General features: G+C 49.2%; 1 protein-coding gene across 4 annotated transcripts; it reads left to right on the top strand.

Annotated features, from left to right (window-relative positions):
* Nucleotides 1–37,958: 37,958 nt before the first annotated feature.
* On the top strand, nucleotides 37,959–69,916 carry LOC109735464 (monothiol glutaredoxin-S10). 4 transcript variants are annotated; one of them, XM_020294682.4, is made up of 5 exons: nucleotides 37,959–38,371; nucleotides 38,497–38,570; nucleotides 60,942–61,016; nucleotides 61,280–61,306; nucleotides 69,586–69,916. In XM_020294682.4, exons 1-5 carry the CDS (start codon nucleotides 38,130–38,132, stop codon nucleotides 69,678–69,680), a joined length of 513 nt encoding a protein of 170 aa, XP_020150271.1. In that variant the 5' UTR covers nucleotides 37,959–38,129; the 3' UTR covers nucleotides 69,681–69,916. The 4 variants fall into 4 exon arrangements, 3 of the variants coding, with proteins under 3 accessions (XP_020150271.1, XP_040252914.1, XP_073359407.1); XM_040396980.3 differs by lacking the exon at nucleotides 69,586–69,916 and adding an exon at nucleotides 65,288–65,676; XM_073503306.1 differs by lacking the exons at nucleotides 37,959–38,371; nucleotides 38,497–38,570; nucleotides 60,942–61,016; nucleotides 61,280–61,306 and adding exons at nucleotides 66,828–67,135; nucleotides 67,227–67,553; nucleotides 67,722–68,150.
* The last annotated feature ends 2,173 nt before the right edge of the window (nucleotides 69,917–72,089 follow it).

The raw sequence follows: 72,089 nt of genomic DNA, 5'->3' as shown, positions 1-72,089 counted from the left end.
CATTAGTTATTTGAAGAAACGTGAATGCAGAAGGTACAAAAATATTAAATGCACTTACGTACCTCTCCCCATCAGGGAAGATCAACCACCTCTGCTCGCGGGTCGCCGGCACGGACGGGAGCCGTGTAGCACCACGCTGGTACACGGTGCCACCCTCCTCCTCAAGATCAGTCGGCTCCCCGCCATCACCAGCATGGCCACTCGGCTCCTCGGGCTGATCCGGCCAGGTACCCCATCCGGACGTGTGCTCCTCCGGGGTCTCGTGGGCCGAACTCTCGTGGGCCGAAGGCCAGTCGACCCGAGGCTCGTGGGCCCAAGACCCGTGGACCGGAGGCTCGTGGACCGGAGTCCGTGTAGCCTCCTCCTCAGACGAGTCCACCCTAGCAGTCACGTGCTCGGGTGAAACAGCTGGGGGTGGCGGCGAGGAAGGTGCCCTAGCAGTCACCCTACCTCCTCTCCCGCGACCACGTGCCCCACCTCCTCTCTTCCTACCTCGTCCCCTGCTGGGCACCGCGGTCGACGAAGAAGGGCCCGGCGGTGTGGACATACTGTCCAGCAACGCTCGGCGGAGAGGTACGTCTGGAATCGAAGACCTCAGACCACGCGCCGACGAAGAAGGGGCCTTGGCGCGCTCCCGACCAGCGCCCACCATCTTTCAACACCTGCCATGACAAACAGTAAACGAAATTAGTACAACATAAAAAAAAGACCGACATGAATAATAATATGTGTATCACTTAAGTGTATCATCATCAAGTACAACATTAAAAATTTTAATACCTGACACTACTAATAATCTCGATCAGTATCATCAATAAATGCATAATCATCATCATCACTATAATCAATGACGGGCTCATAGGGTTCAGTGGCATCAACATGTGCAAGGCCACCTTGACGTAATCGGTGAAGCAATGACAGGTCATCCGCAGCAGTAACCTCTTCTTGTTCCGGCTCTTCTTGTTCCGGCTCTTCTTGTTCCTCCTCTGGGGTGATGTCGGATTCACTGTCGCTGTCTACTTCAATGTTTTGGGGTGAAGTATAGCGGTTCTTGAAACGCTTTTTGGAAAGACGTGTCTCTTGGAAGAATTCTCCTTCATATGTGTCTGGGTTAATGTGAGGTTCATAATCCTCTTCCTTTGGGGGAGATAGTCTAGCACGTGGCGGCACTTCATAAACGACATCCCAACCTTTCAGATTTGGATTAGTTTGGCAGGCCCACGATAGATAGAATACTTGGGTCGCCTGTTGAGCCGTAATATAGACATCAGGAACATCTAAATGGGTGCTTTGGTTGATTTCAACTAGCCCTATATGTTCATGAGTCCTTCTAGTCTCCTTCGGCTGAAACCAATAACATTTGAAGACTACGACATTCGGTGGGTTTTCACCATAGAATAGAAGTTCATAAATTGCTTCAACTCTCCCATAATACTCGGTACCTCCTTCGCCGATAGCAGATACACAACAATTTGTAAACTTTCGGTCGGCCATAGATAGCTCTTTGCCATAGGTACGAAAGCGATACCCGTTGATGTCGTATTTGTCAAATGAACGGACCTTATAGTCAAAACCATTAGCGACTTGTCTCAATTCGGCGTCCATAGACTCTGAATTAGCCTACAAGTTTAATATGAAAGGATTGTTGCATACGCACAAATTAGCGAATGAAACCGGGATAGCCGCCTACAAATTAGCCTACAAGTCTAATAGAAATTACCGTTTGTTTGAACCAAGAGATGAAACCGGGATAGCCGCCTCCTTGCTTTGCGAGAAGCTCATACTCTTCGACAGAATCCTTTTGGATCACCGCTCCATACGAGAATAAGGCGACGTATCGACTGTATGAAATATCCAGGAATAAGAGCAGTTCAAAGGAAATAGAAGTTACGAAACTATGTACCGAGAACTTACTCGATGTACGGCCGCACTTCTATCAGGTTGTTGAACATATACAACGAAATGGTCCGCCATTGTTCGTTATCCAAAGATACTGGATTTGAAACACTGGCTGGTGCGAGATTCCCTTTGAATAGGCTGAGGTTGGATCCACCCTTTTTAGGGTCGTCAGCATTGTACCGAGGCTTCGGATTATGCAAATGACGATTTTTGGCTTCGTAGTGTGCTGTCACGAAGTTTGCCGCCTCCTCAGTGATGAATGCCTCAGCCATCGATGCTTCAATTCTACGTTTATTTTTACATTTTTGTCGAAGCGTCTTCTGCATCCTCTCAGTTGGGTAGCACCAACGATTTTGCACGGGCCCCCCCAATCTTGCCTCGGTCGGGAGATGCAAAATCAAATGTTGCATTGGATTAAAGAAGCCCGGTGGAAAGATCTTCTCTAACTTGCAGATCAACTCCGGCGCCAACTCTTCCATTTCTTCTAGCACGCCAGGCGATAGTTCTTTCGCACAAAGAACACGGAAGAAATAGCTGAGTTCTGCCAGTACTAGCCATTCATCCTCAGGGATGAAGCCACACAACATCACCGGCATTACCCGCTCAATCCATATGTGCCAATCATGACTCTTGAGACCAAATATCTTCAATTTATCAAGACTGGCTCCCCTCTGTAGATTCGCTGCATACCCATTGGGGAACATCAACTGCATTTTCACCCACAAGATAATATCCCTCATAGCCGGCCTTCCAAGATTGAACCATGCCTTTGGCTTCGTCCAGTTCTGCTTTCCTTTCGGTTCTTTCATGTTTTGTAACGGCCTATCACATAGCGCCTCCAGATCGACTCTAGCCTTAGTATTATCCTTTGACTTCCCATCTATGCCGAACAATGTACCAAAAAGTGCCTCGGCGATATTCTTCTCAGTGTGCATCACGTCGATGTTGTGTGGGCAAAGGAGGTCTTTGAAGTAAGGCAGATCCCATAAGCATGTTTTGTGAGTCCAGGCGTGCTTAGAATTATACCCCTTGAAGTACCCTGGACGCTCGGGATCTGGCTCGAGAGCGTTTAACTGATCCAGGGTCTGTTGGCCTGTCAATGCATGTGGTGCAGAGTTTTTGACAACTCTACCTCTGATGAAGTTCTTCTTGTCTTTCCTGAACTTATGGCGAGGATTCAGGAACTCTCTATGCATGTCGAAGCAAGAAAACTTGCGACCGGCCTGAAGCCAACGAAACTCAAGAGCTCCCTTGCATGTGGGGCACGGGAACCTTCCATGCACACACCAGCCAACGAATAGCGCATACGCCGGCAAGTCATGCGTCGAGTACATGTACCAGACACGCATTATGAAGTTCCGTTTGCTATAGGCATCGTATGTCTTGAACCCATTATCCCAGGCTTCTTGCAATTCGTCCTTAAGCGGTTGCATGTACACATTCATATTTTTCCCCGGATAGTTGGGCCCTGGAATTATCAACGTCAGGAAAATGTTCTTTCTTTGCATAATCTGTCCGGGGGGGAGATTGAGTGGAAAGACAAATACGGGCCAACAACTGTATTGGGCTGCCGTCATACCAAACACACTGAACCCATCCGTGCTGATGCCGACTCGAGGATGCCTCGGATCTGCCGCTTTGTCACCACGTAATTCATCAAACTTTTTCCACGCAACACCATCCGATGTGTGTACAATCATCAAATTCCCATCTGCATCTAGTTTGGTTCTTTTGCCCGTTTTGTGCCATGTCATCTGTCTGGCCGTCTCTTCGACCATGAAAAGACGTTGAAGTCTTGGTACGATTGGCATATACCGAAGAACACTAACGGGGATTTTGGTCTGTGTCTTCTCACCCATACCGTTGTCTACCACAACATACCTGGAAGACTTGCAAATGGGACAATAGTTCAAGTCCGCATAGTCAAGCCTAAACAAGACACATCCTTTCTCACAGGCATGTATCTTATCATAGGGCATCTTCAGTGCACGGAGGATTTTGTCCGACTGGTATAGGTTTGCAGGCATTACATGGCCTTTGGGTAGAAAGCGTCCAAATACTGTCATCATTGCATCGTAGCATTCTCTGCCCAAGTTGAACTGAGCCTTCAGAGCCATTACTTGTGAGATGGCATCCAACTGACAAAGCTCAGTGTGCTCATGGAGCGGACGTTTTGAAGACTCCAACATTTCATTGAAGGCCTTTGCAGATTCCTCCATCTCCTCGTCCGAATCCCGAGCATCATCAAAGTCTTGCACCATGTTTTCCATCCCGGTACCATGCTCGTCGGTGCGACGACGATCCACCTCAGCTCGGTCACGTTGGGCAGACTCACCATGAAATGTCCACACCGTATAATCGGGCGTAAAACCACTCTTCTGCAGGTGTTTGCCCATTTCAGCCTCTGTCCTCTTTTCCCAATTGCCGCACCGTAAACAGGGGCACCAGGTTTTCCTCTGGCCATTTGCAAATGCGGCTCGCACAAACCCCTTGGTTTTTGTGAACCATTCAGTGCTCCATTTGTTCTGACCAGTGTGACCGGTGTAAATCCACGCACGATCACTCATCTTGACTTTCAGAGCTACTAGACACACAACAAATATATATATATATATATAATTCAGCATGTATGTATTCATCAGTTGATCTACTTTGTCAATTTTATTACGTCCATGCAACCTACACTCTAATAGGTAATGATAGGTCCTAATCCCACCCGAGTATGTTTAGATTGGGTTCATTTTCCCATGCTATGCCCCGGATCCTACGCAAAATTTCGGCACCTCCCCGCTGTTCTCCTGATACACGTCTCTGCAATAAACAGGGAGGATGTGTACCCGGAGAACAACAGGGGAGGCACTGACGAAATTTATGCGTCGGATCCGGAGCAAAGCATATGGGAAAACGAACCCAATCTAAACATACTCGGGCTGTCCATGGATAGCGTTGGACAATTCAAAAGAATCAAGGTTATAAATATGCAAATGCATGCATATTTATAACTATGACGCTTTCGAACGGGAGACACATATTGGTTACGCATACTGATGATTCAAGACACATATATATCTAGCTATCAAGTTTCATCGGAATAGATCAAATAATTAATGGGGGAGGAGGACATGTCATTTGTGCTCACCCACGAACGAAGGGGCAGAGCTCGTCAAACGCACGGCGAGGTCGTCGAACACCAAACCTCGCAGCGATGAAACAACTGCACATTTAAAACTACCCGATCAACACAATTATATATGATGTTTTTCATAACAAAATCGAAAGATATATGACCTAACTAATAATTCACAAATATATGACCCCGTCGGCTTCTGGAAGGCCAAAGAACACCTTTTCAGGAGGTGTCGGGGGTCGGGGTGTCGTGTCGGTCTCGGGGTGCCGTGTCGGGGTCGGGGTCGGGGTCTCGGGGTCGGGGTGTCGGGTCGGGGTGTCGGGTCGGGGTGCCGGGTCGGGGTCGGTGTGCCGTGTCGGTGTCGGGGTCGGGGTGTCGGGTCAGGCTCGGGGTCGGGGTGTCGGGGTCGGGGTCCGGGTCGGGGTATCGTGGTCGGGGTCTCGGGGTCGGGGTGCCGGGTCGGGGTCGGGTGCCGTGTCGGTGTCGGGGTCGGGGTGTCGGGTCAGGCTCGGGGTCGGGGTGTCTTGTCGAGGTGCCGGGTCGGGGTCGGGGTGCTGTGTCGGTGTCGGTGTCGGGGTGTCGGGTCAGGCTCGGGGTCGGGGTGTCGGGTCGGGGTGTCGGGTCGGGGTGCCGGGTCGGGGTGTCGGGTCGGGGTGTCGGGTCGGGGTGCCGTCTCGGGGTCGGGGTGTCGGGTCGGGGTGCCAGGTCGGGGTGCCGGGTCGGGGTCGGGGTGCCGTGTCGGTGTCGGGGTAAGGGTGGGTGTGGTGTCAGGGTGTCGGTGTCGGGGTGTCGTGTCGGTGTCGGGGTCGGGGTCTCGGGGTCGGGGTGTCGGGTCGGGGTGCCGGGTCGGGGTCGGGGTGCCGTGTCGGTGTCAGGGTCGGGGTGTCGGGTCAGGCTCGGGGTCGGGGTGTCGGGGTCGGGGTCGGGGTGTCGGGGTCGGGGTCGGGGTCGGGGTGCCGTGTCGGTGTCGGGGTCGGGGTGTCGGGTCAGGCTCGGGTCGGGGTGTCGGGGTCGGGGTCGGGGTCTAGGGGTCGGGGTGTCGTGTCGGGGTGCCGGGTCGGGGTCGGGGTGCCGTGTCGGGTCGGGGTTTTTTCCTTTTCTTCTTCTTCCTATTCTTCCTTTTCTTCCTCTTCTTCTTTTTTCTTCTCCTCCTCCTCTTCTTCTTCTTCCTTTCCTTTTTCCTCTTCTTCTTCTCCTCCTCTCCTCTTTTTTCTTCTTCTTCTTCCTCTTCTTCTTTTTTCTTCTCCTCCTCCTCTTCTTCTTCTTCCTTTCCTTTTTCCTCTTCTTCTTCTCCTCCTCTCCTCTTTTTTCTTCTTCTTCTTCTTCCTCTTCCTCTTTTTTCTTCTCCTCCTCCTCTTCTTCTTCTTCCATTCCTTTTTCCTCTTCTTCTTCTCCTCCTCTCCTCTTTTTCTCTTCTTCTTCTTCCTCTTCTTCTTTTTTCTTCTCCTCCTCCTCTTCTTCTTCTTCCTTTCCTTTTTCCTCTTCTTCATCTCCTCCTCTCCTCTTTTTCTCTTCTTCTTCTTCTTCTTTCCTCAAACTAAACTAAGCCTACAACTAAACCTAAACCTAAAACTAAACCTAAAACTACAACTAAAACTAAATCTAAACTAAAACTAAAACTAAAAAGGAAAAAAAAGAAAAAAACAGAAAAAAAAAAACTGAAAAATGGGGGGCTCACCTGGGGGGTGGAGGAGGCCGGTGGAGGAGGGGGCGGGGCGGTGGAGGAGGCGGCCTGGGGCGGCGGGGGGCCGGGCCTGGGGCGGCAGGGGGCGGGCTTGGGGCGGCGGGGGGCCGGGCCCGGGCGGTGGGGCGCGGGGCGGCGGGGGGCCGGGGCGGTGAGGGCGACGGGGCCCCGGGGCGGCGGCGAGCCGGGGCGGCGGGGGCGACGGGGCGGCGGCGCGCGGCGCGCGACGGCGTGGGAGGAGAGAAACGGCGAGGGAGAGGGAAGAAGTGAGTAACGGGCGGGGGGTACGGGCCGTTAGGTAGTAGGCTCTTTGCCGTCCGCCCCCCTTTGTCGTCCGCTTTTTTGCCTCTTTGCCGTCTGCTAGCGGACGGCAAAGAGGTGGCCCGTTAAGTTTTTCAAAAACGGGCGGGGGGTGGGGGCCACCTCACTCTTTGCCGTCCGCCAGCGGACGGCAAAGAGCTGGCTGACGGCAAAGAGCTTCTTTGCCGTCTGCCCTTTCTTTGCCGTCTGCTTTTGGGTAGCTGATGGCAAAGAGCTTCTTTGCCGTCAGCTAGCAGACGGCAAAGAGCTGGCAGATGGCAAATTAGCTGATTCCAGTAGTGATGAATCAATGTAAGAGCTACTATGGCCTAAAAGGCTAGCAAGAAATGAGGTTAAGGTATACACAGGGAACATAGTAAATGTTACTATACCTTCCATCGGTGTATTGTCGTCTGTATTTATTTTCATAATTCATTTAGAGTTTTACAAACTCTATCCCATTGCATAAGGTATCTTGCAAGAAGGTTGTTCATAAGAGAACTTTTTATGTTCGATGTTATGAATAACACAAGGGCCATACTTTCATTATGAATGAGATGTATGTTATGAATATTGATAATAATACAATACCTCTGGGTTTACTTTCATAATTCATTTTAGAGTTTCATACACTCTAGCCCATTGCACAATGTTTGTTGCAAAAGAGTTGTTCATAAAAACAACAATTGTTGTTAAGTATTATGAATAACATGAAGGGCCATGCTTCCATCCAAGATGGATGTATGTTATGAATATTGATGGTAATATAATACATCCATAACACTGACGCTAAATGTCGCAAGACTATGAGAATACCACACATGTGTGGCTAAGGATGGCAATGGGTAGGGTATGGGGCGGGTAGAGCAATACCATACACATACCCATGTAGTCAATGGGTACAAAATTCTACCCATACCCGTATCCATAGGTATGAAACTTTACCCGTACCCATACCCGATGGGTACCCATGTCCATTGGGTACCCAATGGGTAGATCAAACACTACACAAGTTATTCGCAATTTTACATTCATCTATATCACATTTGAAAAAAAATAACATTGATATCAACTCAGTAACATATAGATGAGTACATGATAATTATGTCAATTCAAATTGAAAATTTGTGACAACTTTAACATAGGTTCACAATCTCACAACACAACTTTAACACAGGTACATTCCTGAGTCACGGGTAAGGTTCACATATTAGTATAAACGGGCAGGGTATGGATATATCCATGGGTGAAAGGCTATACCCGTGCCCTACCCATGACTTAGTGGGTAGGGTATGGGTACTACCCGTGGGTATAAAAGTGTGCCCATACCCTGCCCATGCGGGTACGGTACCCGCGGGTACCCGTACCCATGGGTAAAATTGCCATCCTTATGTGTGGCACTGTATTTGGTCACATTGGAGAAACCCGCATGGAAAAATTCCATTGTGATGGATTTTGAAGTCGTTTGATTTTGAATCATCTGACACTTGCAACTTTTCTCCGAAAAGTGAAGTGACTGAAATACCGTTCACAGGCCATAAGGAACGAGCAACAAACTTATTGGTGATCATACATTTTGATGTGTGTAGTTCAATAAATGTTGTTGCAAGTAGTGGATTTATATATCTTCAGAAATGACTCAAGTAGATATATGGATATTTGCTTGATGAGACGTAACTCTGGATCTTTTGAAATCATTCGAAAGGTTTTCAAAAATGAAGTAGAAGTTATTGTAACAAGAAAATTATGTTTCTGCAATTTGATTGCACAAAGGAATATTTGAGTTACATGTTTAGCGAATGTCTGATGAGTTGTGAAAGGGGTTTCATAACTTGCACCTCCCGGAACACCACTGCAAGTGAAAAGTCCGTGGAGATGTAATCTAACCATTTATGACATGGTAAGGTCAAAGATGACAGAAATAAATTTGCCATTATCCTTTTTAAAGTGATGCTTTAGAGACTGCGGCTTTTACACTGAAAAGAGCTACATCAGGTCTGTTGAAATGAAGCCATGGTATGGTACGCCCAACCATGTTATATCTTTTCTTAACATTTGGAATATGGGGCTTGTGTAAAAGGTTACAAACCTATTCCAAATCAGACAAGTGATACTTTGTAGGTTATACCAAAATGTTGGGTATTCCTCCCTCACTATACCGAGGCAAATAGTTTTGCCGCGAAACGGTGTGCTTTTAAAGAGAATGGTTCTTTCAAAAAGGTGAGTGGGAGAATAGTGAAACTCGACGAGATAAACAGTATCTTCGTCATTAGATCAAAGGAAAGAGACCTTGGAAGTAATTCCAGAGTTTCCTACTGCGACTGATACGGAAGTCTCTACAATAAAATGTATGAACTTCGGTCGAACTTGTAGCTGAACCACGTAGGCAAGGCTCATGCAAACCTCTCAGGTGCGCAAACGAGATATTGTTGTTAGACAACATTATACCTACAATACACAAGGAAGCGTTGATGGGCCCTGACTCCGGAATTGGCTAAATGCCAATACAACCCGAGTTAGTTTCCATATAAGTGATTCAAGATTAAAACCTTGATACACCTTTCGGAAGACTTAGAGTCTAACGAATATTTATGGAACTTAAAACTGATACGGATAAAAATGTTTTATCCATAAAGCTCGACTTGTTGAAATAACAAGTTCAAGAGTTGACTACGATGAGGTTGTTTTCATCGTAGCGATGCTTAAAGTCGGTTCGGGTTGAACTAGCAATTAATACATATTTCAATCATGAGATATGAAACATGGATGACAATAGGATTTCCATCTGATGGAAATGAAACCAAGGACTTCCATGTGTTACAGTCCAAGGCATTTTTTCTATCCAGAGGATGCTAGTAAGGGTGCAAACTTCAGAGTTCCAGCGATGGACAGAAGAGAGCAAAATGGAGTTGGAATCTTCGTGCTTTGATGAAATGGTCAAAGGGGTTTGACTTCATCAATGGGTAACGAAGATGCTTGTAATTCAAGAAAGTAAGTGGGAGCGTAATAATATTTCTAAAAACCTTGTGTGCTTGACACATTGTTAATTGGAAATAAATTTCTTGACACGAATTAGGACTTCATTAGAAAATAGTTTTTTGATGAAGTGCTTAGGCTAAATAGCCTCAATATTAGGCATAATGATCTATGGAGATAGATTTACCTAATAGGGCTAAGCAATGAATACATATTGACAAGGTGCTAAAACCTTTTAGCATTTAAAACCGCCAGGGAGTGATTCTTGCCGGAGTCACATGGAAGAGTTTTTTGCAAGACTCGGTGTCCCAAAACACTGATGAGCAAAATACATGATGTAGATTCCACACACTTTTGTGTTTGGATTAATCATGTATTCCATGGTATGTAAAACAACCAGATACGTCTGATACTCCCAAGGTGTTGCGAGTATGGATACTAATGTGATCAAAGTACTGATCATGGGACAACAGTGAAAGATGACATTGAGTACTAGAGTAAGTACTGATGATATGTTTTCTCGCAAGCGGAGATCATGAAGAGTTCGTTGTAAAATGTTACATCGATACACTCTTCATCTTTTCTCCATGCGATTTTCGATTTAAGTTAGGTTTTGTGTAATACACAATATGGTGGCACGTTCGTTGGAAATTGTTCCAAACAAGTTACTGTGGCGAATTCTATAACAGAGGCGAAGTATGTTGCCGCTTTAGAAGCGACAAAGACAAAGATGTTGAATCATATAGTTCATTCATGAACTTAGTATGGTTCCAAGAAGTCTTTGGTCAATGGGACACTATTGCAGATAGTTGCTCCATAACTCAGTCTGAGGAATCAGGTTTCGACCAATGATTCACATATATACAAAGCCAAGTCCACACAAAATATGAATTTTGTGAAAGCATGAAAATGTGAGGATATGCAGAGATACACATGGAGCTGAAGTTGTCAGATCCGATGGACATCAGGCTATACCACATGCGAAGCATTTTTTACACCAGTATGCCATAGGTGTAAAGTGCATTAGCATTAACTAGATTATTGTCTCTAGTGCAAGTGGGAGTCTGTAGGAGATATGCCCTAGAGGCAATAATAAATGTTATTGATTATCTCCCTGTTCATAATTATGTTTATGTTCCATGCTATAACTGATGTGGTTCCCGAGCCCGTATATCCATAAAGGCTCTGGGGAGAACCTATATGCACGTGTGGAATAATAAATGGTAAAATGTATTCCTAGTCATGCCTCTAAGACTAGCTCAAGTGTTGCATGATGATTATGTTTTCCCAATCATGGGCATGTCTATGCCAATCAACTTTGAGGGCACAATGTCAGGAAGGACATTTGTGTTGAATCGACCCGAATTGATGTTATGCTATGAGATACATTCGTCACAAGTTAATGGTTTATAACACAGAGATAGTTAATGTTTGCATAATTCCTTAGACCATGAGAGTATTGAGTTTCTTCATGCTTGCTTCATGAACTTTGGGGTTTGTTAAACATCATCCATAACTGGATGGCTATTACGGCGGCTTATGGGTTCATGGGAAAGTATGTTAAGTAACTTGATAGCTCGAGATTGGGATTTGCTCCTCCGACGATGGAGAGATATACTCGGGCCCTCTCGGTGTTACGGTGTCCATCATCGTCTGGCCAGACACTTTGTGATTTGATCACGGGGATGCCGGAACACGAAACGAAAAAAGAGAACAAAACCGGTAATGAGGTAACTTGCATAGTGGACAAAGTGTTGGCCCACGGGGATGCAATAAATCTCACCTCAGGTGTTTGTGATATATCGTGAAGCAACAGGAATAGCTCACCGCAACTGGAGGTTCACTCGAATATTCATTCGTGTGGGTATAGGGGTCAATATGGGTGTCCACGGCTCCGATGTTGATCATTGATCGGAAGGGGTTCCAGGTCATGTCTATACTTCACCGAACCTATAGGGTCACACGCTTAAGAGTCATCTATCTGCTGAATACTAGACAGGGAGTCTGAGAGAAAATCACCGAAAAAGTTTCGAACACCGGAAAAGTTTTGGACAGCGGAAAAGTTCTGCAGAGAGAGGTCACCGGATGAGTTCCGGTGAAACTGAAAAGTTGTTTTAGGGGATACCATAAAGTCAGATTGGTTTCGGCACATGCCTGATAATTCTTGGAGGGTGCTAGAATCATTCTGGAAGCTTTCTGGAATTTTCTGGGATAATAACCGGATATGCTCCGGAGCTGCCGGAACCACTTCAGATGCTTTTCGTAGATGAAAATCACTAAACCGGAATTGTTTCGGAACGCGTTGAAAATAATTTTGGTGGGTACTGGAAATGTTCTAGGCCCACACAAATATTTTCAGTTCGAACGGACGCTGAAAAATGTCGTCGTGAATAGTGAAAATCAGCTTTATGGTTACTTTATGGAAAGCCACCTTTTGGGGCTTTGCTCCAAAAGATCTTGGGGATGACATGGATGGATAGGAGCCATTTTTTGGGCCCCTCATGGGGGTGTGGCCGGCCACATGGGGTATCCCCCTTGGGGACCCTCTTGTTCATTGGTTTCACTCCTAGGTCCTTGTGGAAGGACTTCATTCATGTGCATTTTGGGTTTTTGTGTGAAACTACCCTACCCCTTGGGATTTCCTATAAATAGAGGTGGAGGGGCAGCCCTCCACACTCACTCTTTCTCACATACATGCCATTGCAATGATCTGGCTTCTTCTCTCCCTCCCAGTGAAATAGTTTCGTAGAGCCGAAAGGCTGTCTAGGTTCCGGCAGGAACTAGTTCTGGACGGCGAAGCCCTGCCGGATAGCTGACATCGTATGTGTGCAACTCTGTAGAGAGGTCGTAGTTTCGATCTTAGTGCCCTGAGGGGCTGTTCGAGAGTGCCTCCCGAAGGGCTGTCCAAGTGACGGTCCGAGTTCTGTGGGTCCTCCCGGAGGGCTGTCCGAGTGACCGTTCGAGTTTCGAAGGTCCTCCCGAAGGGCTGTCCGCGACACCGTCTGGGGGACTGTTCGACCGCCTCCCAGAGGGCTGTCCGTATGGCAGATGAGGGTATACATCCTCGCGGTTGGGAGGTAGTAAATCCTAGCTGCGGGGATCTGCACCGCCGATCGTCATCGACTCTACTTCCGCTGCGCTACGAGTCGATAACGAAAAAGATCAAACCTTGTATGCAGTCTTCATAGTGGTCCTGGGCTGGTGCGTAGGTCGGAAAATTTTTGTTTTCTGCTGCGTTACCCTACATGTTCACCTAGTTGCATATCTAGACAACCTACTTTGATGCAAAGTTTAAATTGGCAAAGAAAAGCTAAAATTTGTTAGTTGCCTATTCACCCCCCCCCCCCTCTAGTCAACTATATCGATCCTTTCACCAGGGCCGGTTCAATCATAACTAGACATAATCAAAAAATATCATACATGTGATATTTGATTAAACTGTCGGCTTCCCGTACCAATGCAGTAAGGGGTAATAGCCCAAAACTTAGAGCATAATGCTTCCAAGTATTTGACATCATCATATACTGGCGACTTATAGTCCAAAGCCAGGCCGGGTTATCAGAAACCACGGATATACTCAAATATGAGCCGTAAGGATTGAGGCTACATGGCCTGAATCGTACTAAACCATATGTCAATATGGTATCAAGATGAGTCCAAAAAATGTTCAAAAAACGAATCAAATGGAGAAAACGAGGCTTTCATAGGCCGCCAAGCCTAAAGCTCCGAGGCTTTCGTGGGCCGCCAAGCCACTGAGTTAACCTTTTACACTTTGTGAAACCGGCCTCACATGACCGCCGTTTTAACATCGACAAGTTCAGGGTCTATGTAAGATTGACTGTCAAGATTTCGGCTTGTCACTCCGGGATTACCCGGGCGGAGTGGCGGTTTCTACAAAGCAGGAGAACCCGGAAAGTTTTGGTGAATACACCTGGTGTACCAAACCAGCTCACAAGGGTAGTAACGCTATGTTCTCTTTGGTGAATACACCTATGTTTGAACAGGAAGCCCCCAAGTGCTTTTGTAACCATGGTGTATAAGCCGGACCAAGAGGGATATTCACAGCTATGCTCAATGAGCAGGAAGCCCCCAAGTGGTTTGTGGCGTTGAGCCGATCAAGAGGGATATTCACAGCTATGCTCAATGAGCAGGAAGCCCCCAAGTCACCATTGGAAGTGTGGCATTGAGCCGATCAAGAGGGATATTCACAGCTATGCTCAATGAGCAGGAAGCCCCCAAGTGACCATTGGAAGTGTGGCATTGAGCCGATCAAGAGGGATATTCACAGCTATGCTCAATGAGCAGGAGGCCCCCAAGTGACCATTTGTAATGAAAAAGACTCATTATTCTTGGAAATGAAACGACAGAGGCCCTGCATTATCAGGGATGCCAGCTTTATTATAATCATCATAATATATACATTGTCAAGATATGTACATCGTAAGAGCCGGTGGCTCAAGTGTAGTAAGGCCGAAGATGAGCAATATTCCACGGCTGACGGGTCTCCTCCTCCGACGTGCGTGAGTCCTTGTGGTCTCAAACATCGATAAGGTAGTATGATCAGTTGTTCAGATTCTTGCTGACCACAAAAGGCCCATCCCAAGGTTGGGATAGTTTATGCATATCAGTATGATCCTGAATAAGCCGGAGCACCAAGTCACCTTCTTGAAAAGTTCTGGTTTTAACCCAGCGGCTGTGATAACAGCGCATATCTTGCTGGTAAATCGCCGAATGAGCCGTCGCGATGTCACGCTCCTCATCTAACAGGTCAAGTGCCTCCTGACGTGCTTTTTCATTGTCAGCCTCAACATAAGCTGCCACGCGGGGCGAGTTGTGACGGATGTCACTAGGGAGAACCGCCTCTACTCCGTAACCGCGGGAAGAATTTCATTCATGCAATCTGCAGCAATGACAGAGTAGTGGTGGATCACAATGAGAAAGAAAAGATCATCTTTGATCATTTCTCTGAAGCTATGGGGCATAGCAAGCATCGAAGCTGCACCCTGAATTGGGACAGTCTGAACATCCTGGTTGTGGCCTCACGAGAGCTGGACGGGCCGTTCACCATGGCCGAGGTCTGGGCGGCGACCCTCGCGTCTCCCACGGAAAAGGCCCCGGGCCCGGACGGCTTCACTGGGCAGTTCTATCGCTCATGTTGGCCGATCATCAAGGAGGAGGTCATGGCGGTATTTAACAAGTTCTATCAGATGGCAAGGAGTAATCTCGTCGAGTTGAATTCTGCGCTCATTGCCCTGTTGCTGAAGAAAAATGGTGTGTCAGAGATCAGTCATTACAGACCCATCAGTCTGATTCACTCCATGGCAAAGTTAATCTCCAAAGTGCTCGCCCTCAAGTTATCCTCTACTCTGACGGAGTTATCTTGCCGACGCAAACGGCGTTTCATAAAGGAAAATGCATCCACGACAGCTTTCAGTACGTGCAAGGCCGTGTCAGAATGCTTCATAGAGAAAAAAGCAGGCCTTGCTCTTCAAGCTCGATTTCGCTCGCGCGTTTGATTCTGTATCCTAGACATACCTGATCGATCTGCTACAGCGCATGGGTTTCTCGCAGCGTTGGAGAAACTGGGTAGCCTTGCTCCTCTCCTCTGCAACCTCTTCCTGCCTACTGAACGGGTCACCGGGGCCAAGCTTCTTTCACGTCTGCGGGCTCAGGCAGGGAGACCCGCTCTCGCCGCTGTTGTACGTCCTTGCGATTGATCCGCTATACCGTCTGCTGGACGCGGCCACGACAAGAGAGTTGATTGCGCCGGTACCAGGGTGCGGGGCAAGCATGCGGGTGAGTCTATATGCGGACGACACAATAATCTTCGTCAATCCAACCAAAGAAGAGATCACCACCTTGCTGGGGCTGCTGCATTCTTTTGAAGAGGCCACGGGGTTAAAGCTGAATCAAGCAAAATCTTTAGGTATCCCGATGAACTGTGATGGCCAACTACTGACAGAGGTTTTGCAAGGGTTTGGAGGATCGATCGCGAGCTTCCCCACGACCTACCTGGGTCTACCACTTTCCCCCAAGAGGCTGCGATTAGTGCAATTCTAATTCCTCATAGACCGTGTGTAGTCACGTCTCGCGGGCTGGAAGGGTAAACTAATGTCGTTGGCACGTCGACGCGTTCTGGTGCGGGCGGTGTTGTCAGCGCTGCCAACTTTCGCCATGATCGTGCTCAAGGTGCCGAAGAAGATCCTAAAGGAGATCGGCAAGGCATGGCGTCGCTTCCTATGGGCCCAAGACGAAGCACTGACCGGTGGGAAGTGCAAGGTGGCTTGGTGTAACGCCCGGATAATTAAGCTACAGTAAAACTCTGCTAATGATGCCACGTCAGCTCCATTACTGTTGCTAATCTCTCGTTAGTTCAAAACCCGTTCAAAAGTCAAATTCAAAATATGTCAAACAACAAAAGTTTTCAAAGGTTGAAACAAAAATATTCGGACAGTGCCAAATATGGCATAGGTGATTATGGGGTAGAAGACACAATTTTATAAAATACTTAAATGCCCTAAATTAAATAAAACAAAAAAGGAAAAGAAATAATTAAAAGAAAAAGTCAAACCAAAAAAAAGAATAAAAGCCCCCCCCCCACTGGGCCTTTTGGCCCAGCTGGCCATCCACGCGGACCCGAGCCGCCCGATGGGCCGGCCCAGCCGGCCACTTCCCCCCACTCCTCCTTATCCCCCCACTCCCCAGGGTACCGAAACCCTAACCCCCACTCGTCCCACTCTCCCCTCCCCCGATCCAGATTGGATCGGGGCAAGACGCCACCAACGCCACCGCCGGTTCCCGTCGCCACCACGCCGGCGCCCCCCGCCTGGACCTCGCCGGACCTCCCTCGCTCGCCTGCTTCCTCTCCGCCGCTTTGTCTCCGACCTCTTCCCCGAACACCGCTGCCCGAACCCCTACCAGCCCCGTGAGCACGCGTTGATCCTCCTCTCTTCCTTCCCCCGCGCACGCGCTCGAACCCGTGCCGCGCATCGCACCCCCTCCCCGCGGTGAGCGCCTCGTGCCGCCCTGCTGTCGTCCTACCGTGCGCCCGCGCCCGCTGCCGCTCACGGCTCCGGCCGGCCCGTGCTAGCCTCACCCCGCCTCGTCTGTGAGTGCGCCCGCTGTGGCCGCAGCCGGCCATCGCCGACCCCGCGCTGCACCGCCATGGCCTCGCGCGCCCCGGCCTTCCTCCCTCGTCGCGTCCCGTGCCTCGCTCCGTCCTGCCTCTGCCGCTCTGCCGCGCGCGCTGCTGCTCCGTTGTGCCGCGCCACCCGCCTGACGTCGCCGCCGCCTCCGCCGCTGCTTGCGCCGGCGGCCGCGCTCCCAACTGCCCCGCCCTCGCCGTCCTCCGCCATGCCCCGTGCCTCCGCTCGCCCGGTGCCGCTTGGCCCCAGGCCGCGCCCCACCGGTGCCCCGCCGTCGGCGCCCGGGTTCGCCCCGTTGGGCGCCCGTAACCGCCCGCACCAATAGCCCACTATGGCCTCTATGCCACTCGACGACGGGCCCCGCGCCTAGAACGTTTTTTTAATAAAAATAAAATAAAAATGAATTAATAAAAATAATTAATTAATTAAGTTAATTAATCTGGTTTAATTAATCTAATTAACTAGTTAGTTTAATTAAACAGTAATTAGTTTAACCTAAACCCTAATTAACCTAACAGTGTATGATAGGTGGGTCCCACTAGACCCACACGTCAGTTTGACCAGTCAACACCTCTGTTGACTGCTGACGTCATGCTGACGTCAGCAAACACTATTCTGGATAATGTTGGATTAAATTAATTAGATAAATTCCAAAAATAATTTTTAAACTTTAGAAAATCATATAAAATAAACCGTAGCCCGGATCAAAATACTTTGTACATGAAAGTTGCTCAGAACGACGAGACGAATCCGAATACGCAGCCCGTTCGTCCGCCACACATCCCTAACCTATCGAACTCGCAACTTTCCCCCTCCGGTTCATCTGTCCGAAAACGCGAAACGCCGGGAATACTTTCCCGGATGTTTCCCCCTTCGTCGGTATCACGTACTACCGCGATTGGGCACGCCTAGCATCACGCTTTGTCATGTCATGCATCGTCATGCATTTGTTTGCATTGTATTTATTGTTTCTCCCCCCTCTTCTCTCGCTAGACACCGAGACCGACGCTGCTGCTACCCAGTACGACTACGGTGTTGACGCCCCTCCTTCTCGGCTGAGCTTCCAGGCAAGCCCCCCCCCTTGATCACCAGATACCGCCTATTCTTCTCTATACTGCTTGCATTAGAGTAGTGCAGCATGTTACTGCTTTTCGTTAAACCTATCCTGATGCATAGCCTGTCCTTGCTACTACTCTTGTTACCTTTACCTGCAATCCTACATGCTTAGTATAGGATGCTAGTATTCCATCTGTGGCGCTACATTCTTGTCTGTCTGCCTTGCTATACTATCGGGCCGTGATCACTCGGGAGGTGTTCACGGGTATATACTTATATACTTTACATGATACCTATGGTGACTAAAGTCGGGTCGGCTCATAGGAGTACTCGCGAGTGGATCTTGTGGCGGAGCGACAGGGCAGGTTGAGGCCACCTAGGAGAGAGGTGGGCCTGGCCCTGGTCGGCGTCCGCGGTTACTTCAAAATAACACGCTTAACGAGTTCTTGGTATTTGATCTGAGTCTGGCCATTTGGTCTATATGCACTAACCAACTACGCGGGAACAGTTATGGGCACTCGACGTCGTGGTATTAGCCAAAGCCTTCGTGACGTCAGCGACTGAGCGGCGCGCGCCGGATTGGACTGGAACGCCTGCTAGGCTAGGTCTGCTTCCGGTCGCGTTCGCAACGTGCAGGTGTGCAATGGGCGATGGGCCCAGACCCCTGTGCCATAGGATTTAGACCGGCGTGCTGACCTCTCTGTTGTGCCTAGGTGGGGCTGCGACATGTTGATCTTCCAAGGCCGGGCATGACCCAGGAAAGTGTGTCCGGCCAAATGGGATCGAGCGTGTTGGGTTATGTGGTGCACCCCTGCAGGGAAGTTTATCTATTCAAATAGCCATGTCCCTCGGTAAAAGGACGACCCAGATTTGTACCTTGACCTTATGACAACTAGAACCGGATACTTAATAAAACACACCCTTCCAAGTGCCAGATATAACCCGGTGATCGCTCTCTAACAGGGCGGCGAGGAGGGGATCGCCGGGTAGGTTTATGTTATGCGATGCTACTTGGTGAACTTACCATCTACTCTCTTCTACATGCTGCAAGATGGAGGTGGCCTGAAGCGTAGTCTTCGATAGGATTAGCTATCCCCCTCTTATTCTGGCATTCTGTAGTTCAGTCCACCGATATGGCCCTTTACACATATACCCATGCATATGTAGTGTAGCTCCTTGCTTGCGAGTACTTTGGATGAGTACTCACAGTTGCTTTTCTCCCTCTTTTCCCCTTTCCTTTCTACCTGGTTGTCGCAACCAGATGCTGGAGCCCAGGAGCCAGACGCCACCGTTGACGACGACTCCTACTACACCGGAGGTGCCTACTACTACGTGCAGCCCGTTGACGACGACCAGGAGTAGTTTAGGAGGATCCCAGGCAGGAGGCCTGCGCCTCTTTCGATCTGTATCCCAGTTTGTGCTAGCCTTCTTAAGGCAAACTTGTTTAACTTATGTCTGTACTCAGATATTGTTGCTTCCGCTGACTCGTCTATGATCGAGCACTTGTATTCGAGCCCTCGAGGCCCCTGGCTTGTATATGATGCTTGTATGACTTATTTATGTTGTAGAGTTGTGTTGTGATATCTTCCCGTGAGTCCCTGATCTTGATCATACACATTTGCGTGCATGATTAGTGTACGATTGAATCGGGGGCGTCACAAGTTGGTATCAGAGCCGACTACCTGTAGGAATCCCCCTTGCACACTCTTTGGCCGAAGTCGAGTCTAGACATTGCAAAAACTTTTACTAACATGGATGTGTGTCTTACAGGCCCACGTCGCCATTGGGTGGTACTAGGATATTTTACTCCTCGACCTTTACTCTGGGACTCTGAACTCTCTTCTACTCGGGTTAAACGAATTTACTAACTCAAACACTAGGTTCTCGTGACCACATTCACCCCAAAGTTGGATAAGCCATAGTTATTTCTTAGAATAGTATTTTGAACAATTCCCACACTGCCATTTGACTCCTTTGAAACATCTTTGCTTTCAGATGGAACCCACGAGGCAGGTCATGTGCCACACGACGGCCATTGGTGCCTCGGGATCACCTGCTGTGCTAGCTGAGATGATGACCTATCTGGGTTATCGCTGGCACCCTGAGTACACCGTCTATGAGGAGTACCAGGACTTTAACCAGGAGCAGTATCGTGCCATCGTCCACCTCTACTCTCGGGAGTATGACTCCACTACTGTGCTGCACACCGCTCATGGTGTTGGAGTGACCATCGATATGGCTGTCCACGATGCTGCTTATGCTGCTCTGACACGTCTTCGTGGAGAGTATCGGGAGTTGGACACCTCCCCTTTCAGGCACGTTGCTATCGCATCTGATGTTGGTGCGGAGGGATACTACACTGCCGCCTACTCCACTGTCACCCGAGAGCCCTTCTACCATCAGAACCTGGTTCTGCATGCTGATGGGCTGGATCGAGCTAACCGAGCTCTTCGCCACGAGTTGTACACCACCCGTCAGCACCTTTACCGTGCTCTGACGCTGTTGCACCCCTTTGTCCGATCTAGAGAGCTGCCCCGTTCTGCGATCTACCCAGCCAGGACCATGATGCCCCAGGGTGTCGGCTGGCCAGATGTGGGAGGCTACTCTCCCGCACTTGGTCCTCTTCTGCCACCTGAGCGTCAGGTTCTGCACCAGAGTATCCGCGGACCCCGGGTTGCTGACGTGGAGTTCCCGATGCGACACTACCAGCTTTCAGGCTACACCTACCTCCACAGTTCCTCCTGGGACTGATGTAGTCTTGCTTGTTAGTGTTAGATGCATTCGCCGCGAGCCTGCGTGCCGCCGGTGATGTCTTTAGTCTATGTACTGAACTCTGTGTACTGAACTCTATGCATGATCCCTTTTGTAAGATATGCCGACTACTATGTAGTATCTATCGTGTTGCTTTCATTATGCATGTCTCATCATGAATGATTCTTGTCTTTGCAAATTTCTCAATGCTGAACAACCCCTGTTATATATTAGCAGGATGGTTAGACTAGGTGGTCGTGGTAGTGGTGGCAATGCCCCACCACCGCCTGAGTGCATGGCTGGTATGATCCAACAGTTCAAACTGAACCGCCAATTCATGTAAAATATGATGGCCCAGTTTCCTCGCCCCAATATGAACCAGCAGCCGGCCCCAGTGACTCTGCAGGATTTCATGCGCCTCAACCCAACTGTGTACCGCAGCTCAACTCAGCCTCTGGATGCTGATGACTGGCTCCGTGACATCACCTATGAAATGGAGTCTGCTGATGTAGCCCCTGCCAGGTATGTCACCTTTGCTTCCTTCTTCCTGAAGGGACCCGCGACTCAATGGTGGGACCGCCATAGGCGTACTCTGCCAGCTGGAACAATCATCACCTGGCCAGACTTCCAAGCTGCTTTCCGTGCCCGCTTCATTCCTCAGGGAGTCATGGACCGGAAGAAGCGTGAGTTCCGCAACCTCACCCAAGGCAACAAAACTGTTGAAGCTTATCAGCGGGAGTTTCTGGACTTGTCTCGCTATGCTGAAGAGGACATTGCAACTGATGCACGCTGACAGGAGAAGTTCCGTGACGGCCTTCAAGCTGACATCAAGCTCGCACTTCTAGTGCATGACTTTACTGATTTCGCCACCTTGGTGAACAAGGCCATCAATGTCGAAACTGGTCTGCAGGAATACCAGAGCTCTCACAGGCGCAACCGTGACACGGGCTCATCTTCGGGCCCGCCCTCGCAAAAGCGTAAGATATGGATTCCCAATAGCATGTACCAGCCAACTGCACCTGCCCCAAGGCAGACCTATGTTGCACCTCGTCTGCCTCCTCCACCATCTAGGCAGCCAAGACTTCCAGCACCACCACCCCGAGCTCCTGCTCCCACTCCCAATAATGGTTTGTGCTTCAGATGTGGTCAACCAGGACACCGTGCTAGAGAATGCAACCAGAACCAGAATCAACTGGCCCTTCCAGCAACTGGCCATGGAAGCAACCAGCCCCGCAACAACAATGCCAAGTCTTATGGTCGTGTTCATGCCAACCACGTTGATCTCAACGAAGCTCAAGACCAGCCTGCTACCGTGATGGGTACTCTTCTCGTAAATTCAGTACCGGCATCCGTTTTATTTGATACAGGAGCATCCCATTCATTCATATCAGCAGAATTTGCATTCATGCATGGCATTAAATACGAAGAGATGAACACTCCGCTAGTGGTACACACCCCTGCGAGCCAATGTCAAACCTCTATGGTTAGTCACGACGTTCCTGTTGAAATTGAAGGACTGGAATTTCTTGTCTCTCCCATCGTACTGAAGTCCTGTAGCATTGATCTCATTCTGGGAATGAATTGGTTAAAAGCGCATACTGCTTCTATCGTTTGCGCCACCAAGACCGTCCATCTGCTACACCCTTCTGATGAAATAATAAGCTACAATGCTCGTCTGGTTCAAAATGCCGAGGCAAGGCTCTATGCATTGAATGCATTGAACGCTGCACCACTTTAGGGCATTGAAAACATTCCCGTCGTGCGTGAATTCCTCGACGTCTTTCCTGAAGAACTTCCAGGGATTCCCCCTGCTAGAGCTGTCGAATTCATCATCAACTTGAAACCAGGCACCACTCCTATAGCCAAGCGGCCCTACAAGATGCCGCCGCATGAACTCCTTGAGCTTAAGGAGGAAATCGACAAATCTCTTCGCAAAGGTTTCATTCGCCCAAGTTGCTCTCCTTGGGGAGCACCTTCTCTCTTTGTCAAGAAGAAGGATGGGACAAACCGATTGGTCCAAGACTACCGTCCTATAAACCAAGCTACCATTCAGAATAAATATCCTCTTCCTCGGATCAATGATCTGTATGATCAACTGGCTGGTTCATCAGTGTTCTCTAAAATCGACTTGAGGTTGGGTTACCACCAGATCCGCGTTCGTGAAGAGGATATACCAAAGACCGCCTTCGTGACTCGATATGGTTCATACGAGTACACTGTCATGTCATTCGGCTTAACCAATGCTCCAGCCACCTTCTCTCGTCTGATGAACTATATATTCATGGATTACCTCGACAAGTTCGTCGTGGTTTATCTGGATGATATCCTGGTATTTTCCAAGAACGAAGAAGAGCATGCTGAACATCTTCGTCTTGTGCTAGAAAAGCTACGAGAGCATCAGCTATATGCCAAGTTCTCCAAATGTGAATTCTGGCTACCAGAAGTAACCTATCTTGGGCATGTCATCTCTAAGGATGGTATTGCCGTCAACCCTGAACGAGTCCAGGCTATTCTTGATTGGACTCCTCCCAAGAACGTTAAGCAAGTCAGAAGTTTTCTCGGACTCGCCAGCTATTGCCGTCGATTCGTCGAGAACTTCTCCAAGATTGCCAGGCCTCTGACTAACCTGTTGCATAAGGGCGTCAAGTTCCAATAGACAGACAAATGTCAGGAAAGTTTCCAGGCACTCAAAGACAAGTTGACTTCTGCTCCAGTGCTTGCTCCACCTGATACTAAGAAGGACTTCGTCATTTACTGCGACGCTTCCCATCAAGGATTAGGCTGTGTCCTAATGCAAGACCGCAAAGTGATTGCTTATGCCTCCCGTCAATTGCGCCCTCACGAAGAGAACTACCCAGTTCACGACCTCGAACTTGCTGCTGTCATTCATGCACTAAAGCAGTGGCGACATTACCTTCTTGGTAATCGTTGCGAGATTTTCACTGACCACCAAAGTCTGAAGTATCTGTTTACTCAGCCAGACCTGAATCTCCGTCAGCAGAGATGGATGGAGATTGTTGCAGACTTTGACTTGGGTATTTCCTATACGCCAGGCAAGGCTAATGTAATGGCTGATGCCTTGAGCCGCAAGTCTTACTGCAACCACCTCCAGGTTCGCAAAGTTCAGCCCTCGCTCGTTGAAGAATTCAGAAAGCTGAACCTCCATATTGTTCCTCCGGGTGCGCTCGCTCCCCCTCCTAAGGAGTTTCGCAAGATGAACCTCCGTGCTGTTTCCCAGGGTTCCCTCAATACCCTGGCTGTCGAACTAGATCTCTTGGACTCCATCAAGAGAATACAGGGATATGACTCTGAAGCCCACAAGATTAAGCGCTACCTCGCAGAAGGAAAGCCCTCATTCTTCACTATTGCTGATGATGGCACTTTGTACTTCAAGGGCCGCCTAGTGGTGCCATGTGTAGAGAAAAACCTGGATATGACTCAGGAAGTTATGAAAGAAGCTCATGATACACCTCTATGTATCCATCCTGGTAGTACAAAGATGTACCAAGACATCCGTCAGAGATTCTGGTGGTCTAATATGAAGCAAGACATTGCTCGTTATGTTGCTGAGTGTGACGTTTGCCATCATATTAAAGCAGAACATCAAAGGCCTGCTGGAACTCTACAACCTATCTCTATTCCTGAATGGAAATGGGACCATGTTGAGATGGACTTCGTCACTGGATTTCCCAAATCGCAGAAAGGTAATGATGCTATTCTTGTCGTCATTGACCGGCTTTCTAAAGTTGCACATTTTCTGGCAGTCAAAGAAACGATCACTGCTAGTCAGCTTGCAACTCTCTACATGTCCAGAATTGTTTCACTTCACGGTATTCCACTGGTTATCAGTTCGGACCGTGGCAGCTTATTCACTTCAAGATTCTGGGCAAGTTTCCAAGAAGCTATGGGAACTCATCTGTCATTCAGTACTGCGTTTCATCCTCAGTCGCAAGGGCAAGTTGAGCGTGTCAACCAAGTTCTCGAAGACATGCTTCGAGCTTGTGTTATTTCCTTCGGCAAGAAATGGGAGGAATCTCTCCCGTATGCTGAGTTCTCTTATAATAATAGCTATCAAGCTAGTCTGAAGATGACCCCCTTCGAAGTGTTATATGGACGAAAGTGCCGAACTCCTCTGAACTGGTCAGAAACTAGGGAACGTCCACTCTTTGGTCCGGATATTATCGAACATGCCGAAGAACAAGTCCGCATTATTCGCGAGAATCTCAAAACTGCTCAGTCGCGTCAGAAGAGTCAGTATTACCGTAAACATAAAGACATGGTCTATCAACCTGGCGAAAAGGACTATCTTCGAGTTACACCAATGAAGGGTGCTCACCGCTTTGGGATCAAGGGCAAGCTAGCTCCTCGCTATATTGGCCCATTCACTATTCTGGAAAGGCGTGGAAAAGTGGCATATCAACTGGAGCTTCCGCCGAACCTTTCTCAGGTTCACGATGTGTTCCACGTGTCACAGCTCCGCCGTTGCTTCAAGGACCCAATCCGAGCAGTGGATCATGAAGTGCTCGAATTGCAACAGGACCTCTCCTATAAAGAGCATCCGGTCCGCATTCTCGACCAGGCTGAACGCCGCACACGTTAGAAGGCGATCAAGTTCCTCAAAGTCCAGTGGTCGAACCATTCTGAAGATGAAGCCACTTGGGAACGCGAGGATCGCCTGCGTGATGAATACCCCGCACTGTTTCCTTCTACCTCCTAAATCTCGGGACGAGATTTCTTGTAGTGGAGGAGATTTGTAACGCCCGGATAATTAAGCTACAGTAAAACTCTGCTAATGATGCCACGTCAGCTCCATTACTGTTGCTAATCCCTCGTTAGTTCAAAACCCGTTCAAAATTCAAATTCAAAATATGTCAAACAACAAAAGTTTTCAACGGTTGAAACAAAAATGTTTGGACAGTGCCAAATATGGCATAGGTGATTATGGGGTAGAAGACACAATTTTATAAAATACTTAAAATGCCCTAAATTAAATAAAACACAAAAGGAAAAGAAATAATTAAAAGAAAAAGACAAAAAAAACAGAATAAAAGCCCCCCCCACTGGGCCTTTTGGCCCAGCTGGCCATCCACGCGGACCCGGGCCGCCCGAATGGGCCGGCCCAGCCAGCCACTTCCCCCCACTCCTCCTTATCCCCCCACTCCCCAGGGTACCGAAACCCTAACACCCACTCACCCCCACTCGTCCCACTCTCCCCCTCCCCCGATCCAGATTGGATCGGGGCAAGACGCCACCGACGCCACCACCGGTTCCCGTCGCCACCATGCTGGCGCCCCCCGCCTGGACCTCGCCGGACCTCCCTTGCCGGCCTGCTTCCTCTCCGCCGCTTCGTCTCCGACCTCTTCCCCGAACACCGCTGCCCGAACCCCTACCGGCCCCGTGAGCACGCGTCGATCCTCCTCTCTTCCTCCCCTCGCGCACGCGCTCGAACCCGTGCCGCACATCGCACCCCCCTCCCCGCGGCGAGCGCCTCGTGCCCCCTGCTGTCGTCCTACCGCGCGCCCGCCCACGCGGGGCCACGCCCGCTGCCGCTCGCGGCTCCGGCTGGCCCGTGCTGGCCTCACCCCGCCTCGTCTACGAGCGCGCCCGCTATGGCCGCAGCCGGCCATCGCCGACCCCGCGCTGCACCGCCATGGCCTCGCGCGCCCCGGCCTTCCTCCCTCGTCGCGTCCCGCGCCTCGCTCCGTCCCGCCTCTGCCGCTCTGCCGCACGCGCTGCTGCTCCGCTGTGCCGCGCCAGCCACCTGACGTCGCCGCCACTGCTTGCGCCGGCAGCCGCGCTCCCAACTGTCCCGCCCTTGCCGTCCTCCGCCATGCCCCGTGCCTCCGCTCGCCCGGTGCCGCTTGGCCCCAGGCCGCGCCCCGTCGGCGCCCCGCGGTGCCCTGTCGTCGGCGCCCGGGTCCGCCCCGTTGGGCGCCCGTAACCGCCCGCACCAATAGCCCACTATGGCCTTTGTGCCACTGGACGACGGGCCCCGCGCCCAGAACGTTTTTTTAAATAAAAATAAAATAAAAATGAATTAATAAAAATAATTAATGAATTAATTAGTAAATTAATTAAGTTAATTAATCCGGTTTAATTAATCTAATTAACTAGTTAGTTTAATTAAACAGTAATTACTTTAACCTAAACCCTAATTAACCTAACAGTGTATGACAGGTGGGTCCCACTGGACCCACACGTCAGTTTGACCAGTCAACACCTCTGTTGACTGCTGACGTCATGCTGACGTCAGCAAACACTATTCTGGATAATGTTGGATTAAATTAATTAGATAAATTCCAAAAATAATTTTTAAACTTTAGAAAATCATATAAAATAAACCGTAGCCCGGATCAAAATACTTTGTACATGAAAGTTGCTCAGAACGACGAGACGAATCCGAATACGCAGCCCGTTCGTCCGCCACACATCCCTAACCTATCGAACTCGCAACTTTCCCCCTCCGGTTCATCTGTCCGAAAACGCGAAACGCCGGGAATACTTTCCCGGATGTTTCCCCCCTTCGCCGGTATCACCTACTACCGTGATTGGGCACGCCTAGCATCACGCTTTGTCATGTCATGCATCGTCATGCATTTGTTTGCATTGTATTTATTGTTTCTCCCCCTCTTCTCTCACTAGACACCGAGACCGACGTCGCTGCTACCCAGTACGACTACGGTGTTGACGACCCCTCCTTCTCGGCTGAGCTTCAGGCAAGCCCCCCCCCTTGATCACCAGATATCACCTATTCCTCTCCATACTGCTTGCATTAGAGTAGTGTAGCATGTTACTGCTTTCCGTTAAACCTATCCTGATGCATAGCATGTCCTTGCTACTACTGTTGTTACCTTTACCTGCAATCCTACATGCTTAGTATAGGATGCTAGTATTCCATCTGTGGCCCTACATTCTTGTCTGTCAGCCTTGCTATACTATCGGGCCATGATCACTCGGGAGGTGATCACGGGTATATACTTATATACTTTACAGGATACCTGTGGTGACTAAAGTCGGGTCGGCTCGTAGGAGTACCCGCGAGTGGATCTTGTGGCGGAGCGACAGGAGAGACTTAAGAGCAGAAGAAAAAATGGGAAAATCCAGGTTGAGGCCACCTAGGAGAGAGGTGGACCTGGCCCTGGTCGGCGTCTGCGGTTACTTCAAAATAACACGCTTAACGAGTTCTTGGTATTTGATCTGAGTCTGGCCATTTGGTCTATACGCACTAACCAACTACGCGGGAACAGTTATGGGCACTCGGCGACGTGGTATCAGCCGAAGCCTTCATGACGTCAGCGACTGAGCGGCGCGCGCCGGATTGGACTGGAACGCCTGCTAGGCTAGGTCTGCTTCCGGCCGCGTTCGCAACGTGCAGGTGTGCAATGGGCGATGGGCCCAGACCCCTGCACCATAGGATTTAGACCGGCGTGCTGACCTCTCTGTTGTGCCTAGGTGGGGCTGCGACGTGTTGATCTTCCGAGGCCGGGCATGACCCAGGAAAGTGTGTCCGGCCAAATGGGATCGAGCGTGTTGGGTTATGTGGTGCACCCCTGCAGGGAAGTTTATCTATTCGAATAGCTGTGTCCCTCAGTAAAAGGACGACCCGGAGTTGTACCTTGACCTTATGACAACTAGAACCGGATACTTAATAAAAACACACCCTTCCAAGTGCCAGATATAACCCGGTGATCGCTCTCTAACAGGGCGACGAGGAGGGGATCGCCGGGTAGGTTTATGCTATGCGATGCTACTTGGTGAACTTACCATCTACTCTCTTCTACATGCTACAAGATGGAGGTGGCCTGAAGCGTAGTCTTCGATAGGATTAGCTATCCCCCTCTTATTCTGGCATTCTGCAGTTCAGTCCACCGATATGGCCCTTTACACATATACCCATGCATATGTAGTGTAGCTCCTTGCTTGCGAGTACTTTGGATGAGTACTCACGGTTGCTTTTCTCCCTCTTTTCCCCCTTTCCTTTCTACCTGGTTGTCGCAACCAGATGCTGGAGCCCAGGAGCCAGACGCCACCGTCGACGACGACTCCTACTACACCGGAGGTGCCTACTACTACGTGCAGCCCGCTGACGATGACCAGGAGTAGTTTAGGAGGATCCCAGGCAGGAGGCCTGCGCCTCTTTCGATCTGTATCCCAGTTTGTGCTAGCCTTCTTAAGGCAAACTTGTTTAACTTATGTCTGTACTCAGATATTGTTGCTTCCGCTGACTCGTCTATGATCGAGCACTTGTATTCGAGCCCTCGAGGCCCCTGGCTTGTATATGATGCTTGTATGACTTATTTATGTTGTAGAGTTGTGTTGTGATATCTTCCCGTGAGTCCCTGATCTTGATCGTACACATTTGTGTGCATGATTAGTGTACGATTGAATCGGGGGCGTCACACTTGGAAACATGTGTGCTCTCCAGTGGAGAAGGGCGGGCTGGGGATCCCTGACCTGCTTCGGTTCGGCTCAGCCCTCCGGCTGCGCTGGCTATGGGCGTACTGGCAGCAACCGATGAGGCCCTGGACGACCTTCCCCTTGCCATGCGACAAGGCAGACCGGGAGTTGTTCGCCAGAGCAATGACGACCACGATCGGCGATGGCCAAAGGGCGGGGTTTTGGACGTGCCCCTGGCTTGATGGTGCACCTCTAAGTGTTGCCTTCCCGAGCCTGTTCAAGCAATCTCGGCGCAAAAACCGATCGGTGGCCGATGCGCTCGACAACGACCAGTGGATCAGGGATCTCAGCCACGGCGACACGACTCTCATTGTTGTCGATTTCCTGTGCCTCTGGCGACGGCTCCAGCAAGCTAAGATCACCCTCGGCAGCCAAGTTACTGATTGGATCGCTTGGACTGCAGGAGGAGGGACGATGTACTCTACCCGGGCTGCGTACAAGATGTTCTTCAAGGACACGCCGAGCACGAGCCACGGCAGCGTTGTCTGGAAAGGCTGGGCGCCTGGGACTGTCAAGATGTTCGCCTGGTTGCTGCACAATAACAGGATCTGGTGCAACGACAGGCTGCAGTGGAGGGGATGGCCGAATGGATACTTCTGCGGTTTATGTATGAGGAACCTGGAGTCTGCTCTGCATCTGATGTGGGACTGCCCCTTCTCCAAGACGATTTGGAGGTCTACTGCCACATGGAATGGCTGCGAGGCACTGGGCCAAAGCAGGCTGCCTTCCCACAGCTCTCTGCGGCACCGCCTGGAGATGATCAGGCGCACACCAGCCGACCAGAGGCGAGGGATCAAAACAATGACGTTGTTGATTACTTGGCACATCTGGAAGGAGCGGAATGCATACGTTTTCAGAGGGAAAATGCCAGAGGCTAACGATGTTCTCCAGGCTATAAAGCTCGATCTTGCAAATTGGAGGTCTGCCGGAGCTGCATGCTTAGAGCCCCCGTTCGGGGACGCCTCTGTGAGATAAACAGTTCTCTGTGGGCGTTGGGCGCCCCTATGTCCATTTTTTCTTTCTTTTGTTCTTGAGCAATGCTCCTGTACACCATGATCACTTGATCCCCCTTGTTTCCCATATGCTTTCTCCTAAATCAATGAAGCCGACCAAAACTGGATGTTTCAAAAAAAAAATTGGACTGATGAATTTGAATCTGATGCAAACCCTTCCAAACTGGCTCTTCTTTACCCGGAAAATTGTGAACTTCTCTATCCCTGGAAGAGATCCCTCCAAGAACTCAACACCACCGTGCGCAGGCCCCACGGTGGGCGCCAAATGTCGTGGATTTGTCACGGCATATGTCCTAGTGTGAGGACTTGTCGTGAGGCCAACGCAACTAGGTAGTAGCTTGAGAGGGGTTGATCGGGACGAGAGATGTGTGTAGACGTCGAAGCGGATTGGCACATGAGACAAGATTTAGACAGCTTCGGGCCCCGGGAAACATCATCTGGTAATAACCCTACATGATGTTTGTGGCTAGGTCTTATTCAATATGCTCATGAGGGAGTTGTTGTATAAGTCGGCTCTCCTCTAGTTGTATCTAGCCCTCGGGATTATTTTCGCCCCTTCTTGGGGTGCCCTGCCCCTCCTTATATAAGTTGAAGGGGCGGTTACATGACTAGTCCTAGTAGGATTAGAATTACTCTATTACAAGTGGATTCCTAGTCTTGCTTCCTTTGTAAGGGAATATTCCTTATGCTTTCCTCTTAAGCCGGTCCACCGGACACACACCTTGAGCCGGTCTTCTTATAAGCCGCCTTCTGGGCCTTGGGCCTTGCTATTCATCTAACCCATCCTCCGAGTCACCAGTGATTTACCAGTCTCAGGCAGATCACCAGTGAGTCGTCAAACGTCAGTCGGGTCATGCATCGGGCCGGGTCATACCGCGGGGTATATCCCCGGTAGGGTCTCGAACGCGTACTCGCGCATATGTACGGCCAGGGCTCGTGTACATAGAGAGGCAACGGACGACAACAATTGCATCCTGTTCATCGGAAGCCAACCGGCTGGGTCGGAACGGAGAAACTGCGTCGTGTTCATGGGGAGGCAACGGAATGCGTCGTGTTCATCGGGAGGCAACGGAATACGTCGTGTTCATCAGGAGCCAACCGGCTTGGACAGAACAGCCGAAACGAGGTCTGACATACCGCAGAACGGAGGAAACGGGCCTTCTGTTCGACCGCGTACGGTCGAGACGGGCTCCTGTTCATCGGGAAGGGTCTGGCGTACCGCAAAACGGAGGAAATAGACTTGTGTTCGACCGCGTACGGTCAAAATGGGGTCCTGTTGATCGGGAGGGGTGTGGCGTACCGCAAAACAGAGGAAACGGACTTGTGTTGGAGCACCTACGGTCGAAACGAGGTCCTATTCATCCACCGTCTACTGCCTCGCTCCAGCCTCCATGGGCTACTGTTCATCCACCGTCGACCTCCTCCAGCCTCCACGGGCTACTGTTCATCCACGACTACTGTTCATCCAGCCTCCATCGGCTGCTGTTCATAGAGCCTCCACGGGGTCCTGTTCATCGACCCCCAACCGGCTGGGGTGCAACGGTCTACTACCACGGGGTCCTGTTCATCCAACACCCACTGGGAACTGTTCATCCAACCACCAACAACGCTCACTGTTCATCAAGAGGCAGCAGGTTCGATCGGCTTCAGTTAGCAGCAGTAGCGAAGGAATTGCTCGATCGGGTTCAGTTAACAGCCAGGGATCGATCGATCGCTCGGGTTCAGTAACGCGTAGTCAGTGCAATCGCTCGGGTTCAGTAGGCGAACACCTCGCTCGGTTTCAGTTAGAGCCCAATGCCTCGCACCAACGTGCGTACATGTATGAGAGAAACGCGCAATCCCTCCGGGCATCGCTCGGCCCCGACCACCCACCGTAACCGGGAACTCCCTGAAATTTTCCTCGCCCTCGCTTCTACCACGATTTTTTCCGTCATGGACGACCCAAAGAATGTCATGCAGGTGCGTCCCCGGCCCGCCCAGGATGAAAAACCCATTTTTTGTCATGATTTTTTGTCATAGAAGTAGGAGCCCACCACATCTATGATGATACCGGGTTTTGTCACAATTATCGTCATAGAAGTGTCATGAGCATGACATAATTTTTTTCGTTCGGCCCAAAATGTCACGGATGTGTCTTTTTTTATAGTGAAAGCCTCTCCATTGCCTAACAATCAAGCCTCGTTGGTGTGAAACTTTCTTTCACCTTTTTGTCTTCCCTTATAAACCCCAATCATCATTCTCTTTGCCATCCAAAGTGCTAAGTTCTTGGCTCACACTCAAGTATTGCGTGGGAGTTGAAAAAACTGAAGCAAGAAAAAGTTTGATTCAATTACTTGGTTTGGCACCAGGGTTGTTCATGATTTGATATCTTTATGCTAGGAAACTGGGCATGCCATGCTTTACATGACTAAGTGTGTATGGATCACATTCTTTAGCATCTTCATTTTGAAAGGCAATGATTGTTTTCTATTATGCCTATGTATTGTTGTTTTAATGTCAAATTGATAGACTATTGCCTTGAATCACTCGTGTCCCAATATTCATACCATAATTGCATTATTCGAACAAGACCATGTTAGGTAGTATTCAACATAATAAATTCTTTCATTATCATTTACCTACTGAGGATGAGCAGGAATTAAGCTTGGGGATGCTGATACGTCTCCAGCGTATCTATAACTTTTTTATCATTTCATGCTATTATATTATAACTTTCGTATGCTTTATATGCCATTTTATATTATTTTTCTATGCTAACCTATTAAATTAGTGCCCAATGCCAGTTCCTATTTTTTTGCATGTTTTGGTTTTGCAACAAATCCAGGCCTACAGAAGTCCAAATGCGATGAAACTTGACGATGATTTTTTTGAAATATATGCAACGCTAGAAGCTTCGGGAGCGAGCTAGAAGTGGGATGTGGGCTCCACAAGCCCAGGGGCATGGCCCCAGGGCGGCGCGCTGGGCATGCTTGTGAAATCCCCAAAGCCCGGTTTGAGCTAATTCCAAGACTATAAATTTCGTGATTTTCTGAATCCCTTAGAGCGATACCCGAGACAATTTTATCACTGTCGCAAGCCTCTGTTCCGAAGCAATCCCATTCGGAGCCCTGTTCTGACACTGTACTGAAGGGGGGAATCGTTGGGGAGGCCGTCTTCATCAACCTTGCTGCCTCCATGATGATGCGTAAGTAGTTCCTAGAGGACCTACGAGTCCATAGCAGTAGCCATATGGCTTTCTCTCTCTCTTTTGATCTTCGATGCAATGAACTTCTCTAAGATCAATCTGATGTAATCTTTTGCGGTGTGTTTGTTGGGATCTGATGAATTTTGAGTTTATGATCAGATTATTCATTGAATTAATATGAGTCTTTTGAGATTTTTTTGTTGCGTAATTTTATAGCTTTGTATTTCTCTCCAAATATCCGTCTACTTCGGCCAAGTTAGACTAATATTCCTCCAGCGGGAGAGGTGCTTTGTGGTAGGTTCAATCTTGCGGTGATTTTGCCTTGTGACAGGAGGGGCAAAGGCACGTATTGTATTATTTCTACTAAGGATAAAACGTCCGGGTTTGGTCATTGAATAATATTATTCTATCTACACTATGTCATCTTGCTTAATGCGTTACTCTGGTTGTATGAACTTAATACTTTGAGATGCATGCTGGATAGCGGTCTTGGGGTGGAGTAATAGTAGTAGATGCAGTTGGATTAGTGGTCTACTTGTCACAGACGTAATGCCTATGTAATGATTATGCCATGGATGATCATCATAACTATGCTCAATTCTATCAATTGCCCAACGGTAATTTGTTTACCCACCGGTGTTATGCTTTCGAGAGAGATGCCACTAGTGGGCTTATGGACCCGGGGTCCATACCACACCTACGATATACTTTATGGAGAGTTGTCACTTGTAAAGTTGTGGATCCAGTCCATTCTCCCTTATCGTTTTCAACCTCAATTCAACATTTAATTCTTGTTTACAAATCTTAATAGTTTCTTTAAATTGTTGCAATCATCAATTTCTTCCATGCTATGCGTTAATCCTTGTAACTAGTAAGGCTAGAAAGTTTTACAACCTCACGGGTTTCGTTGGGGACTAGGAAAGTTCTGTAATTGTGTGCAGATACTGATCATTAGCTACAAATCAAGTGCACATGTTGATTGGACAAATTTCAAGATCACCCACCTGAGGAAAAATTGATGCTTTCTACAAAGCTCTACACTTGGGGGCCAAGATAGAGGCGAGGGTGTCCCGTCTTTCGATGAGATGGTGGCTATCGTTTTTGGTGGAGTAGACTTTGACGACCCGACTACGATCATGCGAGAACGTCGCGCCTTAGCAATCGCTAAACCAACTCGAGGGGTTATTGACCACGCCGGAGCATGATCAACCTGACCACGAAGGTCTATTTCCTGCAAGCAAACAAAGAACAAGCAAGAAACTGAAATTGCAATCTGGATATTGCGAATATAAGAGGAAAGCTTTATTAATGAAGGTGGGGTTCTATGACGTCTTGGTCTGGTTGTTGAACACAAATAAAGTACGCGAAGTTGCAGCTATGGCAAACTTTTAATCTAAACAAACCCAAAGTCTAAACGACGCCCTAAGGGCTGTATATATGGAGGAAGAGGGGGGAATTTCGTGGCCCTTGGAGGAGGGGTCCAAAACCAACCCTAACTCTTGTTTCCCCACACATACGGACTATAAAAACAACCTATACTTAAGTATTTCGAAATTACATGGGCCTGGCCCAATAATAAGGTGACGCAACACCTAGAATAGCCTCTGGACGAAATTTATGAAGTGGCATCTTGTATATTTCATCCAAGGCTTCATGCACTCCTTATGGTGACTTCAAAGTCCTGAAATCATCACTTGTAACTCCGTCCTTGTTCCTCTTGCGCATGCCATCATCTCCATGCTTGGTCTTGTTCCAGTGTTCATCCCTCTTATCCATGCCAGGCCCTTCATTTGTAAGCAAAACAAATGTATCCAATTTAGGCAGCATCATATTCGCATGAACATTAGAATCATTACCAAGAAACAAAAGTACCTGATAATTTAATTGGCGTGCGCGAGCTCTAGTAATTGGTCCAGTATATGTAGCAGTAGGGGCTGTGGGTGTAACAATGGTATTGATGCCCTCATCAGGACAACACCTTCCTAACAAAGAGGAAGCAAGCGTCTGGGCCCAACGAATGTGGCAATAGTTGCATGACTTCGGTTATTGTTGGCACGACACCGCAGTGTAGGTTGACTCTACAGACTTCCCAATGATGGTCTTGGTTGTTCTCGGGTGAGCTCGCGACAAGGTGGAGGCACCGCAGCGGCCTGGGTCTAGGACTTAGATCCAACAAATACAAGCACCTAGGCCAGGACCCATCTCTCTCTATGGTGGGTTGCCTCCCGTTGGGGGTGGATCTGGTGGGCCATCTGCTTGAATGGTTAGGGAGGCAAGATGGCATGGACAGGTTAGGCTCGGTTTGTTATCTCACTGAAGGTGCCATCGCCACAAATCTTCTCGCATGTCAGAGATGCTTCAAATATACACCTTTCAAATGAGGGTGACGATTGTGCCGTGTTTCCCTATTTCGAGCAACGTTTCAGATTTGGAGTTAGTTAGCGGGGTGGGGGCATGGTTGATGGAGGTGGTTGTCGGTGGCCTAGCACGGGCCCCTATGCCAAGGCCAGGGGAGCATGGTAGCTTGATAAGTCTCAAACGTATCTATAATTTTTGATTGTTTCATGTTATTATATTATCACCTTTTGTATACTTTTTATAGCAATTTATATTATTTTTCTGGACTAACCTATTAATTTAGTGCCCAGTGCCACTTCCTGTTTTGTGCTTGTTTTCAGTTTCGCAGGAAATCAATATCCACGGAGGTCAAAATCACTTATCGATTTAATACGATCTTTTTGGGCTACGAAGGACCCTGAAAGCTTTGGGGGATCGAGAGGAGCTGCAGGGGGTAGGGCGCGCCTCTAGGTCACGTGGGGCCCACCTACTCCACCACCATAGATTCCTACAAATATCGAAACCCTCCGCCATATATTCAAAAGAATTTAATCACCGCGCGGAAGTTCTTGTTTCATGAAGATCTAATCTGGAGGTCTGTTTCGGAGAGCTGCCAGAGGGGGATTCCATTGCCAGAGCCTTATTCATCAACCTTGCTGCCTCCATGATGTGTGAGTAGTTCCATTAGGACTCTCTTTTGCAATACAATGTTCCCATGAGCTTTCTCACATGATCGGGATCAATTCGATGTAATCGGTGGTGTGTTTGTTGGGACATGATGAATTGCGACTTTATGATCAGATCCTACAATGAAATCAATTGAATATTTTGAGGTTTTCTTGCTTTATAATTAAATAGCTTTGCATGCGAGATTCATCCTGAATAACGGTTTTAGGATGGAGTATTAGTAGTAGATGTAGTTGGATTAACGGTCTACTTATTATGGACGTAATTCCTACATGATATTATGCCATGAATGATCATATAGTCATAAATATTGCAATTTGGTCGATTGCCCAACTGTAATTTGTTTACCATGTCATTTACCTGTTTTTGTGAGAGATGCCACTAGTGAACCTATGCCCCCTGGGTCTATTTTTCATTACTATATTCTTCTACACAACCGCCATTATTTTGCCGTGCAATTTTGCTACTATCTATCTCTATCGCTTGCGTTTAATCTTGTAACTAGCAAGACAAGGGGATTGACAATCCTCCTACCATGTTAGGGACGTGTGTGTGTCTTGTGCGTAGGTGCTGCTTACGTTGTTACTCCCTCCATCCGTGAATAAGTGTACATCTAGCTTTTGTCTTAAGTCAAAGTTTTAAAACTTTGACCACCTTTCTAGGAAAAAATAAAAGCATTTATGACACCAAATTAGTACCACTAGATTCGTTTTGAAATGTACTTTGATAAATATCAATTTGATGTCATACATGTTACTATTATTTTCTATAAAATTGGTCAAAATTTTAAAACTTTGATTTAGATTAAAAGCTAGATGTACACTTATTCACGGACGGAAGGAGTAGACTGAGATACTTCTACTTGATTGACAACCTCGGTTCTATAAGTGAGAGAAATACTTGTTACCATTCTGCTTCACCCTTATTCTCGAGGGAATCCCAACAACTTCTGTGGGAGCAATAATGGCTTTGGCCCCCCAATCCACCGCCTCTCGGCCCCTCTACCTTTATATTCTTTAAAAAACCTTGAAAACACCACCTTCCTGTTCCACGTCGATCAAATTTGAAGATTTTTCAATTCTTCGCCGGAGGGGGAATCCATCACAGCAACCATCTTCATCAGCAAACATCGTCAGCGAAACAAGATACACGCAAACAAGATACATACTAATTTTTATTTCTCTAAAATAAGACAACTTTTTTAATTTTTTTGAGCAAACATTTTTTCGAGAGTATTTTGTGTAAACATGATACACGCAATTGAAAAAGCGCAGCGAAACCAGAACCGCGAGCAAAGTGGGCCGGTTCTGTCGGCGATCAAACACACACATTCCGAACTGGGTCGGTTACCGACATCATTGGGCCTGTGGCTTGGGATTGCGTTCCTTTCTTCACGCAGAACAAGAAAGAGAGTCGTGGTGGTGAAGTGTTGAGAGGAGAGGTACCAGGGAGCCTCGCCATCGCCATCGCCATCCCCCATCCCCATCGCGATTTCATCGTCCCGTCGCAGCAAATGCCGCCGCCGTGCCCGACCCTCTGCCGCCTCCCCGCGACTAACCTCGGCCTCCCTTGGTGCCCCCGGTCCATACCTCTCCCTCGCCTCGCTCTCGCCGCGCGCCGCGCCAGGGCCGTCGCTGCCAGGGCCTCGTCATCCTCTTCCTCGCCGGACTCCTCCTTCGGCTCGCGGATGGAGGACTCTGTCAAGAAGACGCTCGCCGACAACGCCGTCGTCATCTACTCCAAGTCGTGGTGCTCGTAAGAACCTCACCTGAACTCCAACACAACCAATTCGTTCCACGATTTGTTTTCTGCGACGAATTCATGCGAGCCACTCGTTGGTTCCCTTCGTCATATGTGCTGGTGCTTACACTATACCGCAGGTACTCAATGGAGGTCAAGGGTCTCTTCAAGCGGATTGGCGTGGATCCACATGTCATCGAGCTCGACCAGCTCGGTTCGTCCCTCTTCTTCTTCTTCTTCTTCTTCTTCTTCTTTTTCTTCTTCTTCTTCTTCTTCTTCTTCTTCTTCTTCTTCTTCTTCTCGTATCTCTATCTATTATCTATTGGCTATTGCTATTGGGTGAATCTTGTGTCGCTTCTTGCCAAGGCATGGCTGTGTCCAAACTGTTTTTTGTTTTTTGAAAGGAACACGCCGTGCATTCCGTTACGTAGTTACATATTAGTGCTGGGCAAATCGCCAGCTACATGGTCCAGTGCAAATCCTGGGAGTTGGCCCAACAAAGTCTCACGCAGCTGGAATTTGATACTACTGACAATTGCTCCTAAAAAAAACCCCCAAACAAACAGACAATTGCTCCTAGTTCCGCTAGATCATAGACTTCAGAGTTCATTGCCCTCATCAGTTGCATTGAATCAGTTTCAAACATTACTCTGTCGCGCCCCATCAACATTTTAATAGCATACAACAATGCCAAGGTTTCCGTTACCCGCACCTGCAGCCATCGCCTTGCATTGGTCATTTCTGATAATGAGTCCCCAGCCGCCAGAGTTGGAGTCCCTGTGGAAAGCGGCATCAGTGTTAATCTTGAGAATCCCAGCCGGTGGCCGAGACAATTTGTGGTTTAGCTGCTGCTTTTGCCCTTTAGCAGTCTTTTTGCTCTCCATTACATTCATAAGATGATAATTAACAGAAGAGCAAATATGCTCAAGCGAGATGGGGCCTTCGCCCGAGTTTGCCTTATGGCGTTCACACTGCCAGCTCCAAAGGAGAGAGCAAGATTTTATTTTATCCTCCTCTGATGATGTAAGGATCTGTTCTAGGGTGCTTATAGCATTGGTACAGCCAGCTAAAAGCAACCTGATATGCTCCTGTAAGATACGAGCTATGGATTCGAGATCGATCTAGGAATTTAGGTGGAATTCATAGCTGTTCCTCCCAACCTCCCTCACAGCGGATTCGAATTACAGAGTGGTGCCGGCTGAAGCCTCATCCAGTGCCAAGCCGAGGAAGAACTCCTAGCTCACCTACTTATACACGCTAACCTATTACACCCTTATCGGGCCCAGTTCGGGCTTGCAAGCCACTGGGGAAGCCTTTTCTCGCGAGTGGGCTGCGCCGCTGGCCCAGGAGCGTTGCCTTTGAATCTTCCCTCCTTCTCAGCACTGTTGGCGTTGTTCATGGAAGTACTAGCGCTGCTGACATCCCCCCGCCGTTGAAGACCGGCTTGTCCCCAAGCCGGAGCTCTTGGAAACTTTTGCTTCAAGGAATCAGTATCCTCCCAGGTGGCCTCCTGGGGCGATGAATTACTCCACTCCACAAGTACTTGAGCAACAGTACGGTCCCCTTTGCGCCTGATTCTCTGTTGCAACACTCGCACAGGAATCTGAATGAGAGATCAGAAGGAAGTGACGATTGTAATTGAGAAGGAAGCTTTATGTATTGCTTGAGCTGAGAAGCATGAAAGACTTGAGTGTATCTTGCTTGATTCTGGAAGTTCCAATCGATAAGCCACCTCTCCAATATGTTCTAAGATCTTATATGGTCCATAAAACTTAAATGACAGCTTATGGTTGGCCCTGTGAACAACAGAAGACTGTACATAAGGTTGCAATTTCAGAAATACCTCCTGTCCAACTGCAAACTGCCTGTCAGTTCGATGTTTATCTGCATAATTCTTCATTCGTTGTTGGGCCCGAAGGAGATGCTGTCTCACAGATTGATTGATGACTTCTTTCTCCTCTAGCCATTGCTGGACATCTGGTGGATCAATAGTATCAGATGGAGTGATTCCAAAGTATCTAGGACTGTGCCCATAAAGCACTTCAAACGGAGTTTTTCCCACTGCTGAATGCCAGTTGGTGTTGTACCAGAATTCACACATGGAAATCCACCTTTTCCATTTCTTGGGATGAGCACCAATAAAGCATCTGAGGAAACATTCTATCTGCTGATTCACTCTCTCAGTCTGTCCATCAGTTTAAGGGTGCTCATATTCAAGACAGCACCTGTTCTTTTGATAAGATGCTGCCAAAATGCACTGGTAAAGACTGGGTCCCTGCCAGACACAATAAACTCAGGCATGCCATGCAGCTTATACACATTCTCCAAGAAGATCCCAGCAATTTTAGGAGCAGTATGTGGATGTTTGATTGGAATAAAATGACCATATCTTGTGAACTTGTCAATAACAACCATCAGACAGTCAAAAGCTTCAGAACTGGGCAACCCAGAGATGAAATCCATAGTGACAGTTTCCCAAGCCTTCTTTGGAACAGGCAATGGAGATAACAATCCTGGGTAGTTAATCCTTTCTGGTTTGGCCTTTTGGCAAATTAAACAAGATTGGACTCTCTGTTTGATGTAACTTTTCATCCCTTTCCAACTGAACAGGGAATGTACTATGTTATATGTAACAGGGAACCCTGAGTGCCCCCCAATTGGGCTGTCATGGAATGCCTGGAATATTTTGTCCTGAAGCAATGTTTGTTCACCAATCCAGATGCAGCCTTTGTGTCTAAGTAGACCATTAATCAATGTATATGGGGGTTTAGATTTAGGATCCACAGCTAGCTGCTGAATAATGTCCATGGTAGAAGCATCAGAGGCATAACCTTGAGCTATCGCCTGCAACCAACTTGGCAAAACACCAGATATTGCAAATGACTGGGCTGCTTGATGAGGCCTTCTGGAAAGGGCATCAGCTGCTGTATTATCACTTCCCTTTTTGTAATGAATTTCATAGTCAAGACCCATCAACTTTGTGTAAGCCTTCTGCTACCAGGGAGTGTGTAATCTTTGATCAGCTATATGTGACAAACTTTTCTGATCGGTCTTGATTATAAACTGCTGCATTTGCAGATATGGCCTCCAAGTTTCTACAGCTAAAAGTATTGCCATGTACTCCTTTTCATATACAGACAAACCTTTGTTTCTTGGGCCTAAAGCTTGCTCACAAAGGCCAGAGGATGCCCTTTTTGCATTAGAACTGCCCTTATTCCAGTGTCACAAGCATATCTGTCTCAATCATGAAAGGTTGTGAAAAATCTGGCAGGGCTAAAACTGGAGCTGAGATCAGGGACTTCTTAAGTTTAGAGAATGCTTCTTCAGCCATTGGATTCCATACAAAAACTGTACCCTTCCTTAGCAATTCAGTAAGAGGTTTACTGATCACTCCTTATGATTTGATGAATTTTCTGTAGTATCCTGTCAAACCCAAAAATCCCCTGACTTCCTTGGTATTAGTGGGAGTTGGCCAATTAGCAACAGCTGTAATTTTACTGGGATCAGTAGAGACTCCTTGAGCACTAATGACATGCCCTAGGTAGGATACTTGCTGTCTGGCAAATTCACACTTGCTTAGTTTAACCTTCCACTGTTTTTCTTCCATAATTTGCAATACAGCTGACAAGTGTTCAATATGTTCTCTGAGAGTCTTGCTGAAGACATGAATGTCATCGAAGAAGCACACTGCATACTTCCTGAGAACAGGGGACAAATCAATATTCATGGTGCCTTGGAAAGTTCCAGGACCTCCAGTCAGACCAAAAGCAACCACCAGGAATTCAAAGTGTCCATTATGAGTGGAAAATGCAGTCTTATATTCTTCTCCTGGTGCTAGTCTTATTTGATGGTATCCTGCTCTTAAGTCGAGCTTAGAAAACCTGCTCTTAAGTCAAGCTTAGAAAACCAGGCAGCTCCAGATAATTCATCCAACAATTCATCAATAATAGGCAAGGGATATTTACTTTTGAGAGTAAGAGCATTGAGGTGTCTGTAGTCTACCACCATTCTCCAAGTGCCATCCTTCTTTCTCACCATGAGAACTGGGGATGAAAAAGGGCTGCTACTTGGCCGAATAACTCCAGACTGCAGCATTTCAGCAATTTGTTTTTCCAACTCATCCTTCAAATGAGGTGGAATTCTGTAAGGTCTTTTGGCCACTGGGCAAGCTCCAGGAATTAAGGGAATTCTGTGATCACAATGCCTCCTAGGTGGCAATTGTTTAGGAGCTGCAAAAACTTCTGAGTATTTCTCTAGGACTTGTTTAATTTCTTCAGGCAGATGTTGGGATTCCTCTTCTGGAAGGTCTATACAAATAGACAGCACTGTGAGAGCAAACTCTTCTGGAGCAGTTCCTTGTAATGTTACTCGTTTTCCTTGATATTGGAAGGCCATCCATTTCTGCTGCCAATCTACTTGCATAGGACTGTGTGTGGCCAACCAATCCAGACCAATTATTCCATCATGCATGCCAAGGTCTAAGAGCATGAATTCACTAGAAAACTGATGATCATCACAGCTCCACTTGCACTCTGGTATGGTTTGTTCACTGATCGAAGTGGCTCCATTAGCAATAGTGACCTTCATTGGTCTGACATGACAGTCTTAGCATCTGGAAACAGGTATTTGTATTTGTCATTGATGAACGAATGAGTGCTCCGTGAATCAGTCAGAAATATCATAGGAGTGTTCTGTTGGAATAGCGACTTGTATTATTAGGAGGCCAAAGCCAACATATATACATATACATGACGATGCCAAGAGGCTACAAGAGGATGCCAAGAGACAAGAATGCAAAAGGTCAAAAGACATCACTAATATAACTCTAACACCCCCCTCAAACTCATGGTGGATCCACAACACTGAGTTTGGAGAGGTGAAATCCATGTCGCGCTCTAGTCTGAGCCTTCGTGAAGAAGTCCGCTAGCTGTAACTCAGAAGGCACATACTGAAGAGCAACAACATGATCCTGCACAACAGCGCGCACATAAGAAGCATCAACACCAATATGTTTGGTCAGCTCATGTTTCACGGGGTCCCGCGCAATACTGATAGCACTTGTGCTGTCCGACAGGAGGGTGGTAGGTGTAGTAATAGAAGCACCAAAATCCTCCAGTAACCATCGTAACCAAGTCACCTCTGTTGTCAGAAGAGCCATAGCTCGCAACTCGGCCTTTGCACTCGAACGAGAAACTGCAGTCTGTTTCTTTGTCTTCCAGGAAATGAGGGAACCACCAAGAAAGACACAGTAGGCAGAAAGTGAAAGGCGATTCGTAGGATCACTAGCCCACGTAGCATCCGAATAGGCCTGGAGCTGTAACGAGCTGAGACGGGGGAAGAAAAGACGATGAGAGATCGTGCCACGAAGATATCGTAGAACACGAAGAAGGTGACTATAGTGAACCGAAGTGGGAGCAGAAACAAACTGACTCAGAATATGGACAAGATAGGAGATACCCGGACGAGTGACATCAAGATACACAAGACTCCCAACAAGATGACGATAACACGTCGGATCAGACAAGGGCTCACCATAAGAAGCACGAAGGTGAACATTGAGCTCCATAGGAGTCTCAACAGTGCGCTCATCACTAAGAGCCGCACTAGTAAGAAGATCCTGGATATACTTCTCTTGGGAAATAAAAAAGCCATCAGAGGTGGAGGAGACCTCAATCCCAAGAAAGTAACGAAGAGGACCAAGATCAGACATAAGGAACTGCTCATTAAGACGGGCCTTGACAAAGGCAATGTACTCAGAATCGTCGCCGTGATGATCATGTCATCAACATATAGAAGAAGAGTGCGACCATGAGCAGAAAGGTGGACAAACAACGCTGAGTCGTGATCACTGGGCAAAAAACCAGCAGTAGTGACCACTGAGGCAAAACGCTCAAACCAAGCGCGAGGGGCTTGCTTAAGGCCATAGAGAGAGCGACGAAGACGACAAACCATGCCGTCGGGAACTGAATACACAGGTGGTGGCTGCATATAAACCTCCTCACGCAACTCACCATTAAGAAAGGCATTTTTAACATCAAGCTGTGACACAGACCAGTGGCGAACAGAGGCCATAGCGAGCAGTGTGCGGACAGTGGTTATATGGGCCACAGGAACGGAAGTCTCATCATAATCACGACCATGCTCCTGCTGAAAGCCACGAGCCACAAGACGAGCTTTATAACGCTCAAGAGAACCATCAGAGCGAGTCTTAATCTTATAGACCCACTTACAAGTGATGGGACGAACACGGGGAGGAAGAGAAACCAGATCCCATGTGTCGTTGCGTTCAAGTGCGGCAATCTCTGCCATCGCAAACTGCCATTCAGGATGAACAACAACATCAGGATAAGAGGTAGGCTCAAGTGCAACCGAAAAGGCCATATCGGCTAGGAGAATAGCAGTCAGGAGGAGGGCAAGGTCGAGCTCGAAGACCATAAGTCGGCTGGGACGAGGAAGACGACGCACCAGAAGTAGATGGCACGTCAGTAGAGTCATCCATAACTGTCGACGACAGGTATAATGAAAAGGAAAAGTGGGATGAGAAGGAACCACCGGAGGTGATGGAGATGGAGAAGACATCGGTGATGAAGGTGGAGTGCCATGCAATAAGGGAGGGGAAGAAACGATAGGAGAAGACGGTGTCGGATCAACAATAGTGGGACGAGGAGTAGGAATATGTGGCACAGACGGAGGTGTATCAGGAAACGTGAGAAAAGAGATATCCTCTACTGAAAAGGTCGAAGAGGATGGTCGTGGGTAGAATGGACGAGACTCATCAAAAGTCACATCCCTAGAAATACACATCCGTCGACCGACGGGATCCCAACACCGATAACCCTTATGTTCATCACTGTAGCCCAGAAAAACACACTCGACAGACTGAGCGGTTAGTTTGGTGCGTTCTGGGGGGGGGGAGGGGGGGAGGGGGGCAAGAAGAACATAACAAACACATCCGAACAACCGAAGAGCAGAATAATTAGGAGAATGATCAAAAAGACGCTCTAGAGGAATACCTCCCTGTATAGCAGATGAGGGTTGAATGTTTATGAGATATGTGGCAGTGGAGACAGCCTCAGCCCAGAAATGAGGCGGAAGAGAGGCGCCAATCATCATCGCACGAGCTGTCTCAAGGTGACGATGCTTGCGCTCAGCCACGCCATTCTGAGCGTGAGCACCAGGACAAGAGAACCGAGCAAGAGTACCCTGCTCAGCAAGAAAACCACGCAACATTTTGGAGATATACTTGCCAGCAGAATCAGCATGAAACACACAAATAGGTGTAGAGAACTGAGTGTGGACCATGGCGGCAAAACGCTTACAAATAGAGAGAACCTCGCTACGAGAAGACATGAAGTAAAGCCAAGTGTAGCGAGAGAAATCATCTATAAAAATAATGTAGTATCGATGGACCCCTTTGGAAGAGAAGGGAGCCGGTCCCCACACATCGGAATGAACTAAGTCAAAAGGGCGTTGAGACACCGACTCACTAGTAGGATAAGGTAACTGGACCTGTTTACCAAGCCTACAACCTTGACACTGCAAAGAGACATCTCCTGAGACAGGCCCCAGAAGACCACGACGAACTAAAGACGATAGCCGAGAACCACAAAGGTGACCAAGTCGATGATGCCACTGCTGGAAGGAGCTGGTAGCTGAAGCGGCGAAGGCAGTACTGGCGAGGGTGGTGGCAGCGGAAGGAACATGAAGCCAGTCTAACTCCCAAAGCCCCTGGGAGTCAAGGCGGCGAGGGCCAGCCCCAACCAGAGCCTTCGTGTGACGATCCTGGACAGTGCAAGAATCAACGTCAAGAACGACGCGACAACCAGAATCAATAAGTTGACTTGTAGAAAATAAGTTCATGGTAAGGCGAGGAACATGAGAAACATCTGAAACATGAAATGAAAAAGTGGAAAGAATGCCTCGACTAGCAACAGGGAGAGGAATACCATCAGCAGTAAGAACATTAATAGGAAAATCGAGAGATCTAAGAGAGGACAAGACAGAGGAATCAGAAGACATATGAAATGAAGCTCCAGAATCCAGAACCCATGGGGATGTACCTGACTGTGTAGATGGTCGCTCAACACTAGAAGCACCAGTCACAGAGCCTGCAGTACCTGTCGAAGAACCCGAAGCAGCAAGTAGACGCTTAAGCCTCACAATATCCTGCTCAGTTGAGGAGACAGTAGACGACGTCGAGGAAGAAGCACGAGTCCCAAAAGAAGAACTACGCTCCCTGTTACGCATATCACGCTTCTTCTTGAAGCAGTCAGACTCGGGGTGACCATCCTGCTGCAGTACCCGCAATGAGTACGAGGACGAGAGCGGCCCTCACTACCAGGAGTGGGCAGTAACGGTGGAGCACTAGAGCGAGAATATACAGGTGGACCAGCAACTTGAGCAGCAAGAACAGAGGGAACATGAAGCAAATCAGCACCAAGGAGGCGAGTCTCCTCAGCACGAAGCTCATAAAGCACCTCAAAAATAGGAACACGGCCACGAGCAAACAACTGGGCACGTCGAGGCTCAAACTCCCCACGGAGCCGTGACAAGAACTCATAAACACGCTGAAACTCCAAGTCTGACCTCACAGTCTGGCAACACGGACAAGTGCCACAAATAGCAGTGCGAAGAGAGTCAAGCTGGCGCCAGATAGCTGAACTTTGAGTGTAGAACTCATCAATAGTGGAGTCTCCCTGCTGAAGAGCATGCTCCCGACGGACCACAGACAAGTAGAGAGCATCACCAAAGGGTTGATAGCGCTGACGAAGATGAGTCCACATCTCAAAGACAGTACCAAGGCCCATAAACTCATAAGCAAACTGAGGCAAAACACTGGAAGTGAACAGCCGCAGCACGAGCATCATCATCACACCAATGAGTATAAGCAGCCAGATCGTCACGATAAACGGAAAGAGCATTCGAATAATCCAAGACCTGCTGGTCATAAGGTCATATGGAACGGTCGCATCACCATCAGCAATCCTGGCTGCAGCCCTATCATCATTAGAAGCATCTGTGGCAAGAGGCGGTGGTGTCGGCGGTGGGGTTGGAGCCACAGGAGGAATTGGGCGTGGAGGACAGGGAGCCTCGCCGGAAAGAACACCCTAGAGACGAATGCCACACATGTGAATGTGCATAAAGGCAACAAATTCGGCATAGTTAGCTCCATCAAATATCACCGGGCAGTGCGGGATGGCGACATATGCTGATGGCGGCGAAGACATGGTGCTCCTTTTCTGTCCTCAGTTTTTTTAATCAATCTACAAGGTGGCCCAATATAGACAACAAATACCCGATGGGCCTGATGTAGCGGCAGCGGCACGAGCAGTTGGACCAGAGTACCAGCGACTCTATCTGAATCGAGGAACAGTCGACCCGGAGGGAGAGCGGCAGCAGCGAACCGCGCACGGCGGCAGTGGCCAACTGGGAACGGCGGGGTGGTCAGCCGTCGTGGATCCGGCGGCCGTGGCGTGATCCGGCGAGCGACGGCGCGACCTGGCGTCCTGGGAGGAGCGCAGCAGGGCGTGGCACCGGTAGGAGAAGCAGCGGTGGCAGGCCACTGGCGCTGAAGAGACGCACGGACATCCGCTTTGGAGGAAGACTAGCGGCGGTGGCTTGATGTGGAGCAGCAGATCAGCTCCATTGAGGACACGGACAAGAGATGGAGGGAAGATCAAGAGAAAAAAAATGTTGATATGAGCAGCACGAGTTGCTACGTGCAGTGAAGACCCTAAAAACTGGACCTTGATACCATGTTGGAGTAGCGACTTGTATTATTAGGAGGCCAAAGCCAACATATATACATATACATGAGGATGCCAAGAGGCTACAAGAGGATGCCAAGAGACAAGAATGCGAAAGGCCAAAAGACATCACTAATATAACTCATGTTCTTCACAATTACTGACAGCAGGATTGTTTTCTATGAAGTGCTATCCTTGTTAATGGAAGCACAAAGCATGTTGGCTTGCCCTTGCTCAGCAAATTCCTCTTCTCCTGACAGGTCAGATTCTTGCAAATGGTCGATCATCTCTTGCACTACATGTAACTGTACTGAAGCCTTGCACTGATGGTCCTTGGACCACTTCTCACGACAAATATAACATAGACCCTTAGCTCCTCTGTAGTTTCTGAGCGCTGTCCATTTGTCCCCTAACTGGGATTTCTGAGATTCAGCTGGTCTCCTTTCTTCATTATACTTCTCCCTTGTTGGAGGAAGTGGCAGAGGTAGTGCTGTAGCTCTCCTTGACTGTTGACTGTTGATGGGGGTCTGTCCATCTCCTATCTCTTCCAGTAACAGTGCGAGTTCATAAGCTGAATCCAGATCCTTGGGTTTCTGAATAGCTACCTGCACCTTCACTGCTGGTTTCAATCCATCCATGAATCTGGTAACATAGTGCAAGGGATCTGGAGCCGATTCATAAGCCGTCAGCTGATCATATAACTCTGAAAACCTTTCTACATAATCTTCAACACTGGAGGTCTGAGCTATGTGAAACAACTTCCTGATTAACTGCTGATGTTGGTTCCTAGCAAATCTGGAATGCAGTAAGCTGCAGAATTTCTCCCAGTTAACATTTGGTGCTCTGTGCTCTGTGCTGTACTGATTTCAATATGAACTGCATACGGATGTATATAGACTCATTTTGCTCCATATGTAGTCTGTATTGGAATCTCTAAAAGGTCTTATATTTAGCAATGGAGGGAGTATAACAAAAGAAACACCGGTTTTGTTTTGCAGAAAACTATCTTCACCTACTTCGACTTACTAGTCAAGGTTTACTCAAGTACAGTTGACACATGGCAAACAAGACCGCCTCCAATTTACCCACCCATGAGAACCCTCGGGATCCTAGGTTGACATGACAAGAACTTCAGAAGTCTCATGTGTGCTCTGTTAGTGGCGCTGATAGGAGCTGGGATCCTACCAGGCCTAGCTCTTAGGTTGTAGGGGTGGAAGGGAGGGTGGCGAGGAGCTGGGCGCGAGCGGCGGCGAGACGGCGCCATGGTCGCGCGGTGGAGGAGGAGATGGCGCAGGAGGCGGCTAGGGTTAGGGAGCCGAGCAATAGTTATGACTTATTGCTTAATTCCAAAACGTGGCCTTACAAGTGTTTATATAATCCTCGAGGTGCTAATAAAAATAAAGATAAGTTGGGCTAACCCCTAACTAGACGCGCCATTGGGGCTCCTCCGGCTATAAGTGACGGCGGTCATAACATCTCTCCCCGCCCGCGCAAACAACTCGTCCTCGAGCTGGAAGTCTGGAAAATGCTGGCGGAACTGCTCGAGCTGCTTCCAAGTGGCGTCCTCCTCCGAAAGGCCTTGCCACTGGATCAACAAGTGCCACACGCCGCGGCGCTGCTGGGCCTTCAACACCTTCGCTGGGCCTGAAAGAAGACGTCCATCGGAGGTTGGAGGAAGCGCCGGCGCGGCCGTCGACGGATCACCGCGGAAAGGCTTCAGCAAGCCCACATGGAAGACGTCGTGGATGCGAGCGCCGGGCGGAAGCTGAAGGCGGTATGCGACCTTGCCGATGCGTTCCACCATGGAAAACGGTCCCGCGTAGCGAGGGCCCAGCTTGCGCTTAGCGCGCAGATCCATTGACTGCGTGGAGCGGTGATGTGGGGACCCCGACTCATAAGTCGTGATCACCGAATGCACGTGTACAGTGATCCCAGAGATCAATGCTCACTGAACACACAGAAGATGAATAAGAAGAGTCTTACATCCATACATACCGTCTTACACAAGTAGGACCATTATGGTCAAGTCTTGAGTATATCATCGCAGCGGAAATCTTTGTTGACAACTTGGATCTGCCTTAACCCTACATGCATTCTGACTGGGAAGCGTCCTAGCTCGCATGATCGTCACCAAAGAACTCTTCATCAATTACCTGTTCTTCCAAGCCTGGCCAAGTAAATAGCCAGGGACAAGCCAGTGAGTACGTTTGAATGTACTCGCAAGCAACCCAAGAGTGATAACAGAATAAATTTGCAAGGCTCTACTGCTAGATTAGCATTTTTGCGGAAATCTAGTTTTTCTCATGCAAGTATGATCAACATTTATCAAGGACATGAATGCATCTGCAACAAGTATCAGGAAGTTACATACATCAACATCGAGGAAGAGTTATGAGCAACTCACGCTCAAGCTCATCGTGACTTCCTCACGAATCACATCAACAATATTTCCAAACCGTGTTGTTTGTCAGAAACATATGGACATAGTCTAAGCAGCACCACCCAACTGTCCTTGACCGTGGACACAGCTATTCGAATAGTTTGACACTCTGCAGAGGTTGCACACTTCACCCACAAGATCCGGGGAACTTCCGTGTCATCCACGACCCGTGGTACCTCAAGTACCCGGGGTAAGCACCCGATCACTACCTTTCCCTAGCCGTGTCTAACAAGGAGTCCACTCGATTGGTAGCAGCCCCCGTGCCAAACATTGTCACATAATAATTTTTTTTGTGGAGCTACGCTACCATATTCATCACATATCACAAGCACGGGGTACCAACGGTGTGTCCGGTGCCCTGTAAAAACAGTCATGGCTGCCCTACCTGGCACGACCCCGTCCCGAGAGTGACCACGCCACTCCCGTCACTAGTAATGCGGGCATCCAGGTTAGCACGAACTAGGTAAATCAATAATACCCTTTACCATTTAAGGGTAGAGAGTGGTTGCGCGTGTTTGGTTGGGACGGTCAACGAGTCTTAAATCTAATCCGTCTCTGTAAACAACACATATTCACTTGCTTCGGTGCACCACTTCTTCATCAAGTGGCGACCTAGTTCAACATTACCCACGGGCATTAGGGGCACGCGATGGGGTTTTCAAAGGATTGTAACCAAGAAATGACCATGGCATAGATGCAACATCATGCGTCAATATTAAGTATTTTTCATCGCATCTCTAGCACAAGGTAGAGCTACGAACATGCAAGTACCAACGAGCATGCATCAATGCAACGATTATATCAAGCTCATAATCAACAATGTCATCATGCATACGGAAAATTTATCGATGAACAAGAGAGGTGTATCATGGTCAAAGGGTTGCTTGCCTGGTTCATCAGAGTCTTCAAATCTTCTGGTCCTTCTCCAAATACTCCGTCTACTTCGTCAACTAACGTCGGAAACAATAACGATAAGCAACACAACAAGGCAAAATAAAAGTGCTCTAAAAATATGAATTTGACTTTTCTAGGATACCTTTGGTCATATGAGAAATGACCAAAGTGCTTTCATTGGGATTTGATCAATGGATATTTCTGAACATTTCAATATGATGGAATCAAGGGATTTATGGATTTGCAAAAAGTGTACAGAAGAATTATTTTGAAAAATGAGAAAAGGCACCCATTTCACAAGGAATGATTTTAGAAGCACCTAGGAGTTGGTTTCACTGGATTTGGAGTTCAAATGATTTTCTTAGGAATTTTCAAAGTTGGCCATACATGAAGAGATGGACCAATATTTGGTGTTGCACAGAAAGCGTAAGGAAAAATGTTCATAAACTAAGATATGAACTTAGAAGCATCTAGAAATTTGAATCATGGCATTTAGATTAAAGATGAGCTCTCTGTGATTTTCTAAAGTCCATCACAGAAATAGGGAAATAGGGTCTTGTGAAATATGTGTGAAGAAAAGTTCTCTGGAAAATGTGCAAGGTACTCAATGGGGTAGAGCATGATTTATAGTCACTAGAAATTTGAATCATCAAATTTGGAGTTGGGATGATTTATCCATGGATTTTACAAGTTATCTGGAAAAAGAAAAGAGAATAAAGCACTACCCTTATCCGGAGCACTGGGCGAGAGATAGTCAGTGGGCCGGCCCAGGTGCACGGCCGCACGGGAGACAGCCGTGACGTCGAAGGCGTTTTCCAGGGAGTACGCCTTCACTGTGGGTTCGCGGGAAACAGCGGACCCGTCTCCCACTTAAACGGCGCGGCCCACCCGCTGGGTCGCCGACGTGCGGGGCCCAGCGCTCAGGCCATCGCCTACCTCCCGCTCGAACAGAGCAGAGGCAGCGGAGGTGAGGCCGAGCGGGCGCTGGCGCTCTCCCGGGCGGCACGGGCCACCTCCGGCGGCGCCCGGCACACCGGCGGACTCAGCGCAACGCGACGCACCCGTCCATGTGCTGAACGCATGCGCCGGTGCTCAGAGTTGAGCAGGGCTTTGGGTGCAGCGGATGGCGGCGGCAAGCTTGGTGGTGGCGCCCGTTTCGGCTGCGGAGGAGGGGTCCTGGGGTGTTGGGGAGGTCCATGGAGGCTTGGGGGGTGTCGCGGACTGGTTTAGATTAGGAAGGAGGCACGGGAGGGGGAGTGGGTCGGTCCGGGAGGTTGCTGTGGAAGAGAGAGAGAGCGAATGCCGCGAGAGAGAGTGCTCGGTGAGGCTTAAATAAGAGGGGGCGAGGTGCACCGTGAGCTCGTGCGCTGGCGAGGTCGTAGCCGTCACGGGAGGCCACGGGAGGGCTCGGCTTCGAGTCGGGTACTCCTGGGGGTGGTCTACGCCCAGGAGGAGAGAGAGGAGAGAGAGGGAGAGGAGAGCGAGCGCGAGGCGGGCCAGGGACGCGGGCACCGACTGGCGGATGCGGGCGGCGCTCGGGCACACGTGATCGAGGTCGCCGGAGAGAGAAGGAGGTGGGGCCCGACTATTTTACGTTTTGCGGACGTCGAGGTGGTCCTATTGGCGTGCGGGAGGAGCTCAAGGTGGTCGGGAGCCTCGGGCAGGATGCGGCTACAGTGCAAAGGCGCACTGTAGCGCGCTCCAGAGCACGCATATGGCTGGCATTGGCATATTTTTGGCGTCCAGGGCGTGGCCTCTAGTGTCTAGGGTGTCAGGGGAGGAGTAAACAAAGGGGTGGCAGCATTGGATGCTCATGGATGCCCCTGGAGGAGTGGTGAGGTAGAAAGGGAGAAGAAACAGTGTTGTCCAGGGGTGAAAATTAGGGTTTTCACTCCTCAATCATTGAGCTGTGGATGAGTGGGAGCTACTGGAGATAGGTTAGGGTTAGGAGAAGCCCTGGTAAAAAGTTGAGCTCAAGGAGAATAGTGTAAGTGGTCAAAATAGTGATCTTGGTAAAATAGCAGAACGTGTTTGATGGTGATTTGGTCAAGCAAATAGATTCCACTTGACATGAGAATTACCAGGATCAAATGGCATACATAATTGAGGTTGATCACCAACTTTGAGTCCATTTGAAGAAGGTTGCCAATGTAACTTTGGCAAACCCTAGAAATCAACAGAAATAGATTTCCCAGGATTTAGTCATGCAAATCTTTTCTCCTTGATGCACCACTTGGTGTAGTATCATTATTTGGGTATTTGAGCATGTACACAAAAATTTGGGATCAAAAGGGGACAGTTGGCAATGTAGAGTTGTTCAAACTTGGATCTGGTCAAAGAGGGCTTTGGGGCACTTTTGTGTAGCAAAAATATTTGGATGGGAATGAAACTTGGCAAGATCATCAAATTAGGCATGTGTGACTTGCTAGAATTTTCCTGGATTTATTTGGAAATATTTCTTCTAGAAATATTTCAAATACTTGAAATGAACAGAAATGGTTTTGGAGGGTTTTGTCCAATATTTTGATCATGACCATGTGTTGAAACTCATATATATCGAAAATATATATACACCGAGTTTCCCTAAATTTTCTCAAATATTTTTCAAATATTAAAATAATTTTAACCTATTAAAGGCCATTTCTGGCCTTAAGAAAAGCATTTAAATAAAATATAAAAATAACTTCTAAAATAATATTTTTGTGGTTTTTGGGATTCCTATAGCTAATAGGAGTCAAATATAATTTTTGAAAGATTTTTCACTCCCTCAATTTAGTACTTGTGGTTCAAGTCTCAATTCAGGGGTTTTTGGAAAACCTTATTTAATAGTATTATGTTCTATACACATGGAATGATCATTGGGCAAAGTTTTGGATCAAGGAGGAGTATAAGGGTTGGAGGATTTATTTGATTTTTAGAGCACTTGCAAACAACAGACAAAAATCCAATCAAAGCAAAGACCAAAACACTCAAAAGTTTTTGTCAAACCACATTTTGTCATGATTTATTAGCGTAAGTGCTGTGGCATGAAAATCAGGGTGTGACAGGTGAAGGAGCCGTAACCACACCCAGTCGCCCACCGCAAACTCCGCCTCGCGGTGGTGGCCGTCGTAGTACTTCTTGGACAACTGCTGGGTCTGGAGAAGATGCTGGCGCACCTCGGCAAGGATCTCATCCCTGTTGCGGAGAAGGTCGCCAGCCGCCTCCGTTCGGGCCGTCCCGGGGTCAACCGGCAGGATGGGTGGTGGAGGACGGCCGTAGACCACCTCAAAAGGTGTGGCGCGCAGGGCGGAGTGGTAGGAGGTGTTGTAGCAGTACCTCGCCCAAGCGAGCCAGTCTACCCAAGCCCGGGGACGATCACCTGTAACACAACGCAAATACATAGCAATCACCTTGTTGACTGCCGTAATCAGGCGCAGTTTCACGCCCGCCATTCGGAAGAGATCGCGCCAGACATGACCAGTGAACTCCGGGTCACGGTCGCTGACGATCGAAGAGGGGAACCCGTGGAGGCGGACGATGCCGTCGAAGAAGGCACGCGCCACGGAGGCGGCGGTGTAGGGGTGGCCGAGCGCAATGAAGTGTGCATACTTGGAGAAGCGGTCGACCACCGTAAGGATGACGGACTTGCCGCCCACCTTGGGAAGGCCCTCGATGAAGTCCATGGAGATGTCGGCCTAGACCTGAGAGGGCACCTCAAGGGGCTGTAGCAGCCCTGCCGGCCGCAGTGTCTCCGTCTTGTTGCGCTGGCACGTCATGCAAGACAGCGCCCAGTCTCGCACCAGCGCCCGGTCGCCGGGGATGTAGAAATCTGCTCGGAGAAGGTGGAGGGTCTTCTGCACGCCCTCGTGACCGGCCGAGTGGGCCAGCAGCAAGGTCTGGTGACGGAGATTTCCGTGATCCGGCACGAGCCGGTGCTCGTGCAGGAGCAGGCCATCAGCCATGTGCCATGGCTCGTACAGGTCGCCGGCGTCGAGGCGCTGCCGAAGGAGCTGCGCATATGGAGCGATCGCGGTGGCCCGGCGGATGTCGTCGATGAGGGCGAAGGAGGGTCCCGAGCGGATGCAGAGGGCCACCCCCACGGGGTCGACGGTGTCGGTGTCGTGGTCGGCGTCGCGGCGGGACAGTGCGTCGGCCACGGTGTTGAGGCGGCCCGGACGGTACTCGACGATGAAGTCGAAGCCAAAGAGCTTGCTGATCCACTGATGTTGCGGCACGGTTGAGAGGCGCTGGTCCAACAAGAACTTGAGGCTGTACTGATCCGTGCGAATACGGAACGGCCGCCCCCAAAGATACGGCCGCCAGTGACGCACAGCCTGCACCAAGCCGTACAACGGGAGGTGCTTAGAAAAATAAACCGAGTTTTTCCGAAGTACCGGTGCCTATTTCTACAGGAGAGACGCTTAGTTAAGCGTCTACTTTGTACAAATAAGCACCGTTGCTTAAGGAAAGCCTGGTGTATTTCTCTAAGCACCTCCCCTAAGCATCTCCCATTGTACAAGGCCTAAGCTCCCTCTCGTAGGCCGCGAGCTTGTGATGGCGCGCAGCGAAGGGCCTGCTGAAGAACGCAAGCGGCCCATCCCCCTGATGGAGGACAGCGCCAAACCCCACGCTCGAGGCGTCGCAGTCCACCAGGAACAGCTTGTCGAAGTCAGGTATCTGGAGGACCGGCCCCGTCGTGAGAGTCTGCTTGAGGGTCTGGAACGCCTCGGTCGCCTTCGTATCCCAGGAGAAGGCGTCGCAGCATAGCAGGCACGTAAGTGGGGCCGCGATGAGGCCGAATTCCCGGTAGTATCCAACGAGGACCAAGAAGTCGCGGAGGGCCCGCAGCGAGTGCGGCATTGGCCAAGCCGCGACCGCCGCGACCTTGTCGGCATCCATAGCTCCGCCCTCCGCCGAGATGACGTGGCCGAGATAGGCGACTGATGTTGTGCCGAACGAGCACTTCGAGCGCTTGAGGTGCAGATAGTGCGCTCGAAGCTCGTTGAAGACGATGGCCACGTGCTGCAGGTGCTCCGCCCACGATGAGCTGTAGATAAGAATGTCATCAAAGAAAACAAGCACAAACCGACACAAGCAGGGGCGGAGCACGTCGTTCATCAACGCCTGGAATGTCGCCGGGGCATTGGAGAGCCGAAGGGCACCTAGAACTCGAAGTGGTCATGATGAGTGCGGAAGGCTGTCTTCGTGACATCTTCCGGGTGCATCCGCAACTGGTGATATCCCGAACGGAGGTCGAACTTGGTGAAGAAGCGTGCCCTGTGTAGCTCGTCGAGGAGTTCATCCACGACGGGGATAGGAAATTTGTCCTTGGACGTCTTGGCGTTGAGAGTAGGGTAGTTGATGCAGAAACATCTCGAACCGTCGGCCTTGCGCACGAGGAGCACCGGTGCGGAAAACGGTGACGTCGAGATCCGGATGATGCCCTGGGCGAGCATGACCGCACACTGCCGCTCCAGCTCGTCCTTCTGCAGCTAGGGGTAGCGGTACGGCCACACAGCGACGGGAGCGGTGTCCGGCAGCAGGTGGATACGGTGGTCGTAGGGCCGGACCGGTGGCAGGCCCTGCGGCTCGTCGAAGAGGTCACTGTGCTGCTGCAACAGGCTAGCCAACAGGGGATGCTTAGCGTCGATGGCGGCCGCCGTCAACTAGGGCTGAGGGGCCGCCGGGGAGGCGCCGCCGACGCCCTCCCACCAAACGCGGCGACCCAGGTGCCAAAAAATCATCGTCATGGCGTCGAAGTCCCAGAGGATGGGACCTAGAGTCCGCAGGAAATCAACGCCGAGGATGAGGTCGAAGCAGCCCAAGTCGATGCCGACGCGGGTGACGGTGAAGTGCTCGGCGCCGATGACGATGGGGACATGCTGAGCAATACCCTGGCAGTGGAGACGGTCACTGTTGGCCACGGTAACGCGTAAATGCTCTCCTCGGTCGGCTGCAGCGCCAGGCGGCGCATGGTGGCCCCTGGCAGGAAGTTGTGGGTGGAACCCGTGTCCAGGAGTGCGAGGAACCGCTCGCCGTTGATCATTACCGGCAGCAGCATAGTTTTCTCCGTCCGGATGCCCGCGAGTGGATGGAGGGAGACGACGAGGGCGTTTGCCTGGGCCGGTCCAGGTGGAATCTTGTCGGCCAATGGAGGGGCCGAGTTGCCCAGCCCGGCGGCAGCGGCGTCCTCCTCAATGTAGTCCGTGGCCTCCAAGTAGAACAGGTGCGGGCAAACGTGGCCCGGGACGTAGGGCTCGTCGCAGTTGTAGCACAGCCCTGACGGCGGCGCTCGAGTTGCTCGGCCGGGGTGAGCTGATGGAAGGGGCGCGTCGGGCGCCGCGTGGGCCTGGGCCGGATGCCCCGGCGCTTGTGGTGTCGGTGGCGGCCTGGCGGGCTGTCGGGCGCCCCGGGACGGTGACGACTGCTGCATGGCCACCGCGCAACGCTCGAAGGCGCGGGCATAATGCATGGCCGTCTGGAGGTCCTATGGTCCCTGCATCTCCACGTCCACGCGGATATGATCCGGCAGACCGCCAACGAAGAGCTCGGCCCGCTGGGGGTGGCGATCGGCAGAGGACATCGGGCCGACAAGGACGGCGCCCCAGCCGCGGAGGTGGCCGGCGGCGGGAGGGTGGCGGTGGGAAGAGGTGTAGACATGACCGATCCCGAGACAGCTGATACCAGATTGATAGGAGCTGGGATCCTACCAGGCCTAGCTCTTAGGTTGTAGGGTTGGAAGGGAGGGTGGTGAGGAGCTGGGCGCGAGCGGCGGTGCGACGGCGCCGTGGTCGCGCGGTGGAGGAGGAGGAGATGGCGTAGGAGGCAGCTAGGGAGCCGGGCAATAGTTATGACTTATTGCTTAATTCCAAAACGTGGCCTTACAAGTGTTTATATAATCCTCGAGGTGCTAATAAAAATAAAGATAAGTTGGGCCTCGTCCGGCTATAAGTGACGCCGGTCATAACAGGCGCATTCTCTAGGGACTCTAGAGCGCTCCGCCAAGGACGCATTCACCTGACAAGTCCCGAAACTACTCTTTCACCTCAAGTCCGCTCTGTCAATGGCGCATTCTCGCCTACAGCTATGAACCTACACCCACCATTTCCATGAGTCACTCGGCACCCAAACCACGTCTACCATAACAAGGCTAAGCACGATATTACATAATACAAACAGTACACACATATGGTGACAAGGAATAATGCATAGTAAATATAGGATACGTATCGTCAGAAGTGAATTTGCTTTTAGCTGATGAAGAATTAATATCTCGTTGATGTAGTAACGCTCTCTGGAATTTACTCGCGATTTATACTGGAAGTGATTGCAATCAAATAGACCTGAAATTCAAATAAAGAACCAAATGAACAACAAATATTATATAATATAGATATTCAAAAGGAATATGATAGATGGAACTCCTACGGTGTAGATACAAAGCACATTGATTTGGATCTATAATATAGATAATCTCCTGTTGACAAAATGGAGCAAAGAGAAATTTTGCCGGGAAAGTGGACGGCAGGCCTCTGGATTGGATTTGCAGTTGAAAAATGCCTGTTTTGAATGAATGACATGAGTGGATGTGCCTCGTGAAACGGATCATGAGAATATCTGCGATTTTGCCGGAAGTGCACCATCTTTGAAATTTAGATGGCTCTGGTGTAGGTTGGCTCGAACTAGATAGATCCAACTGCCCGAAACAGAAAAGTTTCAGCATAAACATTGTGTAGATCGTTGATTTGAAGCTACTCATAAAAGGAATTTGAAAAAGAACAAACAAGTGCAACAAATTTGATGAATTCGTGTGGAAATACCTCTGAACTAGATTACAAAATTGGAGAGATACGATTGACGAAACATGAATTTCTTTCTCTGAATGGATTCGTCTTGATGAGGAGAAACTTCTCTGTATTGAAGTCCTCCCTATCCGATGAAGTTTTTGAGGTCGAGTCGTTGAATCTCCTGTCCAGGAAGCGCTGGGTTTCGGCTGTGCTGAGAAGACAATGGAGCGGCTACAGATTGTTTAGGTGCGAGAAAAAGGGAGAAAAGTAGTACATGGTCAAATATTTATTGGTGGAGGAGAGATGGATATGCGTGGCTTGCATGAAAGAAAACAAGGCGGTGGCACATTGTGTTCTTACAAGATTTCCTGAGAAGGAAGGAAAGCAACGAGCCTACATGAGCTCGGGATACTGTTGGGCCAGCAGCAAGCAGCCCAATAGAAAGAAAATAAAACAAAGGAAGAAGGACAGTGGGCTCAGCCCAGTTAAAGGATAGAGAGAGAGAGAGGCATGCCTGTGCTGCGCGCATAGTGTTGGACTGTTTTCTTATTACTAGATAATAGGAAATTGACTGGTTAAATAAAATACCAAATCACTTTCAGAAATATTACAAAACTATAATTACTAATATAGAGCACAGAAAAGATATTTCCACCTCAAATATTAAATGTACCACATATAATATTTCTATAAGCTACATTTTGTGCTTTATCAATATTCCTTGAAAATTAATTTAGGGTTCTAGACAATTCCGTAAATATTTTCTAAGTCCAAATAAATAGCCAAAAATATTTAAAGTATTTGCAACCTATTATCTTGAAGAAGTCGTATTATCGCCTCTCATGATTGTTTCGAATATTTTTGAAGACCCAATTTAAAATCCAAAAATAAACTTTTGGGAAAATCCTTTTATTCCCTCTCATTTGAATATTCATTTAACTCCAAAAAAATGCACATCCTAGTCAAAATTAACTAAAAGCAAGCAACACAAGCAAGTTTTAATTAATCCTATTAAAATAAATAACATTCCAAATTTGAAAATTTTGGGATGTTACAGTGCAATTCCACTCAAGTGTGTCAACAGTTTGGGGATTTTAGATGGATATAAGTTTGTGCCTTCCAAACTATTTGAAAGTTCTGTATGCTGTGCTCCTGCTACATTCAATCGGTATTCCTTTAACAGGTTTAGAGAATTAGCATGATACATGTCGGCTTCCCTACCACGTATTCCACTTTACTCTTCTTATTTTGGTCAAAATTTTCGTTCTACTCTGAACCATAATAATTGTACTAGCAAAAGTTGCCTGAACTTCCAAAATCCACGCATCGCATGGTATCTCTTCGCCAGACTCACCTGAACTAAGAACTCTGCCAGCCGCACCATGCGCGGATTTTGGAAGTTCACGTGACATGCGCACACAGATACACCACCTGTCAAATAACTACTTAAATATCTGCATCTGTTTCTGAAATTAGACAAGATACATGCCCTATTTTGTGAGGACTTGGCCCTTCCATGGTTTTGGTGGTACAAACTTAGCTGCTCATGTTAGCATATTGAAACTGGCACGAATCATCACTCATTTTGTGTCTTTGTACTTTAGGAACTCGCAACTATGATTTTTTTCCTAATCATCTAGCACCAGGAACAGTGTGTAGATTTTAGAAGGCAATGGTTTTGGATGTTAATGTGCACCTTGGTATTTTCGTGCAACTGACATTTTTTCTCCTTTCAGGTGCTCAGGGACCACAACTGCAAAAGGTGTTAGAGAGGTTAACTGGACAGTCCACCGTCCCTAATGTTTTCATTGGTATGTAAAGAAGAAGAAAATCAACCTTGTGTTTTTCTCCTTTGTTTATCACCTTAGTATCGTAAATACTTTATGGTTTCTCCTCAAATTAACAAGGAATATCTCTAGTGGATGTGTTCAATAAGCATAGATAGACATATGCACATTTGCCCTTTGCCTTGCCTGTTACAATTTGTCTTGCTGGAATTCACGTACATATATGCTGTGATTTCAGTTCAGGTGTTGCATGCAGATTTCTGACCAATTGTTTTATGTTGTTTCAGGTGGAAAGCACATTGGAGGCTGTACAGGTACTTATGCATGTGCTCTGTGTTGAATTCTGATCAGTCTTTACAGTCATACTGCAAATATGTCAAGTGATATCTGTGTGCCTGTATAAATAGTTCGGATTGTATTGTGCATGCTAACTTCATGATATGTTCCAGTGCTCCTAAGACATTTTTGTGTTATGTGAAAAAAACATGGTTCCTTTTCTTCCTTGCTTCTGTGATTGATTCAGTCACAGTTGCATATACTGCTCGCGTTCAGAGTACGACCACAGTGGAAGGATATAAAGTAGGTGATCATGAATCATGCTCTGTGATTTTATCTTCCCTAGACAGGGTCTTGAATCCACTTGGGGGATCTTCTTCTAGGAGGCCTTGATCTCCAAAGGAGTAGGTAACAGGTGGATGAGCAAAGCTCTATCTTCAAAAGCTATCACAATGCCAACCCTAAAATGGTGGAGGAGTATATATAGTTTAGGGGGGCGAAGGAGTACATGGGCCTCGGCCCAAATCATGCACCCAGGCACCGTCTGGATGATCCGGGTGTTGGTCTGGATGGTCCGGGCTTCGTGGTCTGGATGGTCCGGGGCAGCGTCCGGATGATCCGGACGTGTCGTGCTGGTTGTCCGGACGTCCGGGTCCGTCCAGATGATCCGGCTTCGTCCGGGGGCTTGCTGTTCTCATGTCGCGTTGTAGCCGGATCGTCCAGGCCGGGGTCCGGATCATCCAGGCCGGGGTCCGGATCGTCCGGTCTGGGGCTGGATCATCCGGACGGCGGTCTGGATCGTCCGAGCAAGTCCTGACTTGGCCTTTTTCTCCTCCGTCTTCGTGATTGCTTCTCTCCTTCAATTGTACTTGCTCCTTAGCTTCTCCATGGCTGGCTCCTTGGTACCTGACTATGCAAACTGTTTCTGCTTGAGGTAGTAGCCATGTCTCGTGTGATTCGAAAGGGAGTTGCGAGAGGAGTGATGTCACCTCGGTCTCGAGAGGTCTTGCACGTGTACGTGTCATGGGTCCACTTGGCACTTGGTGAGACGACGGTAGGTCCATGGGGATGACCTTGGGATGCTCCGCATCAAGTCGTATCTAGGGTTCTAGCCCATAGTTGGCAATTGGAAGAATTCAGAATAATCCCCACGCCAGCCACAACCCGGCTGTTAAGTAGGCCGAGCTTTATAGCTAACGGTGAATAGTAAATGAAGGGGTACAGTAAACGGTAACATATCCAACGGTGGCGACTGGACGCAGTGAAAGAGCTACCTTGGGCCGTCCGATACTCTGAATCGGTATTTGCCAGCTAGGCTACACCTAACTGAACTGTTAACTGAAGATGCAGGTTCAGAATCTGACAACGAGCTCATCATACCGCAGTCCGAGCCGCGCCATGGTGTCAGCAGGCACGTGCACGATCCCCTCCTAGGTGACGAACTCGAGCACGCCGCAGCGGGAGGTGTGCAAGGTGGCAGCGTTCTGGACCTGGAACGCCAGCAGGTACTCCACCTGCACCCAGCTAATCCAGTCCAGCGCCAACTGCGGCATGACGACCCGGTTGTCTTCGTCCGCGCCCTCCATGCCCAACAGCAACATGGGCCGGCACCTGTAGTGCTGCACAAACCGGCAGTGCAAAACCGCTGTTGCCCGAGGTACGCCTGCCACGCCTCCTCCCTCGCCTGGTCCTCCTTGTTGTTCCAGTTCGACAACAAGGAGCCGCCGCCCGCGCCCTTGCCGGTGAAGGTCACCACCACCGGCCAAGACAACGCCTCCTTTCATTCTAAGGAAAAGGGAAAGGGTGTGTGAGAGAGAAGGGATGGGAGGAGAAGCGGAGGAGGAGAATTACCTGGGAGGCGAGGTGAATCGAGCTATGAAGCTCAGCGCCGGTGAGATGAGATCGCAAAGCAACAAGGGGGAGGGGACGGAGCAACATGGGTTTGGGGTGGAAACAAGAGTCAGTGAAGGAGAGGGGACGTGGAAAGGAGGCTCGAATCATGGGAAGGCTCGCCGCCGGCGCCTGGTGGCGGCGGCTGTGCTGGCCGTCGGGGGAGGGTGGGAAGGGATACGCTGGTGTCAGGATGAAGGGGGCGAGTGAAATCCAAGAGAATGACGGGTGAGGGGCTGGGATTTGGTGTTGGCAAAGCTTACGTTAGACTGTATAAAATATGTAGCCTCTGTACAAGTCTTGTTGTCTGTATTGTACACTTCCGTGTACCCCTTATATATATATATATATATATATATATATATATATATATATATGAGATAGCCACACCCGTTAAGGGTGTTGAGCAGAACATGGTATCAACCCAGATTGGTCCTATGTCTTCTGTTGTCGCCCCAAGCCCGATCGCCGCCACTGTCGCCGCGCCGGTCTCTGCCACGGCCACTCCTTCGTTCCTGTCTTCTCATCTGCTGGCCTTGGTCTACTCTGGCCTGTCATCCGCGATTCCTCCTGCGGGGCACCGCGTAACGCCTGCGGGGCACTACGCGGCTTCACCCGCGATTCTGCCTGCGGCGCACTACGCGGGTCCGCTCGCGATTCCGTCCGCGGTGCCCTACGCTGGTCCGCCCGCAATTCCTCATAGCGCAGCGCCCGCAGTGTCTTACGCGACGGTGCTCGTGACTCCCTCTAGCGCTGCTGACGCGGCTCCCTTCAGCGCAACGCCGCCGCCGGTCTATGGCAGGTACCAGCCGATTCCTCCAACCGCGTCATATCACGGTGCATCTGGTGGTGCTCCGCCTCAGGGCTACAACACGCCGCCCTATGCTGCTGCGCCGTCTTTGCCGGATTATGTCGCCGCTGCTGCGCCGTTCTACTTCGCGCACGTCATCCCGGTGAAACTCACTACGGATAACTATTTGTCGTGGCGTGCGCAGGTGTTGCCGCTCCTTCGCAGCCGCTACCTAGAGGGTTACATTGATGGCACACTACCGTGTTCTCCGCCGCATCATCCGGCGTATCATGCGTGGGTGGCTCAAGATCAAGCCATCCTCTCTGCGATTCAGTCCTCTCTCATCGATGGGGTTTCGTCGCTGGTCCTCTTCGCTGCCACCTCTTGGGAGGCGTGGTTTGCTCTGCACACAAGCTTCGTGTCTCAGCAGCAGGCGCGTGCTCATGTCATCGCACGGAGCTTGGGGAGACCAAGCTTCTTGACCATCACCGACTACTTTGACAAGATGACGCGCCTCACACACTCTGGCCTCCATTGGCCAGCCTCTTTGTCCCGAGGATTTCACCACCTTTGCGATGAACGGGTTGGATGACGACTATGATAACCTCGCCGAGAACATCAATGGTCGTGACACCCTGCTCCAGCCCCGTGAGCTCTACCCACGCCTCCTCGCCATGGAACAACGCGTGAAGTCCCGTCGACCCAACCCGAGCTTTGCTTCTGCAAATGCCACCACTCGCGGCAAAGGGAAGCACTACAGCCACCTGCTGGAGGCAAGGTGCTGCCTTCGACTCCACCGACCTCGCGCCCACCCGCGGCCGGCCCCATGCCCACAACCGGGGGTGGTCGTCCGTGTGCTTGCTGCCCCTCATGCGGGATCTAGCTCCCTTGCCAGCTCTATGGTCTTCCGGGGCACATCGCTTCTCGCTGTCATCGCCGCTTCAAACAGGACTTCCTTGGCATTAGCAACAACGGCAAAGGCAATGATAAGCAGGCTGCCTTGGCCACTCATGAGCATGGACACACTCCATCATATTCTATCGACCCGACATGGTACATGGATACGGGCGCTACTCATCACCTCACGAGTGAGACGGGCAAGCTCTCCACTCAGGAGCCATATCGTGGTCCAGGTTCGCACCGCCAACCGAGCAGGTATGCACATATCAGTATATCACATGTTGGTCAGCCTTCGCTTCTTACTCATAAACCTAAACAATTACATCTTCTCAATGTCCTTTGAGTTCCTTCCGCTACACGTAGTTTGTTGTCTGTTCCTAAGCTTACTCGTGATAATAATATTTTCACTGAGTTTCATCCTTTCCATTGTTTTGTCAAGGACCGGGACACGAGGGACGTTCTTCTTAGAGGTCGCCTGCGCCATGGACTTTATGCCCTTGATGTGCCGCCTGTTCCTCAAGCTTTCAGTGGTGTGCGTGTGTCACCTACTACTTACTGGCACCCGCGGCTTGGTCACCCTGCCATTCCCATAGTCCATCATGCTTCATCGTCATGACCTTCCAGTTGTGTCCAATAAAAATACTGCAACAGTTTGTGATGCCTGTCAGCAAGGCAAGAGTCATCAGCTTCCGTTTTCAGAGTCGAGTGGTGTTGTCAAAACTCCACTTGAGCTTGTGTTTATGTGTGGGGCCATGCCCAAACTTCTGTGAGTGGTCATAATTATTATGTCAGTTTTATTGATGCTTACAGTCGCTTTACTTGGCTTTATTATCAAGCGTAAATATGATGTGTTTGATGTTTTTCTACAATTTCAAGCACATGTTGAGCGTCTTCTTAAGCATAAAATCATCCATGTCCAATCTGATTGAGGTGGGGGGGGGGGGGGGGGTGGGGGGTGGGGGTGGTGAGTACTACAACCTCAATGCGTTCTTCAACAAGCTTGGGATTTCACATCGTGTGTCTTGTTCTCATACGCATCAGCAAAATGGCACTGTTGAATGTAAGCATCGTCATATTGTTGAAACTGGCCTTGCTTTGCTTGCCCATGCATCAATACCTTTTCGTTTTTGGAGTGATGCTTTTTTCAACGCCTATTTTCTTATTAATAGGCTTCCTACACGACTTCTTGGATGAAAACACCACTTGAACTCTTAGTTAATGAAACTCCAGATTATACGTTCCTCAAGGTTTTTGGGTGTGCGTGTTGGCCTCACCTTCGCCCTTATAATAAGCGTAAGCTCGAGTTTCGGTCCAAACAGTGTCTTTCTTGGGTATAGTTCTCTTCACAAAGGTTACAAGTGCCTTCATGTTCCGTCCAATCGTGTCTACATCTCTCGCGATGTTGTGTTTGATGAGAATGTGTTCTCGTTTTCGCCTGCTCACCCCACTCCTCCACCACCTTTGCACTCTACCTCTCCGTTGCCTGGTCAGTTTGTTGATATTGCATACTCTCCTGCGTTGCTTCCTAACCATGCTGCAGGTATCGGTCGTGGAGCTCGTCTCGAATTGGGAGGATCAGAACATGCTGCTACACCTGGCTAGGGTGATGGGCACATGCATGCCCCATGCATTCCTCGGCCGGCCTCCCCTGCCACGTCGCTTGGGCCGGCCTTGCCTGCCCCGTCGCCGGACTGGATGGTGCGCCTGCCACGTTGCCTGGGTTGGCCGCGACTGCCTCGTCGCCTGGTCCGGCCTCTCCTACCCTGTCGTCTGACCCGGCCTCGCCTGCCTCGTCGCCTGGGCAGGCCTCCTCGGGTCCCTTCGACAGGACTAGGACACCTGGCTCATCATCGTCGGTAGCCCCGCCGACCGCGTCTCCGGACGCGCCCTCCGCATCACTGTCACCATCTCCGGTGCCACCGCCACCTCTGGTGCCACCAATTGCTGCTGCTCAGTGGCCTCATACCCGCAGCCGGTCTGGTATCGTTTGTCCCAAAGAACGAACGGATGGGACGGTTGCGTGGCTTGCAGCTTGTGTGGCGCACTTGCAGGATGATCCGGCTGCTAAACCACGACACTTTCAGGCGGCTCTTGGGATTCCTCGCTGGCGTAGTGCTATGGAGCAGGAGTATCAGGCACTGCTGAAAAATGGTACTTGGCAGTTAGTTCCTCTGGTCTTTGGTGTCAATATCATTGATTCCAAGTGGGTCTTCATGGTTAAAAGGCATGCTGATGGTTCTATTGAGCGCTATAAAGCGTGGTTAGTGGCAAAATGATTCAAATAGAGGTATGGTCTTGATTATGAGGACACTTTTAGCCCGGTTGTTAAGCCGACTACCATCTGCCTGCTGATGTCCTTGGCTGTTACTCGTGGCTAGTTTCTTCGCCAACTGGATGTTCAGAATGCCTTTCTACATGGTGTTTTGGAAGAGGAGGTTTATATGCGTCAGCCACCAGGATTTGTTGATCCTGCTCGTCCTCACCATCTGTGCCGTCTGGTCAAGGCGCTATATGGGCTGAAGCAGGCTCCTCGTGCGTGGCATGCTAGGCTTGGCTCCGCGCTTCGAGCTCTTGGTTTTGTTTCACATCACTGTTTCTTCTTCAGCGACCTGAGGTCACGATGTATCTGTTGGTCTATGTTGATGACATTATTCTCATCAACTCTTCCAATGCTGCTGCTGATCGTCTCCTGTCTGCTCTTACTGGTGAGTTTGTTGTCAAAGACTTTGGCACTCTGCATTACTTTCTTGGTTTGGAGGTTGCTCGGTCCTCTGCTGGATTGACTCTTTCGCGGCACATGTATTCTATGGACCTGTTGCGTCGTGCTGGTATGCTGAAGTGCAAACCTGCTGCTACTCCTATGTCTGCCACAGATCGTTTGTCTGCTCTTGATGGATCCTCTCACTTCTGATGATGCCACTGAGTACCGCAGTATTGTTGGAGGTTTGCAATACTTGACTATCACTCGACCAGACATCTCCTATGCAGTCAATCGTGTGTATCGGTATCTTCATGCTCCTCGGACTTCCCATTGGTTAGCTGTGAAGCGCATTTTGCTTTATGTCTGTCTCACTGACTCGTATGGTCTACTTCTTCAGCCTGCATCCTCATGTGAGCTTTCGGCATTTTCAGATGCGGATTGGGCCGGGAGTCCTGGCGACAGGCGATCCACAGGGGGATATGCAGTCTTTGTTGGTCCTAATTTGATCGCCTGGAATGCTCGCAAACAGTCTACGGTGTCTCGCAGTAGTACTGAAGCTGAGTATAAGGCGGTTGCCAATGCCACTGCTGAGATCATATGGGTACGGTCCTTATTGAGGGAATTGGGCATATCTCAAGCTCAACCACCTATCCTTTCGTGTGACAACATCGGTGCAACATACTTGTCATCTAATCCAGTATTTCATGCCTGAATGAAACACATCGAGTTGATTTTCACTTTGTGAGGGAACACGTTCCACAGAAGCTACTTCACATCAAGTTCATCTCCTCTAAAGATCAACTTGCTGACATCTTCACAAAGCCTTTACCACAGCCACAGTTTGTAGGTTGTAGGCGCAATCTTAACTTGCTCTGTACCTCAGGCCACAGTTAAGATTGAGGGAGGGTGTTAGACTGTATAAAATACGTAGCCTCTGTACAAGTCTTGTAGTCTGTATTGTACACTTCCGTGTACCCCTTATATATATATATATTGAGCAGTTTCTCAAACCCTAAGTTTAACAGCTTACACCCCCTGGAATCTTAGAATGAAATCCTATCCTTGATTCACGGGCAGCCAAACGAGTAGATATTGGATTTCGCAAATGAAATCCATCGATTGCAACCCAAATGATGGGTACCAAACAGGCTGTGAAAGGAAATGTAGAGCATTCTCTACCTTGTGCATTTAAAAACAGGCAAAAGCCTGGATGATCGAAGTCAATTACATGGTAGCCTATGTAAATGCTTTACCGAAGGTGTAGCTGCCCATAAGCAAGGCAAAAAAAAAGCAGTGGGGTTGGGGTTGGTGGTGGTTTTGAAGGTGAAGAGTAGACGAACAAGAGAGCACATGTGGAACTAGCCTATACTAAAGTCTTTATGTGGTCTGCTATGTCTCTGAAACGGTCCAGCACTTACTGTAAAAGATCCTTGCGTTCCGGGAGCCTCAGAGATACCGCACAGGCAGCAAGAACGACTTGCCATAGGCGATTACGAGCTTCGCCGAGCAACACGGACATCGCAAAGTCAGGAAGGCTGTTTGAGTTGGTGATGATGTCAAGGATTTCCGGTCGACCCCAAACTACGTTGGCATGCTTGCAGCGTAGCAAGATATGGCTGATGGTTTTGCCAGCTGGGCATAAGTCACAGCCGTTGTGGGGGGTGAGTTCAGTCCATTGCTTCTTGGCCATGTTGCCTTTGGTATTGAGCCGTCCACGGAAGGCAAGCCAAAGAAAAACTCGGTGCATGTGTGACGCAGGTGGACACTGCGGCTGGAGTGATGCACGGTGGGGAGATCGTGAAGGACAGTAGTGGGTGCCGCAGCCGGAGTGGCTGGCGGCGGGTGACTCGCGCTCTAGTGCTCTCACGCTCTCCCGTATTCTTACTCTGACTCTCCCCGCAGTGCCTCTCCCTTGCTTGTTATCAACACGATTGAAAATTCATTGATTGGAGCAAGCAATGTATTTTGCTTGAAATTTCAGTGTTAAAGAAAATAAATCCTTTGGTGCTCACATTGGCTTTATCCTTGTTTTGTAGATACAGTGAAACTTTATCGCAAAGGGGAGCTAGCAACAATGCTGACGGAACTGGACATCAAAGTGAATCATCATGACAAGATTGAGCATGACTAGATTTCTGAAGTACCGGAGCAGTCTGGGTTTATTGGTTTGAGACGTTACTAGCAAGTTAATTTTTTGTCGCGTATATCTGTTGCTGAAACTGTAAAGGAAGAAAACCCTCTGAATTCGACAAAAAATCCGAGTTGGTGTAGTGTTATCGCGAATCTGAGTTCCTATACTGTCAAAGTGTCAATGCATATTTTGATTTGATTTCTACACTGAAATGCAATAACATGATCGTGTGAAAAGCAGCACTTCCATGGATGATTGGGTGATGGCATGTGTGCATGCAGTTATTCACTGATTTGTTTGACTCCGGGTTTCTATCTGTCCTATGGTATGCAATGCAGGGGTGGGCAGGCGGGCAGCCATCAAGGTAAGAAAAGGGGAATCCTGGAATCTTCTCTCTATATATACTACTCCCTCCGTAAACTAATATAAGAGTGTTTAGATCACTACTTTAGTGATCTAAATGCTCTTATATTAGTTTATAGAGGGAGTACTCTCTTTGTAAACAAATAAATAGTATTATAAGGTGTTTTAGATCACTTAAGGAGAGAAACTTGACAATTACATACTCTTATCGGAGGGATGGCGTGCGACGTACGCGGCGGACTTCGAGGCCGCGTGGCAGATCTCGCTGGACGACGTCGTGATCTGGCTCCGCAAAGATGCGCTCCGCCTCATGCTATTCGATGACCGCGGGGTTACGGTACATGATATCTTCGCCAAGGTGAGCTGATCGATCTTGGGGACCTCTCGTTTCCGTGCCATTTTGCTAGGGTTCGAGAGAGGATCCCAACAGATGTGAGTGCCATTGATGGAAACACGTCGGAGCTCGGAGTGGCGGCGTCCTCATCAACGGGGGCGGTTGCGGTACATGTGGTGCATGGGAACACGTCTGCCATGCGCGGCGCACGTCGGCCCCCGCCGCCTTCGACAGGTGGGCCTGGGATTCTCGGGCGTGGACCGGTCCGCCATGGGGCTGATGCTCGACACGTGGAGGCGGGAGGATCGGACCGCCATGAGCTGTGCGCCTCTAGGGTTTTGCTAGGAGCCGTAGGTATTAAACAGGCTGCGGGACGCCTCCTCCCCCCATTTTGGATCTCGACAAGAGCCTCTCACATTTCTGGGGTGCGTCGTTGGGCACCAGATCTAGGGTTCCTAAGATTTCTTGTAGTAGGAGGGCAAAATTCATGGCGATGCTTGATCTTTCGCTCAAGTAGTTGGTTCTCCTTCTATACCCCACCCTCCTGATACGATTCATGAGAGTAAGAGTAACAAGATGATAGAAGAGGGGTCCGAATCTGGACGGCATGGCCGGGGCGCGGGCCGATTCGATCGAGGCTGCGGGCGTGGCTTTGACACCAACGTGTGGAAGCGCAAGATGGAGACGGGGAACTCCTCGACGACGAGCGCCTCCGGATCCGGTGACGCTGGCGCTAGAAAGTGGGACGAGGCGGCTGGGGGGAAGCAAGTGGCCCCTCAGCGCCAGGAGCAAGGGGGGCAGACGACGGGAGCACCATCAAGCGCGCACAGCCGTGGCAAGGAACCCCACACCTCCTAGGAAGCATGATCCTCCCATGCACCCTGGTAACATCAATCTTCCTCCCGAGCTCTGCCAGATCTGTAATTTGGCAGGGCACCCAATTGCTAGATGTCCACTAGCGTTCTGTGAGAGATGTAAGAAACGAGGACACCTTTATGTGATATGTGTTGAATTTTTACCATGGGAATACACTCTTGTTATGTGTGCTTTCCAAGGGAAAGGGCAAGGGTTCTTCTATATTCCTGCTCACAGTGTGGATAAACAGACTAGAGAGAGAAATCACAATGTGATGATCACCATCACAGAGGGCTCTGCTCGCACTAAAGACATGAAACACGACCTGAGTGTATGTGGGGCAGGGGTGGCGTTGCTCTGCTAGATTCTTCGCTGCTCATAAGTTTGTGATGAGAATGCCCAATCCCAGGGAGGTTGAGCGGGCTTTGTTTGTTGAACATGTTAAGCTTAAGAAATGTGGGGTGTCTGTCCAATTTTCTCCTTGGTCTGAAGACATTGATTTGGAAGGCCTTCTGGAAATAGCCTGGGTTAGAATTGGGAGGGATCCCTTCAAACAAAAGATGTGATAAAACTATGGCGTATGTGGGAGGTTTGGTGGGGATAACTCCTTGGTCTAAAGACATTGATTTGGAAGGCCTTCTGGAAATAGCCTGGGTTAGAATTGGGAGGATCCCTTCAAACAAAAGATGTGATAAAACTGTGGCGTATGTGGGAGGTTTGGTGGGGATAACTCTGGAGGTAGATATGTCCATAAACCGTGCTTCATCAGTTCGGGCTAGAATTGGGTGTCGTTCTGTTGACCAGCTGCCTGCCACGGCTGAAGGTGTATTAGGGGGACGCTTCTACAAGTTTACTTA

The sequence above is a fragment of the Aegilops tauschii genome, chromosome 7 (assembly GCF_002575655.3).
Source record: "Aegilops tauschii subsp. strangulata cultivar AL8/78 chromosome 7, Aet v6.0, whole genome shotgun sequence".
Taxonomy (NCBI): Eukaryota; Viridiplantae; Streptophyta; class Magnoliopsida; order Poales; family Poaceae; genus Aegilops; species Aegilops tauschii.
The sequence above is the reverse complement of the archived record's forward strand: the minus strand, read 5'-3'. Positions and strand labels throughout refer to the sequence as shown.

Excerpts from the sequence above, each read along its gene's own strand:
- LOC109735464 (XM_073503306.1), top strand. Across the intron at positions 67,554-67,721 it reads TCTCCTGTCTGCTCTTACTG|ATCGTTTGTCTGCTCTTGAT; the intron begins GTGAGTTTGTTG and ends TGTCTGCCACAG.